This window comes from Carassius carassius, chromosome 18, assembly GCF_963082965.1.
Source record: "Carassius carassius chromosome 18, fCarCar2.1, whole genome shotgun sequence".
NCBI lineage: Eukaryota > Metazoa > Chordata > Actinopteri > Cypriniformes > Cyprinidae > Carassius > Carassius carassius.
The window spans coordinates 17,127,488-17,199,576 of record NC_081772.1 but is presented as its reverse complement, the minus strand read 5'-3'; the positions used below and the strand labels follow the sequence as shown (position 1 = coordinate 17,199,576).

The 72,089-nt window shown below is 38.1% G+C and overlaps 4 protein-coding genes across 4 annotated transcripts in view; all 4 read right to left on the bottom strand.

Annotated features, from left to right (window-relative positions):
• LOC132092570 (serine/threonine-protein phosphatase 2A 56 kDa regulatory subunit epsilon isoform-like) overlaps positions 1 to 5,448 on the bottom strand; it is an 18,704-nt gene extending 13,256 nt beyond the window's left edge. Inside the window, exon 1 of the mRNA XM_059498853.1 lies at positions 4,971 to 5,448. The gene's annotated coding sequence lies outside the window, so the exon portion shown is untranslated. The remainder of the gene's footprint in view (positions 1 to 4,970) is intronic.
• Positions 1 to 17,690, bottom strand: part of LOC132092571 (sphingosine-1-phosphate phosphatase 1-like) — a 52,771-nt gene extending 35,081 nt beyond the window's left edge. Inside the window, exons 1-3 of the mRNA XM_059498854.1 lie at positions 16,693 to 17,690; positions 13,155 to 13,244; positions 7,745 to 9,120 (exon numbers count right to left, since the gene is read on the bottom strand). Of these exons, the coding sequence (XP_059354837.1) occupies positions 8,569 to 9,120; positions 13,155 to 13,244; positions 16,693 to 17,406 (1,356 nt within the window). The 5' untranslated portion in view covers positions 17,407 to 17,690 and the 3' untranslated portion in view covers positions 7,745 to 8,568. The remainder of the gene's footprint in view (positions 1 to 7,744; positions 9,121 to 13,154; positions 13,245 to 16,692) is intronic.
• Positions 17,691 to 26,633: 8,943 nt separating this feature from the next.
• On the bottom strand, positions 26,634 to 42,455 carry LOC132092567 (hypoxia-inducible factor 1-alpha-like). The gene is made up of 15 exons (XM_059498850.1): positions 42,110 to 42,455; positions 34,557 to 34,747; positions 33,678 to 33,823; positions 33,515 to 33,599; positions 33,292 to 33,401; positions 32,782 to 32,984; positions 31,327 to 31,433; positions 31,061 to 31,208; positions 30,664 to 30,920; positions 29,490 to 29,716; positions 29,246 to 29,368; positions 28,838 to 29,169; positions 28,523 to 28,613; positions 28,264 to 28,381; positions 26,634 to 27,967 (listed from the first exon to the last, which is right to left on the bottom strand). The coding sequence occupies exons 1-15, from the start codon at positions 42,139 to 42,141 to the stop codon at positions 27,813 to 27,815; spliced, it is 2,325 nt and encodes a 774-aa protein (XP_059354833.1). The 5' UTR covers positions 42,142 to 42,455; the 3' UTR covers positions 26,634 to 27,812.
• An 8,181-nt stretch (positions 42,456 to 50,636) lies between these two features.
• On the bottom strand, positions 50,637 to 67,016 carry LOC132092566 (protein kinase C eta type-like). Its single transcript, XM_059498849.1, has 14 exons — positions 66,551 to 67,016; positions 63,896 to 63,959; positions 63,367 to 63,523; positions 63,219 to 63,253; positions 63,033 to 63,112; positions 62,815 to 62,944; positions 62,595 to 62,725; positions 62,320 to 62,466; positions 60,724 to 60,897; positions 57,932 to 58,086; positions 53,479 to 53,617; positions 53,197 to 53,385; positions 51,633 to 51,779; positions 50,637 to 51,221 (listed from the first exon to the last, which is right to left on the bottom strand). The coding sequence occupies exons 1-14, from the start codon at positions 66,890 to 66,892 to the stop codon at positions 51,084 to 51,086; spliced, it is 2,028 nt and encodes a 675-aa protein (XP_059354832.1). The 5' UTR covers positions 66,893 to 67,016; the 3' UTR covers positions 50,637 to 51,083.
• Between the last annotated feature and the right edge of the window lie 5,073 nt (positions 67,017 to 72,089).

Sequence of the window (72,089 nt, the reverse complement as noted above, 5' to 3'; positions counted from 1 at the left end):
ATGGACTTCAATGGGGATTCATTTCTCTAGACAAGAGCATTATTCCTCGGCTGGGATTGTGTAGAGCCCTTTGAAGTTGCATTGAAACTACCATTTGGATCTTCACCCCATTGATCCCCATTGAAGTCCATAATAGGCAGAACATTCCTGGAATGTTTTCCTCAAAAACCTTAATTTCTTTTTAACAGAAAAAAGAAATACATGAACATCTTAGATGACACAGGGATGAGTAAATTATCAGGAAATTTTAATTCAAGAGTGAACTAATCCTTTAAGCAAGATCTCATGCCAAACAAAAACTCTTTACTTATAAATTTCACCACTGAGTGCGTAGCTGACAGTTATCAGGCTGATAGATGTGAGGCTGTCATAACAGCAGTCATAAACTAAAAGGACTTTGGAGGCAAAGGCATGCCATTTAAGGAAGCGTTTTCTGCCATCCTCACTGCTGCTTATGAATAAAAAAAAAACCAAACTAAATATAAAAATTCACACATCTGAAATTATAACAAACAATGACATCATAACATCAACTAAACACCATAGTGACAAGGTTTCAGTGATCTGTTTTTCATACAATGAGCCACATGTAGCCTGTAGATGCCTTACCAAAACAGAGATAAACTTAAGACCACAAGAGCCTTATGTAAAAGTGAACTTTAAAGAACAGCCGACTGCTGCTTTTCCATTCTGCAGATTTGTTTACACTATGGTGCTCTAATATAGTCCTAAACAGCCTGCCAGTACGAGCTTGTGATTTGTGCTAAGAAACAGAGCACCACACACTTAACAACAGTCCAGGATTTATTCCCCATTCATCTTACAGTATTATAAATCAAGATAACAAGTTGTTTATCAGATGTTCAAAATATCATACACAAGGACTTTCCATACATTGCTAAGAGAAGTCTATTAATTGAATGTAAAATGTAAGCTCACCTTCTTCAGAGTTCATAGATTGCACTATTAAACTCTTCACGTCAAGCTAGAAAATGTCAGCTGGGGAGTCAGGACTTTGACTTGGCTGTTCTAAAGCGCAAAATGTCGTCTACTGAAGCTGTTTGGTTATACATTTACTTAAGAGTGTAGGATCATTGTTCTACAGCATGACCCACATTCAGTTAAGCTTCGGCTCACAAACGGACACCTTGATGCTCTTACAACGTCCAGTAAAACACCCATGCAAAATACAGAAATTGTTACTACTGTGCAAAGTTGTCCCATCTCTGAGGTGGCAAAGCAGCTCCAAATGATTACACCCTTACATCACAAACAGGACATGGTACACCACTGATCCATATATATATATATATATATATACACACACACACACACACACACAGGTCCTTCTCAAAAAATTTGCATATTGTGATAAAGTTCATTATTTTCCATAATGTAATGATAAAAAAAATAAACTTTCATATATTTTAGATTCATTGCACACCAACTGAAATATTTCAGGTCTTTTATTGTTTTAATACTGATGATTTTGGCATACAGCTCATGAAAACCCAAAATTCCTATCTCAAAAAATTAGCATATCATGAAAAGGTTCTCTAAACGAGCTATTAACCTAATCATCTGAATCAAGTAATTAACTCTAAACACCTGCAAAAGATTCCTGAGGCTTTTAAAAACTCCCAGCCTGGTTCATTACTCAAAACCGCAATCATGGGTAAGACTGCCGACCTGACTGCTGTCCAGAAGGCCATCATTGACACCCTCAAGCGAGAGGGTAAGACACGGAAAGAAATTTCTGAACGAACAGGCTGTTCCCAGAGTGCTGTATCAAGGCACCTCAGTGGGAAGTCTGTAGGAAGGAAAAAGTGTGGCAAAAAACGCTGCACAACGAGAAGAGGTGACCGGACCCTGAGGAAGATTGTGGAGAAGGACCGATTCCAGACCTTGGGGGACCTGCGGAAGCAGTAGACTGAGTCTGGAGTAGAAACATCCAGAGCCACCGTGCACAGGCATGTGCAGGAAATGGGCTACAGAGAAGCAGCACTGGACTGTTGCTCAGTGGTCCAAAGTACTTTTTTCGGATGAAAGCAAATTTTGCATGTCATTCGGAAATCAAGGTGCCAGAGTCTGGAGGAAGACTGGGGAGAAGGAAATGCCAAAATGCCTGAAGTCCAGTGTCAAGTACCCACAGTCAGTGATGGTCTGGGGTGCCATGTCAGCTGCTGGTGTTGGTCCACTGTGTTTTATCAAGGGCAGGGTCAATGCAGCTAGTTATCAGGAGATTTTGGAGCACTTCATGCTTCCATCTGCTGAAAAGCTTTATAGAGATGAAGATTTCGTTTTTCAGCACGACCTGGCACCTGCTCACAGTGCCAAAACCACTGGTAAATGGTTTACTGACCATGGTATTACTGTGCTCAATTGGACTGCCAACTCTCCTGACCTGAACCCCATAGAGAATCTGTGGGATATTGTGAAGAGAAAGTTGAGAGACGCAAGACCCAACACTCTGGATGAGCTCAAGGCCGCTATCGGAGCATCCTGGGTCTCCATAACACCTCAGCAGTGCCACAGGCTGATTGCCTCCATGCCACGCCGCATTGAAGCAGTCATTTCTGCAAAAGGATTCCCGACCAAGTATTGAGTGCATAACTGAACATAATTATTTGAATGTTGACTTTTTTTTGTATTAAAAACACTTTTCTTTTATTGGTCGGATGAAATATGCTAATTTTTGAGATAGGAATTTTGGGTTTTCATGAGCTGTATGCCAAAATCATCAGTATTAAAACAAAAGACCTGAAATATTTCAGTTGGTGTGCAATGAATCTAAAATATATGAAAGTTTAATTTTTATCATTACATTATGGAAAAATAATGAACTTTATCACAATATGCTAATTTTTGAGAAGGACCTGTATGTATATATATATATATATATATATATATATATATATATATAAAAATTTCTTCAGGCAACAGCAATTTATTTTTGATGTCATCCCACAAAGAGTGTGCAATGTGTTCTCGGTGGTTAATTCACCACACAAGCTGCTGTGCTAACATATCCTGAAGCGTGCTGCAAGGGTTCTGTAACCTACTGAAACGTTTTAAACCTCTCTCTTGGAGTTTATTTAGAAGGGTCAAACTAAAAATCCTATATTTCTATGCCTGACCATCACCACACACCTATTTCTTGAGGGGACACTAGTGGCAGTTCTCATCCATTTGGTGTTCTCTGTTAAACAGGACTCCAGATGAAAAGAAAAAAAACTTTTGGAAGAGAGAAAGAAAAAAACAGCAGCAACAAGTTTTTGCACCATTTCTGTTAAAAGGCCAATTATGAACATCCTAAGTATAATCACAATTATTATTTTAATAATATTAATTATTTACAATGATTGATCCTAAAAAACTACTGTTTTTCTTTTAAACATATTGGCAGATTTTGTGGATACATTCTTAGATTCAATATTTTTAACATGGTGAAAAAGCGGAGGGTAACAGCCGCTTCACGATTAAACTGATAGTTCTGTGTGACTGCCAATGCAGGCAAAAAGGGACAGTCACAAGCGAAAGTCAGAGAAAGTGGACAGATGGTTTAAAACATGAAAGTTCTCATTGAAATTTTGACATGCACATTAACAATTTTAGCAATGTTAGACATTTTTTTAAAATCGAATAATTAAGCAACTTAATATTACAAAATACTATTTTGTTTTAAAATCAAATTGTTAAAAAAATCTGATGTGACATGACACACCTGACTATATCTTTTCCATCTTCAAGAGTAACAAACACATTTTTGACCCAAAGAAACCATTATCAAGCTTCACAAGCCTCGAATTTAAAGAACATACTGCGAGTTTAAGTCTGTGTTTGTTTTATAAGGAAGGGCCCTGAACCATACAATTGACTCATTTAAATGATTAGAACGCCTGACTCAAATTACAACCATTATACAGACAGTTGTCCTTTACATTGACTCACTGTTTTGAGAAAGTGAACACTGGATCTGAGTTTATAAAGACAGCAAACTTTCCTTCTACATATTGTAGGCAGGTACTCCAATAGGCTTTATCCAAATCATGATCATTACTACAGACAGTTTTTACAAGTCACTCCCATTGCTCGAGGTTTAACTACATTTTCTGTATCCGAGCAAGTGTGACTGGTATGAACTTTCTGATGAAATGCAATTCCTTGACAGATAAAAGTGTGTCCTGCCTCATTATAAACACTACCAGACATAAAACCATGAGATCAGAAGAGGCCTGAAAAGTCTCAGTTGTCAGTCGTGAAACGCATGACTGCAGCTGTGGAACAAAAACAGGTGTGGAGTATATTGCATTCCCAAGAGCCTGAAAGACAAGGCCAATTAACAACAAGACTGTTGACCTGGTAAAAACGGCAAAAGCCAAAGAAAACCTGAAGGTGACAAACCCTACACTGCTTTTTAGGATTTATGTTCAAAGATCGAACCAGTGAACGCATTCTGGACAACATAACAAATGGACGCATCAAAAAGGGCTTATGCAAGCTGCTAAAAGAGCTGAGAGGGGAAATCAAAATAAAATCACTTCATATTTGGAAAGTGAGATGATGTTCTCATCCCATCAAAGGCTAATCAGGCTCTCACAGGAGCCCAAGACTATAACTCAACATTTGGGAAGAAAATACAATTATCTTCATGGCACAGTGAACAACCAGTGCTCGTTTCACCGCATTATCCCATGAAGCAAAATGAAGAAGGCGTTTCCGAAAACCATCAAGTGAGCAAATATGTCAGAAACGGAATGACATGTTTGTAATTAAAGCACGATCGTGTCTTTAACAGCGCGTAAACACGAATCGACCTCAGAGGCTTTGATCTTTTAGAGTGCATAGCTCTCTAGTTATAAATAAATAGCTAACATTAGTCAGTCTGCTTTAAATAACCAGCCGCGGGTTAAATGTCACGCTAAAATCCCTATTAACTTAGTAATGCAGTGTTTAATTGGGTTTCTTACCTCTCTCGATGGTTCTCGGGTCCAGGTGGTTCGTTCTAAGCAGCTAACCTAGTACTTGCAGGCTAGCCAGCTAACTCAAGCGCTTCACTGTCGGACTGTTTAAACCGGTCTCGGCTTTGGAAAACAGTCCGTGAATGAATGGTGACGATTTTTCCGATTTAAGTCACACCAAAACTCCCGTTTCTGAGATAATTAGCAAGCCGTCTGAAGGTATGTCAGCATTGCACTGCTAGCAGGAGCTCCCCGTACAGCTAATCCCTGTAGCTGCCGTCCCAGCCTGCGCCAAAAGCCACATTCATACACGTTCACTGACCGACTACATACCCAGATGTTGGTCACTAGGGTAGAAATGTCCTTCTCCTTACTACTAAACTCACTAAGCGACTAAATGCCAACCTGCTATCACAAGTATATGTTAGCAGGCTGTGCTAGTAATCTTTGCCAATTTTTTCCTGGCTCAAAAGCTCAAAACAGACCGCAAAACCTAGCATGATGAAACGCGGATTTAAGCTGTTAGGCCAATGATTGGCTACTCTCTACTCAACGAACGCGTGGATTGGTCGGCTGACTGTCATTCAAAAACTGTTTAGGCACGCCTCGAATTTCAAACGTCATTTATGTCGAGGAGCTGTGGAGGTTGGTTGCGGCGCAAACGTCTGAGATGGAGATTGGATAAAGACAAGGAGCAGAAATGCCCGTGTGGCGAGAAATGTCACCCGAGTTGTGGTCCCCTCGGAATCCGCAGGCTCTGTTTGCTTTAAGTGAGTCGCATTACAACAAACTAATGATGCTTACTTATGGTACTTGAAAAGAGTTCACGGAGAATATATTCTACGGTTCTCCTTGATGTACTTTGTATGTACAACCACAGGATGGCGATAGAGTATCTTAACTTTGTCCCTGCCGTTCTCAGTGAAGGTTCATTCTCAGTACGAGATAAACTGAGCACGGTTTGATAAAATACGAACTCAGTTCAACTTTCTAACTTGGTAGATGACAAATAAAATGATGATGATGCTTTTTTCAGGTCCTGTTTTAAAAGTATGAATATTCCACGGCGTCCTTAAAATTATTGTGAAGTCATAAAATAATAAAATGCATTAATTTTTTTTAGATTTGAGGGGGGGGGGGGTATCATGTAAAATAGTTTCAGAGCAAGCACGTCATGTCACACCACTAGACACTGATGTCACTGCTTTTATGTCCACCAAACCTGCCAACTCCCCAAAAATTTGATTGATGAATGTGGAAAAACAACCCATGGTGAAATACTGCAGTGCACAGAACCTAAATATGTGTATTGTACAATTAGCTATGATGTGGAAATTAGCAAGGTGCTCTAGCACTTACACGGTGGGTTAAAATCAATACATCATGCAGAAAGTAGACCTTTGTCCAAAGAGCTGACAAATTGAGAAATGAGTATGTGTGCTTCTGAACCTTCCTGGATCAAGAGATCTCAAGCACACACACTTACAATGATAAGGGGAGACACTGCAACATTTAGTTAGTAATAATCAAAAAGCCATTTTCACAAACATGCTGTAATACAAAATGTTCATATTGCTGTGATCACTTAGTAATGGATTTTTTAAAATAATAATAATAATAATACAAATATATATTAATGTCAGATGACAAGAACACAAAGACTGTGGTAATTTATACGTTTTTTTTTATTCACAGTAATAATAAGAGCAGAAAAATGGCAAGCACATTGCAGACGAGGAGCCATAGATTATAGATACAGTACATGTGTGAGTTTAGATGACCGTGAACAGCTCAAATCTCAGCTCAGGTAAAGTGCACAAGATTCATTCATAATGCATTTCCTTCCAGGAAACCCTAAAATATCATCCAGCCATCTGTGATATGATAACCACTTTTGCACAGTGCACTGTAAAATAAAACAGCTTATGATTCAGTTATGGTACATTTACTATTTGCAGAACTGATCACAATTGAATATAAGCACAACTGTTTCCTTTATTTATACTGGTGCACAGGTAAATCATTTCAGATAAATGTGTTAACATCAAAATATGTTAGAGAGAGAGAGAGAGAGAGAGAGAATGAAAGTCTTCAATTATATAACAAACAATGAGTTTTTGCAAATAAACATTACAGATGTGTGACAATATTTTCTGTTATTTCCACCATCAAAACAGTTTACAGAAAGACAGCTGTGGCGTCTTGTGCCTAGTTGAAGGATGAAGTTGCGCTGAAGGAATAAAGATGTAAGGCACTGAGGTTTCTGAGCAGTGAGCAATGACTGTATGTCAGAGATCTGGCTTCTATGACTGGCTTTACAACATTTCCTTGTGTAACTGAACACACTAACAAAATACACTGCTAGAACAAAGTACTAGTTCAATGACACACAACATATCAACTACCTAGGTTAATACTGATAATTTCTTAAAATCAGAAAATACATGTTGGATTTAGTTTGGCCATGTTATCATGCCCATAGTCATATTTAATTCGGACAAGCGGACAAAGCAAGTAAGTTCAGTCCTTCCATTAAATAAAGCCACACTGAATGTGTTCCTAGAGAAAGAGGATTTTAGTGGATCTCCTCCAAACTGCTGACAATACGGGACAACATGTATGTCTTAATGCAGTCAAATGAAGAGACATGCAGAACACCTGCAGCACAATCTGCACTCCACACCTCTGAATTTTAATATCTCAATTTAGCCTACTGTTACTAAAAGAGACAGTTCACTCAAAAAAAAAAAAAAAAAATCTGTCATTGATTTTTGGGTGAAGACATCTTGTCTTTTCCTAGCTTGGGTTTCAGAGCTACACATCTAATGGAAGTTCATGTATACAGCATTCATACTGACAGGAAGTTCCCTCCTCTCATGCTCTCAATGCATTACCGCTTATTGTGAGGAGTGAGCTCAACCGGTTTTTAGATAAGAACAACCTTCTACACCTCTCAGATTTTGGAGTGTCTTTCCTGAACCACTGAATGAACCATTAGAGCCACAGCACTGATCTGGAATAGACCCACAAGAGAAGAAACAAGCCCTAGGAAGAACACAAATTACAAATTGTTATTCGAATGAGCCCTTGTGAGAAAACCATGACAAGGATTCAAATAACTGACATGGGGGTTCACTCAGGTCAGTTTGCTTCAGAAGAATGAAAACAGATGGGAAGGGCCACAGACTGAGTCTGTACAGCGAGAAACAATCCTACGTATTGTTGAGCAAGATAAATGAACAAGGGTCCAGGATGGGTGGATGTCAGTCTGCTGAGGGAAAAACACTAAAGACAAATGCAGGAAACATTTGAAACCTTTTTAAGTATGGCTATAAACAGTCAGGAGCTTTGAACAGGTCCTATGAAGATCATGACATCAGGCGCACTCACTATCAAGCTGTCTGATTACCCACTGTTGGCAGCAAATGTGCCAAAAACCCTGTTCAAATGTTTCAAAACAAGCAAAATAAATTAGCATGGAAATGGAGCTGGTGAAATGATCGAAATCATGAACATCATATGTGTTTGCAACCAAAAGGCTTTTCCAAGTTTGTTTTAGTTTTGGATAAAAATCAAATAATAACAAGACCGGACAGAGGGATTTTCTTCAGGATAAGCCAAGGAAGCCGAAGAGAAGTGGCACCAGGAAAACGCAGCAGTAAGCCACTGTGCCGTAGACCATAAACCGGTATGCGAGTTCCAGGTGCGCGTGTTGTCTAGCCTTCCGCACATCATCCGAAGGCACGCCAAAGATCTTGCATGCCAGAGGGATTGCCACCACCTTCATGGCAGCCCTGACGGCAAGAAGCACGGCCACTCCTACCAGGAGCCGCATGATGGAACGTGTCAATAAAGCCCCATCGATCAGGGGCAGAGTGAGCGGAAGAGCTTCTTCAGGGGGATCTGGATGCAGACCCAGTTGGTGGTTCAGGCGGGATGCTAACGCTGCTCCGGCAGCTGTGGCCAAGGCTTGGGCCGTGTCACCACGGGAGGTGCTCCATGAGTCCAATGAGAAGGCCACCAAGCTGAAGCCAACATGCAGAAGCAGAACGATCAGAGGGGCGTAGCTGTGGGACAGGTAGAAGGTGTCGATGTCATGCAGCATGGGCTGAAGGACCGCCAGGATGAGCACACTGTAGAGGAAGCCTGTGATCACCTCCTGTGAAGATGAAGGAGCAAACTTATTAGATTTTATTATTAAAGGGATTCCCTCAAAATTAGAATTATGTCATCATTTAGTCACCTTCATGTAATTCCAAACCCATAAGACCATCGAAACACATATATATTATAGATATTAACAGATATTTTTAATGAAAACTTTTTTTAATTTTTAATTAGATTAAGATTAATTTTATGACAGATTTATTACCTTTTTGTATCTTTTAAGTTTTGGTTACCTGGACTTTCAAAGGAGGGAGAGAAGCTTCTCAGATTTCCTAAAATATCCTAATTTGTGTTTCATAGATCATAGATTGTGTGAACTATCCCTTTAATGATATTCTATTTTCCAGTAGTCCTTGGGTTAGTATGATTCAAATTAGGAACCATTAAGTTAAATATGTTAATATTGTTCACACATGGTGTATTTTTCAGACAAACTTCCTTATAAATTGTCATTGTTTATTCACTACAGGCCGGGCAAACACATGAAGGTTAGTGAAAACAGGTATTGGTTTGCATGAGAAAGGTGGCGTTCAAGCATCAGTGATCTGTAAAAACAGTGTATGAGTCATGATGGAAACAGGACTCCGTTGTGAAAAGAATTAACAAAAATATTCACCCCATAATGCAACATTGCAGTGCATTTATTAACTATACAGTGAGTCCACTAATTGAATGTCATGGTTGCCATAACATGTTGAAACAGACCTGAGAACAGGCTGGAAGAATATAGCATGTAGATCTAATGAAGAGGTATTATTTATGTAGGTTTTACACACACGTCAGTTAAAGTCTATTTTCATGGTATCTCTCCATTTTATGTGAGGTTTCACAGATTGCAGATGTCCAAAGTCTTTGCATCCAGCTCACTTTTTCTAACACTGCAGCCTTGACGAGCATTAGGATTTTGACGTTGTAATTTCTTTGCAAATAAATCTTTAAATCATTATATACCGAAAATTTTGACATCCGCCCTAGATCTTTGCATTACAGTTAAGCAGCAAAAAAATTTTTTTTGAGAATCATGTGACACTGCTGACTGGAGTAATTGCTGCTAAAAATTCAGCTTTGCTATTCAAGGTATAATTTTTATTTTTAAAATACATTAAAATAAAAAAACTATTATTTTAAACATTGATATAACTTTGCTGTATTTTTGAAATGCATGCAGACTTTGTGAGCATAAGAGACATAAATATCACCAACCCTAAATATTTTTAATGGTAGCGTAAAGTCTTTTAAATCACATCTTTTCAGTCCATACTGAACGATCTGGTCACAGTATGAGAAGACGTGGAAGATGTAGCAAGAGTCATATGGAGAACTTTATGTTACTTTTTGCCTCATATTAGATTGACAGCCTCAGTTTCCTTATGATACAGAGTGGCAAGGTTATTCTGCACAATGTCTTTCTTTTTTTCACAGAAGTAAGTGAGTGACAAGGCTCTGGAGAGGCGTGAGGCAGTAAATAATCTATTTGCCCCTTGTTGTCTGATCTGATGTGAGGCACATTCAAGGTTAACAAAATTAGAGACTATGGACACCTCAGGGAAACACTACAATCTGATTGCATGCATTTATATGAGAACCTTATGCAGTTATGTACTTTAAAATGGGTAAAAGGTCAAAAGACCCTGCAGAAGAAAAATGATGAGCCTTCCACACAGTCACGATGACAACTCTCTCTTTAGAGATTGAAGACACTTAGATCTGACAGATGTGTAGCTTGTTGGACCGGTCCATGTGCACTTTAAATATGCACGTGCATGCACTTTGCTCCATATACTGCAAATACAAAAGTCTCCGATTCTTTTCAGCACAGTGTCTCATTTACACGTTGCCACTGCAGTCCTGCTCTAGTCCTTCCTTCTATATATCAGTCTTTTTAACTGATAGGGTTAAATGGGTGCTGGAAAGACCTAAGCCATCCTTGAGACTTTTTTCGTAATCCTCTCTACCAAAGCACTCTGATCACAGCCGCTTCAGTCGACAATAAGGAGTTTTTGATCCTGGCTTGGTTGGATTTTCACTCATCTTGCCAACATTTTCACACAAATAAGAAATGTTTTAGCAAAATTGTCAATGGCAAAAAGTGTGTCCAAATTCACTTAAATTTACCCTTTTGTATTATTTTAACATAGACATAAAAAAGGGATAGTTTAATCTTCAATAGATAAATCTTATTGGTTCTCCCGTATTCAGGCAAACATATTTTTGAGCTTCCACAAGAACTGATGAGTTTAGTTCTTGTGCATCAAGTACAGTTGACCTTATCATTTTAATGAGCTCTATGCACCTTCTGAACTGTCAAAGTTCTGGTTCCATGGACTTTCAGTGGAAGAACAAAAATGTCTCAGGTTTCATTAAAAATATAATATTTGTATTTTGAAGATAATCAAAAGTATTATTGGTTTGGAATGACATAAGAGCAAGATGTCTTGCAAGCAAGATACTGTAAAAAGCGAGATATGATGTCTCTGCATGTGTACAACCATAGACCCTTTCTAAAATGTATTTAAAAAGCCATTAAGATTTGTGGATTAGCTGTGTTGTTCATCATAGTGCCAAATACTTAATAGACTTAATAGGCTATTTATTTTCAAACTTTTTTTTACATTTTAATCTGGACTACTACAAACCCTAGATATTGTTTGAAAGTGTTTTGATTCTTTATTGTTCATTCACACTTTACACTTTACATACCGATAGGTATCACTTTACAATAAGATCTCATTAGTTAACATTAGTTAATTCATTAGTTAACATGAACTGCCAATTAAAAATTCTTCTGAACATTCATTAATCTTAGGTATTCCAATATTTAATAACACGTTGTTAAAATTAAAAGTTGCAACTGTGTTATTTAATGAGCTAACATGAACTAAGGCTTGTATTTTTTTTTTTTAACAAAGATTAATAGTAAATGTAATTGTGAATGTTAATGCATTAACTAAGGTTAACTAATGAGATCTTATTGTAAAGTGATACATATCGGTCTTTATAGTTCCTTTGCACTTTCATCTATGTAAAACTTTTAACTTTATATATTTTTCTGTATTGCTTTATTGCAGTTTTTTTTGTTATAAGAAAAAAAGTTATTAAGCCTGTTATACTGTATTATGACCACTGTATAATACCGTATACTGTAATAAAAGCATTAGCAATTAATTGCAACATGAAAATTTGATACCGGCATATCCCTACCCAACACAGTGCACGATCTAGACTTCCGAAATCACTGGGTGTGCAGATTTCCACAAAAATGATTCAGCCACCTTCTCCGAGAGCACAGCATTAAAATAACAAGGTTCCCATCACCTAGGCAACTAGCATCTGCTTTCTAAATCTGTCCGTTCTCACCATCAGCATTTAAACAGATGAAGACACGCAGCCTTTAAAAAAAAATAATAATAAATAACAGGTGCAAGAAGTAATTTGTAATTGTTACTACATGTGCAACCTGTAGCACCGATGACTAACTCTCACCATGTCAATCATGATGACTAATGCAAAGCTTGCATTTCAAACTGTCTATCGGACTCAGTATGCTCTGCACATCAAAATGATCACCAATGGCTCATGAAAGCCCAGGGGAAGCAATTATCCAGTCAGAGAAAAAAAGTCAAGAGGAAAAGCATTGAAAACAAATGAGCATTTGAAGATCAGAAGATACTGAGTCAGCCGTGATGACTCACTGATTTGTTTCATTACTGACAGTAGAGGGTTGCAAAAGACTAAAGCAGCATATATTAAGCTTCTTTTTGAACTGACACCAAAACCTTAGTCACGAAGCAGCAAGAAAGTCCCTCAACTTAGAAACTTGTGGACAGAGCTGATTTAGTGGACAACTGAATGAGCCTAAACTGCAAAAAACATATTAATATTCTCTGAATAGTGGTAGTTCATCCAAAAATGAAAACTCTGTCATCATTTACTTGAACTCTGTTTGTTCCAAAACCTATATGATGATGATCCCTTAACTTAAGGCAATAAGAAATAATGATTAAATGTGATGAAAAGTTTACTCACCAGGACAGAGTGCATGCCCATATAAATCCTGCTGATGCACACGAGGACACTCCAGAACAGAGCGATGCTCAATCCAAACATGAATGGGTACTGTTAAACAAAGAAAAGAAAGACTTGAGGAATTCCAGTAAGGTAATTTCTTAAAACCAGGGTTATTAACTAAAACCAACACCATAAAAAAACTAAATTGGTAGTAAAATACATGTTAACTGAAATGTAAAATAATAATAATTTAACTATTTTATGTCAGCTAGTTGTATTTGTATTATTTAACTTGATGTACTAAAATAACTAACACCAAAATATAAATTTATAAAAACTATATATACACATATTGACAAAAAATAATGATAATAATATAAAAAAAAATAAAAAAAACATAATTTTACTACAAATTGAACTAAAAATTAAATGAAAACTAAATGTTTCTAAAATAACACTGGTTAAAACACATGATCTAAATTTCTACAGACTACAAAACTCTAAACATTGTACTTAAGAAATAGAATAATAAAAAATAAATTATCCCATTCAAATTTCAAACACAATGTACTGTTCAGTAGTTGTTGTAGATGTTTCTAGAGCAGCAAATCAGCATATTAGAATGATTTCTCAAGGATCACATGACACTGGAGACTGGAGTAATGATGCTGACAGTTCCTGATTTGTCATCACACAACTAAATTACATTTTAAATTGTAATATTTTTTTACAATATCACTGTTTCTACTATGTTTTTAAACACATAAATGCAACCTTGGTGAGCATAAGAGAAATTTTTTAATCTCCATCTCAGTAGTTTATGTATATCATAATCAAACCTTTATTCAAGTGGTATGCAATAATGTAGTGTTTCTTTACACAAAAGAGAAGGCTGAACTAACTGTTTAAAACAGGAATAAAAAAAGCATATTATATAACTGACAGTACCCATGATGATCAACCACTAATTAAGCAACAGTGTCAGGACAGAGTGGGCCAAAATACCTTACGAGTCCATCAAGGATCAAGACCACCAGGCACACTTTTAAGTTTATATATTTGATGAATTCCTGAACATACTCTAATACTTCAAAGACAGACCAAGTGCAGTACAAGAGACGTGGATCGAAGTAGCTGCTGGTCCGCAGAAATGCCACTGGATTTCTCATCATTCAGACAACACATCTACTCGTTTTTGGCATTCAGCTAAACTTTCCTTCTGTGCTCATACATTTATTTCCTCCAGTAGTCTGGGCAATATACCAGCACCTCCCACAATCCCATCAACATTGACTACTCTGTGTGTACATTAACATTTGAGCTGACTTGACCTCACTGGATCTCCAGCAACTTCTAAAATAAACGCAATTTAAAATTGAATGCAAATTTTCAGTTTCCTTGAGAAAAAAAAAGGTACATTTCATACATCTAGGCTTGTTTGAATAAATAATCTGCAGAAAATCAACAGACCAGAGCAATGGTGAAAGAAGAGGAAACAGGTTTGAGGCTATTGTTCCTAGTTTCCTGCTAAATATAAGCGGATATGAAAGCAAGAAAATAAACTATAGGGACTTTGTGTTTTGTGCTCAAACAGCTGGATAAGACTTTCAGTCTTCAGTATGTACACAGCACATTATCAGTCAGTTTCTGCTGACATCAGAAAACTGCTGGGGAAAAAATTAATAAGAAGTGCACCATGAGAATCTGTCAAAAGCAAAAGACCAAGAAAAGCTTCTACAGAACTATCAGATTGTGATATATAATAGCTGTTTCAAAAATAATTATAGTACAACCTCTTCTGACTATATGCTAATTGTTAAATTAATGACTCTGACACCAACAAGCATATGATTCCGTTAACCCAGCAGAGAAATCCATATTTATGAATTATATAGTGCACTGCACAAACCTTTAGTGGTTAAGTAAGAAAAAAATCTTGCATATTTTGCAAAAAAAAAAATTATGTCCTGTCTGGAAATGCATTCACTGGGAACACTGATTTCCAGATGAGCTTGTTCTACAATAATATAGAAAAGTAACAGTTTAAAATGGATGCAACAGACTAAGGACAGACGACTTTTGAGATCTGAAAATCAATATTTGAGCACCAGTGGATAAACATCCCTTTGAAAGAAGGACAATCATTCTAGCATGTCACCACTGAACAGGATGAACTACACAGAGCACTGGCAAATTAACTGAGTGTAGAAACTAAAATCCCTTTTCCCATCAAGAGAAAATGCTTATTTTAGTTCTGTTTGATGCTGCAAGTCCTAGTGATCATTAAAGTAAGTTTTGAGAAAAAAGCATAAAGAATAAGCCTCAAATATTATGCTTGATTAAATGAGACGCATACAGGTACACAGTGCTTGATGGAGAAAGACTAAGGTGCCCACAAATGGTTTTAATAGCTAAATGAACTAATATGTATGTGGAGTATATGTGGAGTATGTATTCATGTATTCATATAAAGAAAACAAAACCTTTACATTCATGCCCATTAAATGTTAAGGGTGGCTGTGGTCAATGAGATCTGCTGGCACAACTTTATTAACTAATTAACACACAACTTAATTAGTTAAACATTAGTGCATTTTGACGCATTTCAGTCATTCTTCAATAACAGTTTGAAAATGAATTTGCTTTAGATAAACGTCAAAGTAAACATTGAAATCTCCAAAGGCTGGGCATCTGGATATTATTAGCTTACGTGTGCATAATAAACAAAATGCTTGCTAAAGGCAGATGGTTTTGATAATGAGGACAGATGCTTAGAATGAATAACTTTTATCTTTTTCTACAGTACAAGCACTTATTTTTATTATTAGTTTGTGAAATTAAGTAAAGTATAGATAGTATCATTTTCCAGTACTACTAACAATTAGGTAAATCACTGGCACTGCTTCTTTTGCTACTACTGTCCCAATAGTGACAATTACTTATTTAATTGTTACTGGTAACAAATTGCACGTTTGCTGGTGTTGTATAATAGCAAACTGCCATTCTACGGGAATCTGTAGTTTAGTTATCATGTATGTATTAGAATTTTTGCCGTTATATTTCAACACCCTTGCATCCAATATCCTACTAGCATTTCTCATGTCATTACAATTACTTTAGATGTCATATGTAAAGACTAGTCAGAATGGCTACTTCAAGTTTTTATTAAATCATACTAGATTTTTATAAAGATTACATTTTACCTAGTTAACTATATACTAGTTTCTAATAAACTGTCTATTCAGTTGCCACTAGAAAAACTTGAACAGATCTTGGTAAGGACTGGAATAGTTACTAGTAAGCTAAAAAATAAGTTGAGGAATTAGTACTCGTTTTTAACAACGTGAGTGCTGATGGCTGATTGAAAATATACTTATCACTCTAGGAATAAGTGCTAATGCATAACTAGTAATATAAACATACATGTTAGTTAGTAAAGAAAAAAAACTTAAAATAGATTGTCATGAACAGACCAAAGGGTTTCTGTCAAATGCCTCACGTGGGGACGGTTATCGATTGGTTTTGTGTGTGGAAACAGCGCAAGAGTGCAGTATACCTGCCACCGGCTGCACGTGAGCAGGAACAGACAGAAGGGCAGCGCGGTGCCGGACATGGCGTGTGTGGAGGGCATGCTGTACTCCGTGTTGTAGAACACCTCCACTTTGACCACAGGAGGAGAGGCGGGACGGGTCCAGCGGACCAGATCTTTGGTGGACTGGCCGAGGAACAGCACCCAGGCCCACACCACGATCAGCTGCCGGCTCACATAAGGGTCGACGTTCCACATCAAGAAGGGGAAGAACACGATGAAGAACATCTCGTTGCCCAGCTCGGTGCCGATGGTAAAGAGATAGAAGAGAAACTTGTTCTCGATGATGAACTCCTGGCCAACATCACCAGTCAATGAGTTCCTGCGTAAAGGCTTCACTGTCCCTTTGGAGTCCCTCTCTGTGTCTCGCTCCGACGGTCCGTTGAGAAAAGCAGCGGAACCCTCGTCCTGTTCAACATTTCCAGCAGCATTTAAACTTTTTCTCAGCCTTTGGCCCGTTAGTCCGTGTGCTGGATCCCCAACACTAGCCGCGCGGTCTCCCTGACATTGCCCCACGCAAGCACCGTTGACCCCGGGCTCCTCGTCACTCTCGCCAGCCTCGGCTGGTTTTTTAGAAAATGTCCCGCGGACGCCGCAGAGCTGCTGGAATCTGGCGACATGGCAGGGATCCTGTAGGTATCGACAAAGGCAAACGAATCTGTGGAGCGCGTTGCTTGCCATGGTTAAAAGCGAAAGGGCTTTAATACTGACTCGATATCCCACGCGCTGCTCGTGAGATGCTGTAAACACAAGCGCGTGCAAAACTGCACTAAACAATGGCAGATTATAATGTGCGCCGCATAGCTGTACTATCCCCGAGTCTTCAAACCAAGAGACAGTGGTAAAATAGAGTGGCTATTTCACTGGGAGCTAGGATATACCCGTTATTTAGCAGGGTGGGCGACAAATACGTAATTTAAGGAGGAGGGGACGCGCACTAGCAGTGACGCACAGTAGGTATCGCCCGGTCTTTCTCAATCATGGTCCGCTGGCAATACTTATTCACTAATAAAATTAAATGACTATAGCATGAAACAGGAGGATCTGAAATGGGCGGTGCGTTACACTTGATCAAGAATGATGATTTCTTATAATAAATCTTACTTATTTTTTCAGTGTGCATATTAAAGTAAATGACTAACAACGTTTTCCGATGTCATTTTTAAGTAAATTATTGTACAGGACGCATCCGAAGCAGCTCATCCCATTTCACGTGGTACCTGTTACTTTTTTCCGCGCTAAGCAGGTTTCACCAATCAGTCGTTTAGGCTACTAGATGAGAATTCTTAAAAATCATCTCATAGGAATTGCTGAAGATAACACAAATGTCTCCGAGATTAAACGTCACGTCATTTGAATGCGGCCCAGTTGAGTTTTCAGCTTTGTAAGCAGTCGAGCGCCTCCTAAAGGAAAACTAGATATTTTAGTAATTATTGTAAAAATATTAATTTTAAAAACGTGCAAGTAACTTTTGAACTGATTACAGAAACTGATTAATAAACAGAAAAATGAATGTAGCATAAAAATGACGTCAACCTTATAGTTAATAAGTAGATCGGTTCGTTTGTCTCATAAAATAACTCATTATGACAACGTAGAAAACGTTTTTTTTTTAAATATATATATATAGATCTATATATATATATATATATAGATCTATATATATATATATAGATCTATATATATATAATTTTTATTATTGCTTAATAACGTGTGCAACACGTTTACTTGGCTCATGAAATGCCTCATTATGACAATTTATAAAACAAAAAAAGGGTCAGGAAAATGTGAACAAAAACAATAGGTGAATCTGATCAGGTTACATTTCTGTTAATTCTAGCCAACTGCAAATTTGTGAAAAGTTCTAACTAAAAATATATTAATATGCAGAATTCGTCTCTTAGTTATAACATTTCTTGTAGACAGGTTGTCTATGTCATGGATAGGATGGCATTTATACAACTTAATATCATGGTTTTAGACGGACTTGACAAAGCCCACATAGAGGAGCACACTGAGGGACACACAGGGATATTTGTGGCGGATGAAAGGGGTTCCCCAAACTGAAGGATTTAAATTACCCTATGGGGCTATCATACTGTAGGTTATGTCATACTTGTGGCTGTTGTCTAAGAGTGTTGTCGAAGCTTTTATACAGGTGCATCTCAATGAATTAGAATGTCATGCAAAAGCTCATTTATTTGAGTAATTCAACTCAAATTGTGAAACTCGTGTATTAAATACTGAAATAAATGAACTTTTCCACGACATTCTAATTTACTGAGATGCACCTGTATATTAAAAAAGGGAACCAACGTTGTAAACACTTCTCCACTAGAGGGAGACTTTGCATGGCTTTTCATTTTCTATTGGCCTTAATCATACTTTTATTAAAAAAAACTTTTTTTAAATGATTTGGCCAAAGCAATGTAATACCACTAATGCTTTCTGAAAACATAAAACCTTAACCTACATTTGGTGATTTTCTTGACCTAAACATCTATGCTAAACATCTATGCATTCTCTATATGAAAAACGTAACAGGTTAGGCAAAGCAAAAAATTATAAGTAGGATCAAGCTAGAAATGCAACAGGAGGATGTATCTAATTGTATTATTTATTTTTGTCCAAACCAAAATATAACTAATGCTTTAATATTCAAACATTCATATTATTAAATAAAGCACTGTGGATTAGATTATGCAATGTCATCTGACATGACTCCTATAGCTGAATAATTTTATCACTTGAATCTTCTCTGGTTTTTACTTTTTACTGAAAGGGAAAAATAAACGTATACATTATATACAGTGATAATAATTAGGTAAAATTACAAATTCACTATATGAAATATACCAAAGAAATGTTTTGGTTAATGAAACCACTTACACACAGTCTTGTCTTCCTTCATTACACTCAGAAGCCATTCCTGTGTTGGTTCTGGCTCACCTTTTTCAGACAAAAGTGAAAAGAAATATCACACCAGCACTAACTTCTGACCTATGATTTAAACTACCATTGTTCTTAAAAATTATTTTACATCTAAACGATGGGTTTGGGCAATTCTGACCTGGTTTGCCAAAGTTTTGCCAGGTTCTGGTCCTGAGAAATGGGGACCAGGAAAAAAATTCTGAGTAAAAAGACCAAACTGTGAGATACAAATTCAGAGTTTAGAGAAAAAGGTCAGAATTGTGAGATAAAAAGTCAAAATTTGATTGTTTCCATCCTGTGGTGGAAAAAAAGGTTTCATACTTTACTATGGAAAGTTCCTGGTGGGGTTTAACGCACCTCAGATTTCTGAGTGGCTTCCTCCTATGAGTTGTTTTTTTCCTTTGCAGCCCGAGTACAAATGTAATAATGAATAATGCACACTAGTAAATCAAAGTTATACAAACTGAAAAGAGCTTAAAAATAAAGAAAGAAAAAAAACTAGTCAGTGCATATTATTAAAGTTCACCAGCTCACTGCAATTTTGTCCTGCCACTTTTGGTACTCAAAAGCACATTTCTGAACCAAACATGTCAGGTTAAGCAGCATCACTCCAGATTGCATTTGCACTGACAATTTCTTAAGGCATAATGACCATGGCACATTTCCAATCTCCTGTGTATCAAAAATACTTATATCATTTATTATTTTCAAATGATGTGTAAAGAAATTTATGCTGTTTTAAAATAGGCAATACATTTCACAATAAAAACATTTTGCTACTAAATACTCACTTCTAGCATTTCAGTGGAAGCAAGTTCGGCCACTCTGTCCTTGCGGTCCCGAAACTCTTCATTTACATCATTCAGAACGTTTGCTCGCTTCAAAGGTTAGCTGCAAGTCAGTCACATCAGGAGCCTTTTAGATGCTTTATTGACCTTCACCCCAAAACACATTAGCAGAGGTAGGAGATGCTGAATTTTTATTTTTGGGTGAACTGTCCCTGTATCTCAGACAAAGCGATTATATGACAGTCTGGGTTTCTGTGAAAAATAAGATGAGTAAATGACACTTTTCATTGCTCCCTGTTGTCAGTAGGGATACAAAAGTCACTTCTTTAAAATTTGGGGTAGTAGTAACAGGGATCATAGGCAATTCACAAGTGATATTATCACTACTTTTGTTATTAATAAACATTTTTATTATAAATATTTATATATTTTATTATAAACTCTTTTTACTATAAATGCACTATAATTAAATACAATATTTGAACATCCAAGCAAATGGAAGGATTGTATAAAAAGAATACAAATCGGAAACTATATTCAACATTTACATTTACATTTAATCATTTAGCAGACGCTTTTATCCAAAGCGATTTACAAATGAGAACAATAGAAGCAGTCAGGTCAACAAGAGAACAACAACAGTTTACAAGTGCCATGACAAGTCTCAGTTAGTCTAGTATAGAACGCATAGGCAGGGTTTTTTTTTTTTTTTATAAAATGAAAAGACAAGTAAAGGAAAAGTGCTAGTGTTAGTTGGTTAAGTGCAGGCGAAAAAGATGAGTCTTTAGATGTTTCTTGAAAATGAGTAAAGACTCAGCTGTACGAATTGAGATTGGGAGGTCATTCCACCAGCTAGGCACAGTCCAGGAAAAGGTCTGTGAGAGTGATTTTGAACTTCTTTGGGATGGCACCACAAGGCGTCGTTCACTTGCAGAGCGCAAACTTCTGGAGGGCACATAAGATTTAACCAATGAGTTTAGGTAAGTTGGTGCCGTGCCAGTGGTCGTCTTGTAGGCTAGCATCAGTACCTTGAATTTGATGCGAGCAGCTACTGGTAGCCAGTGTAACCTGATGAGGAGAGGAGTAACGTGAGCTTTTTTGGCTCATTGAAGACAACCCTCGCTGCTGCATTCTGGATCAATTGCAGAGGCTTGACAGTACATGCAGGAAGGCCCGCCAGGAGAGCATTACAATAGTCCAGTCTGGAGAGAACAAGAGCTTGGACAAGAAGTTGGGTGGCTTGCTCTGACAGGAAGGGTCTAATCTTCCTAATGTTGTATAAGGCAAACCTGCAGGACCGGGTAGTTGTAGCAATGTGGTCTGTGAAGCTTAACTGATGATCCATCACAACTCCTAGGTTTCTAGCGGTCCTCGAAGGAGTAATGGTTGATGAGGCCAGCTGTATAGAGAAGTTGTGATGAAGCAATGGGTTAACTGGAATCACCAGGAGTTCTGTCTTCGTAAGGTTAAGCTGAAGGTGATGGTCATTCATCCAGCTAGAAATGTCACTCAGACAGGCTGAAATGCGAGCAGCTACCGTTGGGTCATCTGGTTGGAATGAGAAGTAGAGCTGGGTGTCATCAGCGTAGCAGTGATAAGAAAAGCCATGCTTCTGAATGACAGATCCTAATGATGTCATGTAAATGGAGAAGAGAAGTGGTCCAAGTACTGAGCCTTGAGGAACCCCAATAGCAAGGTGGTGTGACTTTGAAACATCACCCCTCCAAGACACAATGAAGGATCTGTCAGAGAGGTAGGACTTAACCCACAGGAGTGCTGTTCCAGAGATGCCCATCTTTCTGAGGGTGGACAGGAGAATCTGGTGATTAACAGTGTCAAAAGCAGCAGAAAGGTCCAGTAAGATGAGTACCGAGGATTTTGAAGCTGCTCTTGCTAGTCGCAGGGCTTCAGTAACCGAGAGCAGAGAAGTCTCAGTTGAGTGGCCACTTTTGAAGCCAGATTGGTTGCTGTGCAGGAGGTTGTTCTGTACAAGGAACATAGAAAACTGGTTGAACACAGCTCGCTCAAGTGTCTTTGCAATGAATGGAAGAAGGGATACCGGTCTGTAGTTTTCAAGAAGCGCTGGATTTAGAGATGGTTTCTTGAGCAGTGGGCTTACCCGAGCCTGCTTGAATGCTGAGGGAAATGTTCCAGAGTGAAGAGAGGAGTTGATAACGTGAGTAAGCGAAGGTATGACTGAAGAAGAGATCGCTTGAAGGAGGTGAGTGGGGATCGGATCAAGTGGACAAGTAGTAGGATGATTGGACAGGAGAAGTTTGGAGACGTCCATTTCTGAGAGTGGGGAGAAGGAGGAGAAAGAGTGTGCGTCGGTCATTGTGAAGTTGTCCTCAGTCTGCGGTGTGGAGAATTGGTCACTGATGGATCTAGTCTTATTTGTGAAGAAAACTGCAAAGTCGTCCGCTGTAAGAGTCGATGGAGGAGGTGGTGGCGGCGGATTAAGAAGAGAAGGTCTTGAAGAGTGTCCGAGCGTCACAACAGCTGTTCATTTTGTTGTGGTAGTAGGATGTTTTAGCCGTGAAGACATTTGCAGAGAAGGAAAAGAGGAGAGACTGATACACACTGAGGTCTGTAGAGTTTCTTGATTTCTGCCATTTCCTCTCTGCAGCCCTGAGTTTAGAGCGATGTTCACGGAGAACCTCGGACAGACAGGGGCAGATGGGGCGGTGCGTGCTGGTCTAGACAACAGTGGGCAAAAGTTGTCCAAGCAAGATGTTAAAGTGGAGCAAAGAGTGTCCGTAGTGCCGAGATGGAGAGAGGGAGCGTAGGTTCCGTCGAAAGGTGACCTGCGTTGGAGTGTGAGGCACTTCAGGAGTAAGTGCTAGGTTAGCAGTAATGAGGAAGTGGTCTGAGGTGTGCAGTGGAGCAACTGAAGAGTTGTCCACAGAGCAACAGCGCGTGTAGATGAGGTCCAGTTGGTTGCCTGATTTGTGAGTCGCTGTAGTAGACACTAGCTTGAGATCAAATGAGGCGAGCAGAGTTTTGAAGTCAGCAGCCTGGGGTTTATCTAGGTGGATGTTGAAGTCACCAAGCAGTACCATCTTCAGGAAAGTTTGATAGCAGCACATCCAACTCCTCCAAGAAGTTTGCCAATTGACCTGGGGGACGATAAATGACCACAAAGTGGATTTTTACAGGGTGGGTTACAGTAATGGCATGTGATTCAAATGAACCAGTACCTGTAGGTGATGGCTGAAGATCAAATTTCCATTCTTTTGATATAAGGAGACCCGTACCTCCACCCCTCCCAGTGGTACGAGGAGTGTGGGAACAAGTGAAATTAGTGGAGAGGGCTGCAGGGGTGGCAGTATCTTCAGGTTTGATCCAAGTCTCTGTCATTGCCATGAGGTTGAGACCGGAATGAGTAGCAATAGAAGAAATGAAGTCTGCTTTGTTAACTGCAGACTGACAGTTCCAGAGACCAACTGGAATAGAGAGCGTAGTAGTAGAGGTCAGAGGGACAGGCCATAGGTTTGTCAGACAGGCCTTCCTGCGACGTACATAGCGTGCTCTCCGAGTGTTAGTAGTGATAGTAGAGATCTGAAAGCACATAGTGACTACAAGTGTAAGAGATATTTGAGAACAAGGTATACAAAAAGTAAAGAAAGAGGAGAAAAGCAATACTCAAGTGCCCTGTCGGTGTCCTTGCTCGGTGGAGTCGCGCAGTTATTCAATATTTAAACATACCCAAGTAGTAATACGATTTAAGACTCTAAAGAAGATATGATTGTTAGATGGATGTGGTTTCCATAACAAGGATTTTTGATCATAAATTGTTGAAAAATAATCGCAGTCTATAATTAATATGGGATGTAGGGATGGGATGGGCAATTTCACAGCCACCTGATTAACAAAACAAAGAATAAACTACTAACACGCACAGCGGTGAATTCATTCAAGTCCTGAATCCTGAACAGAAGCTTTGTGCATTTAAATACCAAGCAGGAATTTAAAAACATGTAAAGCATTTTTGGTCTGTATGAGTTTAAACAGGCCAAGTTCTATAAATACTGAGCATAAGATGCATTAAAACGACTTTAAAAAAAAAAAAAGCAACACTATGTAGCCTAACTTTTCTGTGTTCAACATTTGCAAAATGCACTGAACAGGCAACAGCTCCATCTGCTGTGGAGTTTGCCACAGAGTCAGTGTTGTTATCTGGTGTGAGACTCACTGCAGTCAGTGTTGATAACAACAGTCTGTTCTGGGGTTCACTGCAGAGTCAATATTGCTGTCTGCTTCCAGACTCACTGCAGAGTTGATGTTGATAACTGTGGGACTCACTGCAGGTTCAGTGTTGATAACTATTTGACTCACTGCACAGCAGATCAGACACATCTTAAAAAGGAGAAGAGCCTCTGTTTGAAGAATCATCTAGAATTAACTAATGTAGTGACTTTTAAGATCTAAGTTCATAACAGAAGGATTTTACCATCAGTAAGTCTCTGATATGTTCCCACTACAGCTTTTATACAAAAAGGGTATAGAGGGCCATCTCCAAACCTCTTTCTTCTTTCTCTTTGCCTCTTTTCTCTACCCCATCGACCACAACAGGCTTTTCTCTCATTATATCATTCAGAAACCAATTAATTCAATCAACATGTCCAACACTCCGGCTCAGAGTAATATTATTCTTAAACCTAGTGATGCTTTTGCGCTCTTTTCTTTACAGTAAGCATCTTTGACAAGTTTGCATATCGGAGCAGCAGTTTTGAGGTTAAAGGGTTACTCCACCCCAAAATGAAAAGTTTGTCATTAATCACTTACCCCCATGTCGTTCCAAACCCGTAAAAGTTCTTTTCGTCTTCGGAACACAATTTAAGATATTTTGATGAAAACCTGGAGGCTTGAGACTGTCCCATTGACTGCCAAGTAAATAACAGCGTCAAGGTCCAGAAAAGGTATAAAAAGTCGTAGTCAGAATACTCCATCTGCCATCAGAAGTGCAATCTGGGTTTTATGAAGCAATGGGAACACTTTTGTAAGCAAAGAAAACTAAAATAATGACTTTATTCAATAATTCCTTTGTCAGCAGTCTCCTCTGTCACTCCATATCACCTTGCTGTGTGTGCTCTTCTGTGTCATCTGCGCCACAAGGATGTGCTGTTTTATTTCAAATCAAAGCTAAATACATGTAGAAACAGCGCAGCATTTGGCGCGGATGACACATTTTTCTGGACCTTGACGCTGTTATTTACTTGGCAGTCTATGGGAAAGTCTCAAGCCTCCAGGTTTGCATCCAAAATATCTTAAATTGTGTTCTGAAGATGAACTGAGCTTTCACGGGTTTGGAACGACATGTGTACAAGGGTAGTGATTAATGACAAAATTTTCATTTTAGGGTGGAGTATCCCTTTAACAGGACACTGATAATAGCAGAATGAAGATTAATTACTTTGTTATAATGCATGTAATTTTGAGAATGAAAATTATTTTAGGTTTAAGGCTGGTGCAAAATTGCAATGTAGGAAACTTATCCAGGACCAAAATGTATCAGTCATTAAACATGCAGGAAAGTCATTCAGTGTAAAGGTATTTAATCACCTGTATTGTTATAATCTAACAGAAAAAGGTACCCAGGCTTTCATGTATTTCAGTGACATTTTAACTCGTTCACTGAAAAGAAACCAGATTGCAAAAAAACATGAAGTTCAGTCTTTGGAATGTAATCTCTAAATTCATGTTGATTTCATGAATATTTGAAAAACGGCTATACCATTCTAAACAGCAAAAAATGATTGACAACTTGAAAATATCATATCATGATATTTAAACCATGAATGTTAATACTCTTGTTGGGGTTTCCTTAGTCTCAGCCTCAGACGTATCCCCCACAGACCAGTGTTTGTCCTGTGTTTTTCACAATTTAATTTTTTTAAATAATATTTTATAATAATAAAAAAAGTTTATATTTTAAAATCTAGCTGCTTCACTGCTTTTTTATTCTTATTAATTAAAATTAAACCAAACTATGTTCCAAATAACTTCCCCACCGAGAATTTTAGCATTTCTATACAATGTGCAGACACTTTAATCTCCACAAAAATAATTTAGATATTGAAAGTCCATCATAGAAGTGTTTTGTCACTCTGTTTTAAATGTAATTTAACATACTCTTGAATAATAATAATTGTAAAAAGTGTCACGTCAATTGAAACATACATCACAAAATTCTGGTCCACAATTGTCTTTTACTGATTATGCAATAAACAAAACATTTAGTGTTAAGAGAATAAAGGAGAAGACTGCAGAGATAAATGAAGATTACAATAACAAAATAAAATGTCTTTGCTATTGAAAAACAAGATAAAAGGTCATAAAATACTTGCAGGACGTTGTCAACAGGCTAACATTCATCTGAAAGCATAATGAAAACAAATATTGTCTTACTAAACTAAGCATTCATGTTCTAATAACATTATAAATACCTGTAAAACTTTGATAAATGATACATCAGCCTTTTGTATGATTTTGTATGTTTGTATGAACAGCTCATTAAGCATGAATTACATTAAGCATCTACCACGTCCAGAACTAAACAGAAAAATATAAAAATCTGTTTCAACCTCTTTGAGACAAAAACCATCATGAGCACCACAACATGATTTTGAATTCCCTTTTTTGCACATTCTCCATCATTACTTTCAATGGCTCTTTTGCAATTCATCTGTACTGTTCAAGAGAAAACTTAGTAACGTAAGCAAATACCATCACAATGAAAGCAACACTCATAAATATCCAACAGCGTTTAACCACTGAGCCTATGAGTGCACACACCAAACTCACATAACCGCTACACAACGAAAATCTTGAAAATAAATTGTTCAATCTTTCATTAAAAGTACATATTCATAAAAATGGTTTCATATATTGCATGGACTGCTGGTATTTTATCTTAAGAAAATAGATTGTGCGACTGTAGCTACAATACACACGCTTTGGGGAAGAGGATAAAACACCACTGGGATTTTTTTTAGGTGAAAACAGGGAATCCAGAGGGAGTGCGAGAGATTGTAGGTATAAGCATCTCTGCATCAGTGTGCATTTAACATTAAGGCTCTTAACACTTGTCTGGTTGCTGCCACTGTTAAGTTATATTACACTCCTCTGTCTCCAGGCCCTCTACACACTGGGATGGATGGACTCCCTCTGGGCTCCTCTTCGCATCACTGGTGAAAACAATGAAAGGTGCAGGTCATCTAGTACATTTTTAATACACTGGGGGGTTATAGAGGGCTTGATATTAGGGCTTGGAATAAAAGGAGAAAAACTGGAAGCTGATTTCAGGGATCCAGGGGCAGCGGGAAGAAATGGGGATGCAGTGTCCAGAATTGCTTAATACAGCAAAGCTCAGTTGACTTGGTCCAGAGCACGCAGGAGCTCCTCTCCCTGCAGGAGATGATGGCGGTCCTGCACGGGAACGTTGACTTCGCAGTCGTAACGTGTTAGCTGAGGCAGCCCGCCGCTGCCCTCAAAAGAACTGCACAACAGGTGACTTGCCACATCTGCAGAATCAGAAGGGAAAAGAGATGAGCTAATTAATTGACAATTGTATTTACATGCTAAGATGGAACTCAAAAAATTACAAGTGGCATTACCGTCAAGTAAAAAGTACTAAAGTATTTCCCTGCGAACTGAGTACACTAAAATTTTTTACACTTTTGATACCAATTTTGCTAGTATTTTAAAATAAAGCTGCTTCACTTCTATGAATCTATCATTTTAAAAACATTTTAAAATGCAGGGTGCATTTAAAAATTCATAAAATACATGGCAGAGTTTTGATGGTCTTGTTACTCACCAGAGGGTAGTATGAGAATGGTTTTATTTCCTCCAAGCACACTCGATCCTTTAACCTCTATAACCTTTGCCCTCTTTCCAGGCTCGACAACACTGTCCACACTCTGAAGCAAAGCACCCTGCAGGAAATTGGAGAGTGGTTACATGAAAAACTCATCTTCAAGAATCATTTCACAATGTGCCACATAAGCTTTTTCCTTCTTCGATTTAGGAGTTTATTCTGTAAGTGTGTTTTCATCAGTTTATTCATTTTCACTGACCAGTCCAACAGCCTCACAAAGTGATGTCACTTCCTCCAACTTCCTCTTACGTTGAGCATTCTGGATGGCTAGCATCTTTGGTGACAGCTCGCTGTGAAATTGGAGCAACAAATACAAAATCAGATAATTTACTAGTAGTGACATATAAATGAAGTCCGAATCCGTGCTCTATGCTCATGGTAGAACCTTGGTTTTAATCTAATTGCAGTTTAATACAGATCAGCTATCTGATCCCTCTGCTAAAGGATTGATCTGACTGAGATTGATTGTACTGTAGATGATGCCAGCAGGAAGTCATGCCAGTGAGAGCTCTACCTGTTGTTGAGCTGATTGCTGTTCTGTGGGGTGGGAGACCGAGCAGGGGAAACATCCCGACTGCCGCTGAAGGGTGAGACAGGGGCACTGCACACCTCCTGTAGCAGGTGCAGGGGTGAAGGGGCCCGTGATGACGGCTCCTGCTCCACTACACTGCTGGAGGAAGAGGCTGGAGATGCAGGGGAGGGTAAGGGCTGGAACAGGGAGCTCATGGCTGACACAGAGTGAGGGCCAGAGGGGAGCGGATCCAGCGAAGAGGGGATATGCAGCTGGAAGTCATCATCCATTGGGATGTATGGAGCCAGCATCTCTAGGTCGAGATCCTCCATGGCCTAGAAATCACAGTCTTGTGAAATTTATACAATGCAATAATGACCACAGAGGGAAATGTTTCAGTTAAAGGGTTACCTGGGAGCTAAAAGGTGTCTTTGCCTCGGTATCAATAGCAAACAGTTTCTCAACCAGGTCCAGTTTGAATTCAGAACTGATGTCCGAGTCTACTTGGAAACAGTATTCCATGGGGCTGTTGGGCTAAAAATACACACTTGAACTCTTTGAGACACACAGGATCTCATTTACCATTAAAAGGAGCAATTCTTTTAAAAGACTTAAAATACCAGCTAAAAAAAGCAAGCGTTTAATGAGTACTTACCACCGAGGAGCCCAGTCCAGATGTGGAAGATGAGTTTGTGGAGTCTGGACCACGATCAGAGGCAGAGCAGAAAGGGAAGTCCTCCGCTCCGGTCTCTAGTTTGGTCAGGACTGGGGCGTAGTCAAGGGGGGTCAGAGGAGACAGACTGATGGGCAACTTCTTGCTGCTTGAGGGCAGCATGACATCATTGTAGAGGGGCACCTCCTTCAGCAGCTGCATGTCAGAATCTGGAGGAAATTTAATTATTAATAAATGATTATTGGAAGCACACCAAGGAATTGTGTGCATATTTATGAATCCATATTTCTCATAACAGTCTCAGAGGATTAGTGAATATGTTTTCAGTCATTAAAAGGTTACAAAATTGCAGAGGGATTGCAGGGATTATATTAAGGTACATTCAAAAGTTTTGGGGCCAGTAAGAATTTATTTTTGGAGGGTGGGGGAGAACAATTTTAACACTTATTCAGCAAGGATGCATTCAAATGTTTAAAAGTTAGATTTAAGTCTTTTACATTGTTACTAAAGTTTACCATTTCAAATAAATGCTGTTTGTCTGAACTTACTATTCACAGAATCCTAAATGAAAATAGTTTCTGAAGGATCATGTGACACTGAAGACTGGATTAACAGCTGCTGAAAATTCAGCTTTGCTATCACAGGAATAAATTACATTTTTAAATATATTAAAATAAGAATTCATTTTAAATATATTATTATGTTTTTAATAAATAAATGCAGCCATGGTGAGCATAATATACGTTTTTTTGGATAAACATTACAAAAATCTTACCAACCCCAAACTTTTCAACAGAAGTGTATGAGCTGTCAGTTGCTAGTAGACGTTCTTCTTCAACTTCTGGTTGCCTTACAATACTGGTGGGCTGCACAACGAGCCACAGCTATTGAACTTCGCTGCTGTTAAAAATGTCACTTTATTTGGACAATTACACTTTTTTGCCACTAAAAATGAACACTGTAGAGGGAAAGCGTTCATACAAGTTGCAGGAATATCATCTATGATTAAACAAGATGAGAATAATGAGAAGGAGAATATATGCTCTTTGCTCATGCCAGCTCTCATTGAAAACATCTGCCTTACATTTGCTGCAAATCAAAGTGAGCAAAGCTTAACATGTTCCATTTAAACATGTAACCATCTTTCAGGATGCACCTGAGTTGTTGAAGTCCAGAGAGATGATGGTGTCTCCTGCAGCAGGCGCCAACACAGTAAGAGCCTCAGGCTTCCCTTTCAGCTTCTCATAAAGTTCAGAGCTCTTTATGGGACACTTGAGGCTTTCTGGCTTAAAGAGTTTGAGTATGTCCACCTCAGAGGCCTCATCTTCTATCTCCTTGTTCTCTTTCTCCTCAGCCTTAGGTTCTGTCACAGTCTGCTGCAAGGACAGGACAACATCCCCCTCCACAATGCCACTGGACGGGACAGAACGTTCAAGATGGATTATGATCAGACACATTTGTATACACACTAAATACAGCAAAGAACTTTTCACGATATTTTGCTTATATAAAACCACTGTTTTACTAAATATGTGACAAAACAGAATTTGTACCTGAGAATGAAGTTGACGCACACAATGCACTGCGGCTGAGAATTCTTGGGGTTGTAGATAACAGTGGCCTGAGTCTCCAACCACACAAAACCACCTTTCTTAGCCAGCATGCGGTACTGGCCTGTGGTGGCCTGGCCCTTGGCGAACACTGGGAAAAATGACATTCTCCAATCAGAGGTTTTCCACAAGACATCTTTTGTAACAGTTTTGCACGTTAAAGTGAAACCTCTATCATGATCAGGTATGCATGCTGTCCAGGTACTCACAGTTGTTATGTGTCTTGGTGAGGTGATCTGAATCCAGGGCATGATAGTATTCATACACAGACCTGTTCAGCAGATCATCTGGCTCATATCCCATCAGCTCTGTGATCCTTTGGGAAAGAGTGAGAGGATTTGGTATGCAATTATAGCTACATGCTGAAACAACTGCCACTTCAACGTGATCTGGATATGAGAAGTCTAATACAGGGGGGTCTCTATCTTCTTTGTTCCTTAACCAATTTTTTGTTCTCGCAACACCATGCATTTGATCCTAATGTGAACAAGAATGCTGAATCCTGTGTATTCACTGTTTGTGGCCAAAGAATGTATGGCAGCTGGGCCTTTACATTGAGTTCAGCTTTGCGTCTCGATCACATGTGTGTAATGTAATATTAAGTGCAAAAGAAACTGTGTAATTCACATACGTACATGTCTAATCTACAGCTGTAACAATTTTGTCAAAAACAGGTTTCGAACACTAAAAATATGTTGTATTATTCATATACTATGATTTCATATACTAAACTATTTTGTAATTTTAGTTTAAGGTTTTAGTAATTCTGTAGTCTGCTTTTGACATTTTAATTAGTTTTTGTTTTTTATCCTGTCATTATTATTAATAAATATTACAATATATAGCTTTCAAATATGTTTATTTCGGTTATATTTTTAGTTTTTTTTTTTTTTTACTTCAGTTTATAGTTGAGCTCAGGGATAGTAACTAGTTATTATAGTATGTACGTACTACATACAAATACAACAGGACAGTGAAAAATATATATATTACCGGCTTCTGCCACTAGGTGGTGTTAATAACATTTGTAAAAGATCACAACGCAAGCTTTTGTGCTTTGACCTACTAGCCTAGTTCTGCAGCATTGCTTTTATTCAAAGATGTCAACAACTGGTAAGCCCACATAGTATCCACTGCTAGAGATAGATACCATCAAGGCAAAGGCAAATACATAAAAAAAGAAAAGAAAAAAAAAGAAATGGGGACATAAAGTGGGGCAAACCATTTACACTTACACAAAACAGAAAGAAAAGGAGCTGTGCACCAATCTATCTAGATAATCCGAGGGAAATTGTTTTTTCTGTTGGATGTATACGTGCTATTTTTAACATAAGAGCAGGAATTGCCATTTGTTATTTTAATGTGCAAGGCTTCTGATTTCATTTGCTTTAGTTTTTTTTATTTTTCAGTAATTTTTTTTTTAAGTCTTGATATGCTGCTTTACATTGCAAACTTGTATATTTTGTTATCTTAATCCATTATAATAATCATAAACACTGGTTTGTAGCACAAATCGTTTTACCATTTGCTGCTCTTGGTTTTTAATCTTTTAGTTATCTTCCTATAGCGGTTAATAAATCGGAAGTCTTGCACAACACAGGAAATAGCTTTCTTGCACTTTGCAAGATAAGGTGAATATGAGGCCATCAAATCTTCCTGCTAACCTTTCATCACAGTACGAGAACTTCATGTCCAGAGTGTGGCGGCTAAGAAAGGTCTTGCTGTCCAGAGGCACCTCAATGTTCGAGGGATGAGGAATGGGCTCACAGATGAGCACAAGGTAGGTCAGAGGAGGCTCTTTAAAGCCAGAGTCTCCCGAATCCTCGCTGCTCTCCTGCACACGGACATGACCAGCGCAGTGAAGAACCTGCATCAGAAGAGAGAAGGAGGAAACTTCTGTTCAAAGTCTTTTTATAGCAGATGTGTCATAACTACTATAAGGATGCTCTGTGCACAATAAGGTTCAAGCCAGTTTTTCTTTCCTTCTTCCTTGTTATATTTCCTGTATGATTCTAATGTCATCAAAATTAATGAACCATTAAAAATCAGCAAATCAGGGAACAAAAATATATCAGGAAAAGGCAATGCTAGGGGGTAATTATGTATAGGCTGTGGATACCAACAAATTAGTGATAGTCTGAGGAAACTTTGTTAGCATTCATACAGCATCTCACCTTCCATGTAGCAGACTTGATATTGACAGTCCGCCCTCTGCTAGTGAGCGTGCACTTCATACGCAGGAAGAAGTTGCGCTCAGTATTTTGTTCCTTGGTCTTTTTGGATCCTACACATTGACAAAAAAAATGAATGCAGTTAATGCATTCATTATGTATGGCTGGTGTATATTTTTGCAGGAAAATGTTGCAGTGTTGTTGCAGTGTAGCACGTGTGACTTACCGGTCTTATGGACCAGCATCTCTCGCAGCTCCTCATGGTCACATGGGTGTGAAAATTCAAAGATGCTGTGACCAGTCAGATCAAACTGAAAGAAAAGATGGCAGAGAAAGTTAGCTACAACTTAAGCCTTAAATCTAAACCGCAAAGAACCAAATAAACATACCTGTGTGAGGCCCATGCTCTTGCTGACATTCTCAGAGAGATAAACCATGTCTCCATCTTCAGACAGGACCATGAGGAAACCCTCCAAGGCCTTCAGATAAAAGCTGTTCAGCTGACAGTCCAGTTCATTCTCCTTCTCTTCTTCATCTGCAAAGCCAAACCACATCATTTAGCAATATAATAAGTATATGGCCATAGCAGCACATTAAGCCTCTTTTTTACACTGTCAGAAAATATAGTATCTGGAGAGTTACAACAGTTTGTCACTAGGCCAGTACTCTCAACGGGTACATTTTAGTACATAAAAAATAAATACTAGTATTATTATGCACCCCTGAAGAGAAGATAAGGTCCTTATTAGTACCAAAATACTAATAGTACATGTTATAAATATAGGGAAAGAAAGATTTACTTTTGTTGACAATAGCAGGTTTATAAGTGCTTCTCATTGCAATTTCAGGAAAGTGTGTTCTCAAATGCATGTTATAAACATCCCATAAGTCAGAGCAGATGCAGAGATGAGTTTGTGTAGCAGCACTTACTGAGAACAGTAGATCATGAGCTGCTTGAGTATAAATGAACATTTATTTAATTAAATCACAGCTTTTGCAATTTGATAGTCATACTAAGCCATATTGCAATTTCAGCTAATCATGCAGCCCTTGTACATATAGTATCTAAAAAATACATATTAGTACTAATATGCACTCTTTGAGGATTCTGCCCCAGTGTCATTGCAGATTGCAGGTTTTTCCCTCTGTTCATCAACTCAGCGTTTACAATATTTGTTTACAATATGTTCTTGTGGCAATGTTTTGATTCTCTTTTGCATGCGGATTAATTATTTTGCATATGTAAATATTCCAGTGAGCGTACTGACCAGAGCTCAGCAGCTTCCTCATGCGCAGGTAGCTGATGGTCAGCCTCATAATAGAGGCTTTGTCCAGGTGGGAGGTGACATTGTGTGGCAGAGGGAGCTGGTGTGCTAATTCATAGAACACCTCAGACTCCTTTCCCCTGCGAGATCGCGCTGCATCCCTGGACTTCTCCTTCCTGCGCTCCGAGCTCACCCTGAAAAGATAAGGAAGGACAGTGTGGCCTTAGTTTTGCTCAGTGTTTGTGATGAGACCTCCTGCACTAGTGCTTGAAGGCAGCAGCAAGGTCAACTTTTTTTAAATCCTCCATTTGAATTGCGTCAAAACTTGCAATGTCAGAGGCCAGAAAGATAGTTTCAGTGTGACTGGCTGGTGAAAGGAGAGTAGACACCCTTTGACACAGACACAGTAACAATCCTTGGAAGCCAGCCAACAGTGATAAATGTCATGTCAGACAGTTTTCTGATTTCCCAACATTAACTTTACGTTGCACTAGAAGGCAGTTTTACACACAAACAAGCCATAAAGTAACTGGTCTTAAAAACATGCAAGGTCAAAATCTGGACAATAAATAGCTCTTGAACAAAAAAAACTCTTTCCTGACAAACAGGTCATCACAAAAAAAACCTTTTTGTTAAAATAAGTCTCTGTCTCATCATGATTTCTAAAGAAGCATGTCTATTACTCTTGGGACCTTTGCCTATTCTGTCACTGCCAAGACAGACTCCCACACATTTAACAAATATTTCAGTTCTTTGCAAGAATGGAGAGCTCAAAAAAAAAACAAGCAAAGCTAATAGAAACAAAGAGCAACGATATAATGCACACCCTTTAACAAATGCCGCTACCTTCAGGTGTTCTTTCACGGTTTACAGATGTAGAAAACTCTCCATTGTTAACAAAAGCTGACACTTAAGGCAAATGGATTAAAAACCCTGATAAACTTGTCTTTTCTTAATTCTAGGATTTAACACAACATCTGTCTTGAAGTGGCTTTAAGCAAAAAGTTAAAAACCTCAGCTATCATCAGAAGCTAATTCAACAACAACAAAAAAAACATCTTTTAGATGTTTATCAGGTCAGCTGACAAAAGAGGTTAAGCCTCAAACAAGCTTGAAACCAGATACGGAAACATTAAGGAACTGGATTTAGCCAACGTTTGCAATAACAGCACAAACACGTCAATGCCTGAAAACAGCAGACCGTGTGGAGTGAGTCAATGGTGTTATTCTGTTTAATTGACCCAGATGCATTTGAGAATTAAAGTTGCACTGGACAGTAATATTGCAACAATTTGAAAATTCCTAATGCATTGTCAGCAGACGGAGGTCAAGAACCGTCAGAGCTTCATAGTAGTGTTAGTTTATCTGCATAGTATTATCATATTTCAGCAAAATAACCAAAAATAACTTTCCATTTTCTATCGCGAGCCATTAACAGGGTTCTGTCTGGCCAAGCAGCAAATTACACTGTCTGAAAACCACTCATCTCAAACCATTGCAACAGTTAACATCTCTTTTAGAAATGCCACCCACTGATTCAAAAACACAAATGCACAAATGCTAAATCTATTCACGATACATTTTTCCATTGATTATTTAAATGACCAATAAGCTCTCCATGCAACAAATATTCCCCATCTAGGAGCTCCAAGCTCAAAGCAGCAATGACAAACGAGCAGGAATTGTGTCAACCGTCAAAGCCATGCAAGACAATGGAGGGAAAACGGTTAAAACAGTGCCCTAGCAGGAAAAAACTGCATCTTCAGACGGTGTCCTAACTGCTCTCATTCTCCCTATCAAAGTATTTTCTGAAGCAAAACGGAAATCATTTGGCAAAACAACAACTGTCGCGTCTGGTGAAGACACCGGTGTAATAAAGGCAGGAATCGGTGTCTGTCTGTTTGTTTGCATTTTTATTACGTCGAAAACCGTTCATCCAGTTGACTTCACGCCAGTGCTGCACGACATTGGAAAGAAATGACATTGCGATATTTTATTTTTCTGTGATATATATTGCGATATGAAATCTAATCACATTTTTTCTTACAAACAAAAATGGGTTGAGCACACTTACATTCTCATTTTAAATGATTTAAACATCGACACCATCGTGTCAATTGATTAATATGCGCGAGGGAGAGAGAGCAAGACAGCGCTCGTGTTGTTTGAAGATGGTGAGCGTGCGGCCGGGGCTCGCTCGCTCGCTCTCTCTCTCTCTCGCACTCGCTCGCTCTCTCTCTCTCTCTCGCACTCGCTCTCGCTCTCTCTCTCGTGCGCGCGCGCGCTCTCTCTCTCTCTCTCTCTCTCGTGCGTGCGCTCTCTCTCTCTCTCTCTCTCTCACGCTCTCTCTCTCTATCTCTCTCTCGTGCGCGCTCTGTCTCTCTCTCTGCCCTGTCAAAACTTTAACTCTATGATGGTTAAGCTGTGCAAATTAATCCGCAAATCACATTCGTCGAGGGCCGGGGAGCAGCTGGCCTGTACAGTTAATGAATAACTGATCAACTACGACAGCCTACATCGCACATCCTGCGATGTGACTATCGTGGATTCGTACAGCGCGATATCGATGCTTAAACGACACATCGTGCAGCCCTACTTCACGCCTGGCAGGAGTGTTGTTGTGGACCCACAGGAGTGCACTGTTGCATTTTGGTGCAATATGGACATGCGACACGTTCAGAATGAATAAACTTTTTTTTCCCAAACTGCAGAGCAGCGCGAGCCAGAAGCAAGCGTGTAGGGCTTATATGCTCCGAGAACGGACACTTCACTAGTGATACAAAACACTCACGTCTGTTAAGAGCAATACTTTTAATATAAACTCAGTATCATAAGGCTGGGCTACTGTACATTTTATGACTGCCATATTCGCAAGTATTTGTAAAATTACTGATCAACATGGTGGATAAAAGCAGTTTTTTTTTTGTTTTGTTTTTACACCAACAATATACTATAGGTGTACTACTCACATAACTTAGGTGATTTTGCTTGATGTGCTGTTGTGATAGGCCTGTTCCAAATCTGATATTTGGCACACTGCCTTTGTGTTGTCCTCACTCAATTTAAAGTGCTCCCAGACAGCTGAGGTCTTCTGCATTTTTGTCTTCTCAAGAATCATGAATCATGATCAACTCAATCATGAGGTTCACTCATGGGTGATTCATATTCAAGGGTGAATGAGAAGTTTCGTGTGGGATGCCAGGTGTTTGAAAAAAGAATATTAAAATCTCAAAATTGAAAATCCAATGCCAACCCGCTGAACGAATATTTGAATATTCAAATCTCCATCCTTACAGATTTCATTGTGGTTTTGAGCCTGCTTGTGTCTGTGCGTGCCGGTTTCCATATATGGACTGTTCACTAATATATGTCTACATTATTGACTGTTTTCAGGGTAGCTGGAAGGCCCCTTTAGCAAAGTGGAGCTTTTTAACTTAAAAGGATGAAAAACGCAAATTCTGTCGTTAATTACTCACCCTCATGTTGCTTCAAACCTGATGAAATCAAAGAGCTTTCTGACCCTCCATAGACAGCAAAGTAACTACCATGTTCAAATCCCAGAAAGGTAGAAAAGACATTGTTAAAATAGTCTGTGTGCATCAGTGGTTCAACCTTAAATTTAAAAAGGTACAAGGTCTGTTCGCCGTGGGGCATACTGCAGCTGCACCCCCCTAAGGACAGCCCTGCATTTAACCAATATTATCAACTAAACTCAGGACCTGAATTTCAATTAGGAAACTGTTTAGGGCAAACAGGTAAGAAAGACTTAAAGACTGCAAAGTTCCAATATTCTGACACAATATTCTAACTACTTACATTCACTTAAGGCTAAACTGACTCTGCTTGAGGATACGTGCCAGGGTGGGCATTTTTACAGAAAGTGTATCTGGAAGCAATAAGTTGCAAATGAATAACTCCATTTGGTTGTCATGCGGTGTTTGTGAGACTGATTTATATCCACATGCTTTGGATGTGACTGTGAGAGCACAAATAACAATTGTGGATCATGCAACTACCGAATTATTTAAACAGACTTTTAAAAGATGTGCGAATGATACAGTTTTTGTCATGATGCAACAGAGACCCTATTGGTGGATCAGCACCTAGAGATGACCTCTACAGCCCTGAATGTCAGTGGAGCCTGGAATTAAAACATGCCATGCTGGTTTCGTCTGCCCAGAGGAGAACTGGCCCCCCGACTAAGCCTGTTTTTTTTTTCTCCATGTCATTTTTTTTTCTTTTGTCACCGATGGAGTTTTGGTCCTTGACACTGTCGCTAATGGCTTGCTTAGTTAGACGCTTGACTGGCTGATTGCACAGACACTATTGGAAGAGAGCTGAACTGAATAATGACATCACTGAATCATCAATGAACTGACTTTAGTTGGAAAGTGACTATTTGTTATTTTTCTATTGCATTATTGAAAAACTATTTTTCTGTTTGACACTGTCTGTGTTGTATAAAGCACTATAAGCTTTTTTTGCACTACAATCTTTATCTTGATTGTTTGTTCATCTCACTGGTTTGCACTCTATCTGCCATGTGCCTTGCGCTGCTTTATTTAACTTTATTTTTATTATTTGTATTTCTTTTTTTACATGCCCTTATTTGTATAGTTGTATTTTAGATTGTATCTGTATCATCTGTATTTTTAGGCCCTCCTGTTAGTGTTATCTGTATACACCATGGTTCTGAGAGTAACGCAATTTTAATTCTCTGCATGTATGTACTGTACATGTGGAAGAATTGACAAAGCAAACTTGGCTTGACTTTCTGCCTGTTTTTTATTAATTTTTCTAAATCTTTTGCAGACCTGGAAACTGCAATTAAAATTCCATGACTTTTCCAGGTTTTTCATTACAGTACAAACCCTGGAAGTCACATGAACTATTGAAACGATGTCCTTACTTTCTGGGCCTTGAATGTGGTAGTTTCATTGCTCTCGCAATTCATCAGAAATATCTTAAGGTCTTATGAGTTTGCAACAGCATGAAGGGGGAGTAATTAATGAGAAAACTTTCATTTTTGGGTGAACTATACCTTTAACTGAAAATGTATGAGGTTTTGTATGTTTTCAAAACGCAATAAGAAGAGAACATATATACAAGTAGGGATGGGACGATAACCGGTTTTATCGATAACCGTGATAAAATGTGCTGAAGGTTAGTAATATCGTTTAAAAATGAATTATCATTAAAACCGTGTTTGATTATCGCGGTTTTAATAACTCGCTATTAAATCATGTCCAGCCAGCAACAGTCTGACGCAAGTGCAGCGCACAATGTTTTTTTGTTTTTTTTCGAGAAGGAATGGCGAGTCAGTGACTTTTCTATGCTTTTCTATGCTTCTACACTTTTCATTGTAAGGAAGGAAATGCCACAGAATTTAATCTTTCTTTAAATTAAGTGCATAGAGTTGCTTGTTTTATTAGTTGTTTGTTGATTATTAAATATAAAACTTGCTGAAATGTTTTCAGTGTGAGCATCAACTATTTTTGAACACTTTCATCTCGTTTCAACAAAACCGTGATAATATTGATAATCGTGATAATTTTAGTCACTATAATCGTGATATTAAATTTTCATACCGTCCCATCCCTATATACAAGGGTTCAAAATGTTGCCCGTTTTACAACATGATTCCCAATATAATTGGATTCATTTAGATCACATGCAAGAAACAATGATAGAATCAAAAGATCACCTTTTAACTTTTTCCTCTTTCTTAAGAGGAAAACATAAGGGGGGCCACATTTCAACATTCAAATTGAAAGAGGTTTTGCCACAAGACAGGGCAGGAAGCTAGTTGCTTTGACGTCAATGCTGAGAGTGGTTAAGATTTGAAAGAAGAGATGCAAAAAGCGTGTCGCAACTTGGATGCCAACCAAAATAATGTCAGAGGAAAACATTGCCACTGAAAACAAGGTATTATTCACTTTAAACGAGGTATAAACTAAAGCCCTATAACAAAGTAGTGTTATAACAACAAATAAAATTTTTGATTATCTTTAAAAGCCAGGTAAATCTAGGTATGACCTTAACTGGATTCAATTTGTCAAAGAACAAAAAAAAAATCAGGTAAAAACAGCCAAGTTTTATCATCTCTCAAACATGAAAAAAACTAACTTTTGTAGGTAAATATTGCAATATAACATTAAAAACATTTTAAACATAAGATATGGAAAAGCTCATCTTCTGCATGCTTTCCTGAAGCTCAAACAGTAGAACTGAACATATAGAAACTGATAAAAAATATACACTTCCAATGCAAGTTTATTTGGATAAAAGTGTCAGTCAAATGCATGAATACAAATACCCTCAGAGGGTAAATCATGAACAGGACTATGAAACAGAATACATCCAAAAAACTTTGTAGCTGAATTTAAACAACGAAATATACCAGTCAAAATAAACTGCAAACATCTTAATCGCGATAGCAGTTTTGTATACAACAACACATCAAATTGTCAATATATTACATGCATGTTCATCACCCTAAATGAGAAATTCACAAATTTTCAACAAAACATCATAGGTTAACCAGTATTTCCAACAAATCAAAAACTATAATAGGCCAAATTGACCTGAAACATAATATAAATGGTGGCACACTGGACCTTTGCTTAACTCCAATGCCAGAGTCACTCGTCCAGTAAATTCACACCTACCGAAAAACCAAGCAACATTTTCCAGCCTCTGTAATCCCAACACTTATTTCCATATCATCTCATCTGAACCCACATTGATGACAGGCCTGACAAAGAATAAGACACTGTCAGCAAAACCCCAAGGACGAACTCCTGCTCCCAGTCCTTTATCCACAAATATGCCAGACTGCCTGACTGAAGAAGGACAAGTTAAAGTGAACACAAGTGGGGTCAAGTGCTCCATCATAAGACTAGCTCATGGCTCTTTTTAACTTAGACAATAAACTGCATGAAACATTCCTAACTAAATCAAGCACAAAACATCAGAATACAGAGTACAAGATTAGTATCAAATGAGCAAAGAACAAAGATTATGCCATTTGCTTTCTCCTCAATTCTGACAGACGTGCAGTTGTCTGATTATTACACTATAGGATAAATCGTGTTTTATGTTTAATATAATCATTCGTGCGTTTTGAGTTACATTTATGGTCAAATACGTATGTGCCTATATAACCAACGTGTTTACACATTTTCATGAGAACTGAATTACGTTTATAGCTTTATAAACTGTTTACAACAGAGGAAGTTTAAGTGTGCATGCAGCCAACTTAGTTCTGTTAGCTTCCTTCCACAGACACTTAACACTCTTATTGGCCCAAAAGGCCAAAATAATGCGTTACAAAGCAACAGATGATTCTTTAAAACGCCTTTAATTGTTGTTTAAAGAGGAATAGTCGGCATCAGGGCTTAAATCTGGCTCTTAGTCGTTTGGTTAGCCATCCAGCACAAAATGGCGACTTGTCCTGTGTGACGGGGATGAATATCTTCAGGCCTGTTTATTGCACAAAACACAACCATTTCTGCTCAGCAGACCACTTTATTCGAAACAAAAACGGGGATCCCTACCTTTTCTTTTCAGTGACAACTCCACTATCCATTCCTGGGTAAAACCACTCAGAATGTTAGGTTTTTCCAAAGCGCTAGGTCAGAAAAAAAATCAAGGACGTGGCCACCTCTCGCTAACAAATAAAACTGTGTTTACGAAAGAAAACGAGCAGATGCGGTAAAATGATACGATTCTAGTCCGATGTGGTTGTTGTGAAAACGTCTGAATGGTAGAGATCAACTCTCCGGTTCGCTGAAGGTCAAATCGTTTGTCTAGCACCGGCCGGCGCAGTTTCTGCTAGGTACTGAGAGATAAATCGTGCCTGCGCTACTACAACACTATGTAGCCCGCGCGTTCACGAGTCACGAGAGGTTGACGGGAGCGAGCACAGTCATATGAATTCAGACGTCACGGCGGTGTCGCACTCAAAAAGACATTCACAGAATTGACAGGACATCAGTCCGAGCAGCAGTTCAGCTGACCGCCACGGTGAGATGTAATCACCACTTTCGATCTCACCACAGATCTAGTAAATTAGAATTACTTGCTTGTCTTACAACCATCCTTGCAAGTGTTTCTTTCCTAGCCAATGAATAGTGCCGTTTATAACCAGTAATTACTGTTAAAATATAGTGTCTAATCATTAATTATAATTATTTTTTGATTAAAATAATGATTAGGTAACAGAGGACAATTATTTTTCTATTAAAAGAAAGAAAGAAATTACGTGCACCTAGTTAAACAAAAAGAAGAACAATTCCAAGTAACCAGGCATCGGCAATTACTAGCAACCATCCAGAACATCCTAAAACAGTGGTTCTCGACTCGGGCGCTCGAGAGCCACTTTCCTGTAAAATTTAGCTCCAACCTTGATCAAACTCTGCCTGTAACCTTTTAGCAATCCTGAAGATCTTGATTAGTTTGTTCAGGCATGTTTGATTAGGGTTGGAGGGCTAAACTCTGCAGGAAAGTGGACCACTGGGGCCAGAGTTGAGAACTTCTGCCCTAGAATGAACCAGCAACTGGCCAGAGCACCTGAACAGCCAGTTAAAATAACCTAGCAACTCGCCAAAACCCCATATCAACCATCAAACAAGCCTATTTGTGTAACCAAATCCAGGTTACCAACCAGCACACTCTTGCAACCACCTAGCAATGCCCTGGTAATCTGCTGACTGTAAAGTCATGTTAAAGTTTAAAACTTTAACTATTTAAATGGTGGGATTGGACTCTTGTCAAACATCAAAAACTGCTCAACAAATCTTACTTTTATAGTTTATTTTGAGTTGGTTGCAGGCCTTTACACATGAAAATAGCATTTTCAATATGTTTAAATTTTTTTATTATTTCATTTAAAGAGGGCAGATGACAACTGCAGTACACTTATAAAAACAATATGTTATTGTGTGTTGGTGTGGATTCTTATTTTTTACTGTTGTTAACAGTTCATAGCCATCATTAAAAAAAATTTAATGCTATTTTCATGAGTCAAGTAATGCAAACTGTCTATAAACTCAAATAAAACTAGAAAATCAAGGTTTGTTGAGAAAGTTTTTGAATGTTGGTTTGACAAAGTCTAATCTCCAAATCAAAAATAGTTCCAAGCTTTTACAGGATGTTCAGTCAGGCAGATTAGCTGGTGGTTGCAAGAGTGTTTGGTTGGTTACCAGGATGTGGTTAAACTAATAGATATTGGTCTTGGTGTAAATAGGCCTTAACTCTGGCCAATTTTATGGTCGGTTAGGGAGGTATCTGGTGTTGATGATGAAATGTTTAGCAGAATTTCATCAGTTTCCTCGAATGTGTTGGTCTTCTATTTCTTCATGCTGGTAACCTTATTTGCACTTTATAAATCTTTCCTTTCAGCATCACAAATCTAAATTATATTATTCAGGTTTTTTAAATAGTTATGTAGTAGTAGTTTATATACATATGTAAATGCATAAATTAACCTACAATTCTGTAAAATTTATCTAGTATTCCATGAAAATGATTATAAGTGACATGACATTCAGCCAAGTATGGTGACCCATACTCAGAATCCATGCTCTGCATTTAACCCATCCAAAGTGCACATACACAGCAGTCAACACACACAAACCACGAACACACACCCAGAGCAGTGGGCAGCCATTCATGCTGCGGCGCCCGGGGAGCAGTTGGGGGTTCGGGGCCTTGCTCAAGGGCACCTGAAGTCATGGTATTGCCGGGCTGAGATTCTAACCCACAACCGGTTAGGAGTCAAACTCTCTAACCACTAGGCCATGACTTTATTAGCTGGAAGCTGTTGTGTATAAAGTAACTGTGTGCCAATTTATAAAGCATCATAAGGGTTAAATGTCAGATGCAGCCAAGGCCATATGAAGGGGTTCCTACTGATGTGGAGGCAGATTCTGATAACTCTAATAGATGGACAACAAGGTTGAAACTGATGAAACTGTGATTTAGTTTAAAGCATATGACTGGAATATCTATGTAGAAGTCCTATGACAAAAAAAAGGCTGATGAAACTGTATCTGTCACGTTTATGAACTTGTTTCCTTATTTGGTCCTCTTCCTTTTCTTGTTTTAGTTAATTGATTGATCCCCACCTGTCTCCTGTTCCCTCCTTACCTTCTGTGTGTATAAATACCCGTTCTGTTCAGTTCCTCCTGGTCCGTGATTGTTGATGCGTGATTGTTTATCAATGTTGATCGTTGTTGAATGTATGCTAAATGTAATCTTGTTAATATAGTCTGTACCCCCTTTGTCTTCAGTAAACTCCTTATTTGTTCCAGATCCTCTTCTCTCCCTTTGTTTTACGTTTAGCACTACCCAATCTGTAACAGAATCACGGACCTTAACAGCATAGTTTATTTTTAGCTGCGTTTTTTCTTTCATTTATTTTTTGCTTTTTTTCCTCCTCTCCCAGAATGGCCATCCCAGCAGTCCGTCTCCTATGCCTGGAGCAACTGGACCGTTTGCTGGAGGACCACACCAGGGACTTATTAGATCTGGCGTGCCTTACTCACTTCCCCGACCGCTCGCTCTCTAACTTTTTAGCGAACGGTCCCCGAGAGGATTTCGCCGCTTTCGTGGAGTGGGTGCTGGAGAAAAATGGATCTTCGTGGACCATCAGCACCGCCAAAGAGGATATCTCCAGCCCCACTCCCGACCCAGAGACCAGCCAGCCACCATCAAGCCACACGGAGCCAGAGCCCGCCGCAGAGCCCGAGCCTTAGCAGGACCTCGAGAGCGCGACTGACCAGGTGTGTGAGCCGGCAACACCGTGCATCGTGGGAGTCCTCGTGGAGATCGAGGGCGTGGAGGAAAACCCTGCCCACACTCCTGCGACTCAGGGTGAGCTGCATCCGGTCTCGGGAAATATGGAGCAACTTATGGATCTAATGGACTGGTCTATGGAGGTAATTCCTGTATCCCCTGTTTTTCCGCTGGTTCCATCCAGCCCTGATCCCCTTGTATACCCTCTCAGTCTCCCACTCCTACCTCCTCCAGTCAGCTCCTCTGCTCCATTTCCGCTGGTTTCGCCCAGCCATGAATTTTCTGTTTCCCCGCTGGTTCCGCCCAGCCCTGAGTTTCCTGTGTCTCCGCTGGTTCCGCCCAGCCCTGAGTTTCCTGTGTCTCCGCTGGTTCCGCCCAGCTCTGAATCTTCTGTGTCTCCGCTGGTTCCGCCCAGCTCTGAACTTCCTGTTTCTCCGCTGGTTCCACCCAGCTCTGAATTTCCTGTGTCTCCGCTGGTTCCGCCCAGCTCTGAAATTTCTGTGTCTCCTGTATTCCCTCCCAGCCTCCCTCTCCCACCTCCTCCTAAACCTGCCAGTCCCTCTGCTCCACTTCCGCTGGTTCCGTCCAGCCCTGATCCTCCTGTGTTTCCTCCCATCCTTCCTCTCTCTCTTCCTCCTAGACCAGCCCGTTCATCGACCTCATCTCCTCTGGTGCCAGTCAGTCCCGCAGCTCACCCTCAGTCCGCGCCATCTGGGCGCGATGGTTCGCCGCTGGACTGCCAGTCTCCAGCTCCGCCTTGGCGTGTTAAGGCCCTGTCTCCGCCTCCAGCCTCCGAGCCCTGGACTCCTCCTTGGTCTTTCGACCCTGCGGCTCCGCCTTGGCTCTTAGCTCCCTCGTCTCCACCGTGGCCTGTCATCCCACCTGCTCCACCGGGCTCCCTCGTCCCTCCGGCTCCACCTTGGTCAGTCGTCGACCATCCGCCGCCTCGGGACTCCACTCCTCTGGTTCCACCTCGTCACTCCATCCCTCCGGCTCTGTCAGGCCCCTCCTTCCCTCTGGTTCCACCGTCATCCTCAGTCACTCCGGCTCCACAGCGGTCTTCCAGGACCCCGCCTCCGCCTTGGTCGCCAGAGCCTTCTGCTCCACCTAGGCCCTCCGGATCCTCGAAGTCACCCTGGCTCTGCGGCTGTGCTGCTCCATCTTGGGCTCCTCACCCACCGGTGCAGTCTCCGCCTGTCGGCCCCCTGGTGTCGTCGGCCCCTTCACCATGGCTCCTCCCGCCGTCGACTCCACCATGGATCTCCGTCCTGGCTGGTCTCTGGTGGACCATCTGGCTCCTCCTGCTCCTCGCCCGCCTCCAGAACCCCCACCCTCCCTCCGCTGGTATTCCTCTTGCGGTGCGAGGACGCACCGTTCCGGGAGGGGGCGAACTGTCACTTTTATGAACTTGTTTCCTTATTTGGTTCTCTTCCTTTTCTTGTTTTAGTTAATTGATTGATCCCCACCGGTCTCCTGTTCCCTCCTTACCTTCTGTGTGTATAAATACCCGTTCTGTTCAGTTCCTCCTGGTCCGTGATTGATGATGCGTGATTGTTTATCGATGTTGATCGTTGTTGAATGTATGCTAAATGTAATCTTGTTAATATAGTCTGTACCCCCTTTGTCTTCAGTAAACTCCTTATTTGTTCCAGATCCTCTTCTCTCCCTTTGTTTTACGTTTAGCACTACCCAATCTGTAACCGTATCAGCAAGCAAAATATCAAAAACATTTCTTCATTGCCAGCCAGTTACACTTGCATAATGATGTGGTTTCATACACAAATCGTACTGTGTAAAGAATGATACATGTTCTTAATCCAGATATAAAAGAAAAGATTTGAGCTTTTATGTCAGTTTGCTGATGTTGAAGGTTGTCATTTGCTATTTTAAAATAGTTCAGTCTTCCAGCACCTGGCAGCTTTGATCAAATCTTCAAGTAAAGGAGATGCTTTTGCAGGTGTAAAACCCTTTCACCTGTCAAAGTGGGTTGTGAAGGGCTTTAAGGCTCTATAAATAAGCAGCTGCTTTCGTTCTGTTATTCAGGAAAGATTAGAGGAATTACAAGGTTGCTGCTGGGAATGCTACAGCAAAAGCAATCAGCTGCAAAATAACACAGTGGACACTGTGTTTAGATACATCATGAAGCCCAAGACCTAAATTACAGACTATCAGAGTCTGAGTCAAATGTCATGGGTGGAAACTGAGGAAATACTGATATAAGATAAAATGCCATATATGAACTGATGTTCTGCTCCAATTCTAAAACATCATCATTATGTTTATCTCTGAGATCTGGCAAATCTTCAAAAACAATTTATTTTCCAGTTGGGACTAAAGAGTCAGTAGCTGATATCACACATCATCAGAAGTTTTATTCCATGAAGCGCCGCAGAGCAGGACTTGCTCATTTCAACTCCAAACTCACATGTTCCCAACAAGCCAGCGGGACCAAAATGTTTGTTTAATCATGTGAACATTATTTCTGATGGTGTAAAAGTGAACAGCCAAATTCTACTGGAACACTGCAGTATACAGAATAGCCTCTGAATTGAATTAGCAGAGACTCAGAAACTTCAATTCCAGTAAGCACTTAGTCTGCTTGCCAAGACCATTATTTCTGAATTTGAACCACTAAAATAAATGTAATACCTTTGGCACATATTCACTGGAGGAACCCAATGAACTTCTCAACAGTGTTGACTCAATGAATGGTTCGAGTCATGAAGACACCTCCCAACCAGACATGGCTGGTTTATGGCGGTTTCACATCACAAGCCTAACTGGGAAAATCACTAGATCACCTGACTACAAGTCTAAACTTTTCACACTTCATCACTGAGAATTTAGTATGGAGTGTATTTCATCATACCACCTGCATGAAAATGCTCCTGGTAACAATATCAAAATATTTACATTGTAACAGTGAGACACAAAGTGAATGGAGCCAATCCATCAACAGCTTACGAAACTTTACTAATCAAATAACTAATCTTTTCTAATGTGAAGTTATATCCAATTTTACAAATTCTGTCGATTGATCTGAATAGTGTTAAACTACCAAAAATAAATTGGTTGACAATAAATAAGCAGACCATTCTTCACTATTTCTAAAACAGATTTGTCATTATTTACCTCACTATCACTACTATTGTCTGCCAGTTAAATGCCAAAGAAAAATGTGTCAGCCACCGAGATTCCAGTTACAACTGGTTTGTGCCAAGTATGTAAAAACCCTTATTGGCTAATGTCAAGAGAATGCTTGAATAGAAAACAATAATCACTACAATCAAATTTCCCCCAGAAAGGTGGGTAAGGGGGTGGGGGTCTTTAGTGCAGTTGTATGAACTACTTAATGAAATAGAAGTGAGTTGGCAGCGTAGAACTGACTTGAAGTTAAATATTTTATGCTCATAAAGGCATCTTAAAGGTACAATTTGTAAGATATTTGCAGTAAAATATCCAAAAACCACTAGGCTAGTGTTATATATTTTGTCCAGCTGATTACTAACAATATCTCTAATGTTTTCAACTACTTGTAAATTATGAGAAAATTCCCATTCTAAACAGTGACACTGGGCAGTGCAGTTGCCTGTCAAAGACGTTAGTTACCCTTTGTTACCGTCTTTACTGACGTAGAAACCACATGACAACAGTGTCGTGGACAAATGCGGAAGTAGTGTCTAGCGTCCAGCAAACCACTAGCCTGCTTCAAGAAGTTCCTTATTTACTTCTTCTTGCACGTTTTATGGTGGATTGTGTTACTTATTTATGAAACATAATTACTGTTTACCATCTGTAGCTGGTTCTGTCAACAAGGACAGCTCCCGTAAACGTAAGCGTAAGACTGTTAGACCCAAGAAGTGTTTGGGACAAGAGGAGAGAAAGAGCGAGGATCAATATCGGTGTTGCATTTTCTAGATTGAGAGAGCTTTGTGACAAACTTCAACTAGAAAGAGATGCCGATCTCGCTTGTGTTTTACTCGACGGGTGATTTGTTTTGATTCGTATCTTTACAGAAAACGTATGCTATTATAATGATCAACAAGATTAGAATTATGGGGCATACACGCCAAACGTGGAGCATCGCGTCTCTAGACCCGCGCGAGGATGCGTCTGATCCATAGTCTGATCGCGTCTTTGCATTGACTTTGTATGTAATCTACTCGCGCAAATCGTTGAACTCGCGTTTGCTATATATATGCCCAATTATTGTGTTTGAATGTACAAGAGTGTATATATTTGTCGAACAAGTGGTAATCGTTTTCATATCGTCTGATTGATGGCCGTCAGCGGTTGGGTAGAAGACAACAAATCCCATTATTCCATGCTCATTCTTAGTATCTTCAAACCACGCGATTGTTATTGTTTTGGTAGTGCGCCCTCTTGTGGCAGTTCCTACAACCTGCACCTTTAACCCTGTGTGTAGCACTAGTATATGGATCATTATCAGTGTATAAGGCTGCTTCAAATACAGGATAAGCTTGTGAGAACAACAAATGAATCATGGGTAATAAATTATTCATGGAGGATTTCTATGTCTACAGAGAAATGTGACATGACCACAGCCCTGTTTGTTCTTTGAGCTGTACAGGATATGTTTTTTTGTTTGGTTGGTTGGTTGGTTGATTTTTTATGAAAGTTTCATGTTTCTATCTCAAGTCACAGGCCCCCTGATTCATTATTCAATGAACTGGACAGGTGATATGTGTCGTCACATGTGCTTTAGGTAAACTAAATTAGTCTCTTATTGCCTGTTAAGGATTTTCCAAGTTCATCATATAGGCGTCTTCTTCTTCTTGCTTTACGGCAGATCACAGACTTATAACTGCATTACCGCCACCTATCTCTCAAATGTACCATTGACACGCTATCTACAATCTCAATTAGGAGTGTCAATGGTCCATTTGAGAGATAGGTGGCGGTACTGCATTTATAAGTCTGCGATCCGCTGTAAAGCAAGAAGACACCTCAGGCGCATGCTTGAGAACGCGCTCAGGAAAGTTCTAACAGTTTGCACATTGCATAAAATTATAAATACTGTTCAGTTTATTGCACAGACTGATCGTTTTGTGTCTTTACACATCAGTGCATCGTCTTGAGCCACAGGGTTTAATTTGGTTTTATGTTTTTTTTTTATTGTATGTTTTGTCCATGATCCCCATCCACTTACATTCTAAAACTGACAGACTGTAACGGTTTCAGTTAAAAATCTCAGTTTGTATTCTACTGAAGAAACAAAGTCACCTACATATTGGATGCCCTGGGGGTAAGCAGATAAACATCAAATTTTCATTTTTGGGTGAACTGTCCCTTTAACAACACGTCAGATAATTTAACAACTCTGACTTACAGTATACTGTAACTGCTCAATGTAAGTTACTTGCTGTGAATTTGTTCCCAAGCTTACTATGAAGTTGAAATGCAAAGCACTTGGCAACTGCAGGAATATAAATATTATCATTCTAGTAATACACTGCAAAATAGACTCTGTACATTTATGCAGATAAAATAATTTAAAAAAGCATCAGTTTATGAATAATCCTTTAGTCTGGATGGTCCTGTGGAGTATTGCCTTCTTCTTCTAGTCTGAAACATGTCCATATTCTTGAAAGACTTGGCAACAGTTTATCAACAGAATGTATCACAAGAAGTTTGCTAGAAGGAGTTAGTTAGAGAAAGTAACATATAATCTATGTATGAAAAATAAATAAACCACAGCTGATGTTATTGCAGTCACAGCTCTGGAGCTGTGTAGGTGAAGTCTTTAAAATCGTCCTGGTTGAAAGGGAAAAGACTGCCATCACTGGGTGTAAGACAGGGCTCCTCTTGAGTGAACTCCGGGTCAAAATTGTTCACATCCTCAATAGAATCCTACAAAGCAAAACAAAAATAGTATTTATCACCGATATTCACACTTTTCAAGTTAATCGGTTATCGGTTCTTTCATGTCAAGTCTACTGATAAATAAAGCATCTATAAAGAATAGAAATTCAACAACAGCATTTCAAAGTAATAGTAATAAAAGATCTAGGAAATAGTAACAATAATATTATATTATTATTATTATTATTATTATTATTATTATTAAACTAGTTCTAATTTATACTGTTTAATCAAATGTTGAATGATAATACATTATTTTATCAAATAAATGAAAATGAAATCAAAGAAACCTGTGATTAAAAATTCTATACATATCAGTGTAAGTCATAAAAGGCTATATCTGTCAGTGTCTATTGACAATGCATGCAGATTAAAACAGAAGTTGTGATGTAGGCTTACTATTCGAGGTATGAAAGGTGGTGTGATCTCTCGTCTGTTCAGCTTCTCCCAGTCAAGTCCTGAGAAGAACAGGTGTGCAGTGATGGCCTCTTCTCCTCCATCTCTATCCATGCAGCCCAACCGACAAGCTGGGTCTCTAGTGAGTAACTGCATAGAGAGCAACAGAAATCTTCATCATCTAGCATTCGAACACAGCGCTTGAAAATGAGAACATGACTCTATTTAAAACTGAAAAGATACTTTTGGGGGTAACTTTCTCTTATACAGATCAACTAGAATTGATATTTTTATGAAGAATCACTGGAAAAATATAACTTTGTCTTTTTACACTTTCACATTGGTCTTTGTCATACCGGTTTAGAAAGTTTACTGCACACAATACTGCACAGATCACTGGCTTAAGCCCTGGGAAAGGAGACAGAACTAGGGATTTTACTCCACTAATGTGAGAAGACCTCTACTCAGGCACATTATGTTAATCCTTTTACCATGACACAGCTCTTTAACCCTTCATGAGACACAATGGAGCTTATGTAATGAGACACAGAGGACAAGGACAGTCTGTGATACGGACATCTTTGGTCTTCTGAGGGATGAAACCACAACAATGGCAGGTCTGCCCACAGACTGTGCTCTCCGCAGCATATTAGTTTCATGTTTACTGGTGCTTACATAGGAACAGCTGGCCAAAACCCACAGAACAGCCTCTCAGCCGCATTAGCCAAGAAACATGTTCACTTGAAACTCTTAGATGAAGCCAGTTTTGAGTTTTTTTCTGATGAGAACAGGAATCAGACCTTGCTTAAGACTAGTATAGAGTTTTGTTTCAGCATGAAGGACTTGAGTAGTTTTGATATAAATGTTTTGGCAATGAGTGATAACAATAGAAAAGGAAGAGAGTTTTTTAATGAGATGTCACTGCCAGGAAATTCACAGATTTCCCAACATAACTGCCTGAGATGTAAGTCAATACACTGGGGTTGTGTCCTTAGATTAAAAAGAAAAACATTTGTCCGGTAAAAGTCAGACAAATGTAGTTGTTGTGCAAAACAGTAGATTTCATTCAAATGGTATTTGTGAGTGCATTTAAATCTGAAGTTATAATCGAGCTACAGGGCTTTTTTGTGTAAATAAGCTACAGACTTCATTGCTCTGGTTTTATTTAATTAGCATAACTGCCAAACAGTTCTGGTCCTTACAGTTTCACACACAGTTTGTGACATGTAGTCATAAACAAGGATATTATTTTATTTCTGTGAAGACAGAATGTAGAATATATAATTAAATATTTGAAGTTAAACTCATTATTGATTAAATACCTTTGTCTTTCAGCCATTTGCCAATTGTAATCATATTAATGTCTAATCATGCTGAATGAATCAGAGTTAGTCACATTAAGTCTGCTAGTCTGATTTCACAAAAACCAAACTGGGGCAATTTTAAGACCATTTACAGAGACAGACTGTTTTAGTCTGACTGAAATTAAACTATTACAGCACTCGTAAACAACAATTTGTGTTTCAGCAGTCTGATTTTTTTTTTGTTACTGAAGTTCTAGACTCACTCCTCTAATGATGTCCTCTGCCTCATTGCTGAGCCAGGATGAATAAATGACCTCATCTTTGAGGATGCACTCAAACAGCTCGTCCTCAGTCTCTGCTTCAAATGGAGCATGACCCGACAGCATCTCATAAAGCAGCACACCCAGAGCCCACCACTCCACTGATACACCATACGGCTCCTCCAGGATGATCTGAAAGAGACACAGCATACACCATCTTTACAGGTAGAAAACACACACACACACACACACACATCTTTTCAAGCTTCCATTAGTGATGCTCACCTCAGGTGCAATATAATCTGGAGTCCCACAGAAGGTACTAGTGAGTTTTCCATCACGTATATCCTCTTTGCACATGCCAAAATCTGCCAGTTTGCAGTGACCTTCTCTGTCTAGAAGAATATTGTCCAGTTTAAGGTCCCTTTGATAGAAAAAGAAAACAGGATGACTTTATTACCATGTGGTACCATTCTACAAAATGTACTATTGGAAATAAAATGTAAGTATACATTGAAGCATTAAAATACAAAAGCACATAACAAAATTACTAAAACTTAAACTACAATCAAAATTAAAACTGGCAATATAAATATAAAAGCTAATTCAAAATACTATAATTGTACTAACACAGGGTGTACCTTCAAGTAAAAGGTAATAACATTTTCCTTACACCTTGAATACATGAGAGTACAAATCTTATTTTCAAAAAGGTTTTTAAATATATTGGTGTTATGTTTTTTTTTTACAAATAATTTTTTTTATAATACTTTTTAATTTGACTAATTATAGAAATCATCTGGATTTTCTGTACTTAATCTGTGTAATTATGCAAAATTGATTTAAACATGTTAAATGCATACTCTTAATACACTTATTGGTAGATCAAAGCATTATTAAATTCTTTAGAAAGCCAAAATATTTTATAAAAGGACTGAAGAATTTGTATAATTTTATTAATGAGGGGCGATTCTAGGATTTTTCTCAGCCCCACAAGAAGGAAAATTCAGTTTTGCCTCCACAGGAATAAATTACATTTTCAAATATTTGTGTCTTCTCGTTTCATCTCAAACAATTTATAAAAAGGTTATTCTTGTTTCATGAATCAAGTAATGGGTACAAATGGAAAAGAGGGAGAAAGACAAGAAAATCAAAAAGATATCTTAACTTCCCGTACTTTATGAATAATGATCAAGAGCAGAGACATGCAGAGTCTCTCGTTCGCAGTGTCTGAAAATTGGCACTGGCAAAAATAACAGCGTGGCAGACTCACCAGCCCAGCCATCAGACACAGCCCAAATCTGCAGCTGAAGAGCTGGGAGAAATATTTCAGGCCCTGTAAAAATGGACAAGTCTGTCTTCTGCCCAGTCGACAGTGATGTAACCGCATAGCCTACTGTCTTCTCCAAGTAAAACAACATTTTCTCTCTCTTGCACTGTTGCAACATAAGTCTTCAAGCACCAACTATTCTGATAAATAATTAAATGGTTTATCAATTAGGCATAGTTCACCAAAAAAATTTATTTGTTTATAATTTACTCACCCTCAGTCCATCTAAGAATTAGAGGAGTTTGTTTTTTCATCGTAACAGATTTGGAGAAATTTACATCACATGCTCTGCAGTGAATGGGTGCAGTCAGAATGAGAGTCCAAATAGCTGATAAAAACATCACAATAATCCACAAGTATTCCATATGACTTCAGTCTATCATTAAACATCTGGCTCAAAAACAAGCTCATAATCCATAATAACACTTCCAGCACCTGTTGTTCCCTCACATAAAAATCAACTAATATATTTGTTAAGAAATGTTTTGGGGCTGTTTTTGTTTATAAGTAGTGCTTGATCTGTGCATATTTCTCTCCTGATTAAAATGAGATTTGTTTTTAGTGGGTTTTTTTTACTGGAGAATGCAATGTTATGAAGAGAGGACCCTTAAAATGGATTTGTTCATTATTAACATATAGCTTTTTTACTTCACAGGATGTTAATTGATGGACTGGAGTCATTTTTGATATATTTTTATCAACTGTTTGGACTTTCATTCATGGCACCCATTCACTACAGAGGATCCAATGGTGAGCAATTTCCCTAAATTTGTTGCGCTGAAAAAACCAACTCATCTACCAGTTTTTTCGGACTATATAAGCACCTGAGTATAAGTCGCATCAGTCCAAAAATACGTCATGACGAGGAAAAAAACATATATAAGTCGCACTGGACTATAAGTCGCTAGGGCTGTTCAAAAAAATCGAATGCGATTTTCATGCACATCTCATCAGTAAAGAAGCTCCTGTAATTAGAAGTATATCTCCAGCACGTGCGTTCAGATCAGGGTTGCCAGGTTTTCACAACAAATCCTGCCCAGTTGCTTCTCAAAACTACTCCAAAACTAGTCCAACCGCGCTTCCAGGAGGTTCCCCGATAAAAATTGCTTCCGGGGGTTACAATATAAGTTTTTTAGCAGGGTTGCCTTGGTAAAATTCGCATTTTAGGTGCTAAATATCATGTTATTTGTATTGGGGTCGCTTCGACCTGCGGACATGAAATACAACCACAGACTTGGCAACACTGGTTGGCATTTACTACACCGAGCCATAATTCACTGACAATCTACACAAAATCGATGTTAAAATCGCAGGCGATTCTTTGTCGATTTTGAAAACGATTTTGTGTTGTAGTAACTACCGCTTCACCTGAACCAGTGTTGCCAAGTCTGCGATTGTTTTTCATGTCCGCGGTTTGAAGGAACCCCAATACAAATAACGTGATATTTAGCCCCTAAAATGCGAATTTTACCAAGGCAACCCTTCCAAAAAATGTATATTTTAACCCCGGGAAGCAATTTCTATCGGGGAACCTCCTGGAAACGCAATTGAGCTAGATTTGGACTAGGTTTAAGAAGCAACTGGGCAGGATTTGTTGTGAAAACCTGGCAACCCTGATCTGAACGCACGTGCTGGAGATATACTTCTAATCACAGGAGCATCTTTACTGATGAGATGCGCATGAAAATCGCATTCGATTTTTTGCACAGCCCTATAAGTCGCATTTATTTAGAACCAAGAACAAAGAGAAAACATTACCGTCTCCAGCCGCGAGAGGGCGCTCTATGTTTTCAGTGCTAGACTACAGGAGAACTGAGCAGCATAGAGCGCCCTCTCGCGGCTGTAGACGGTAATGTTTTCTTTTGGTTCATTTCTCTTGGTTCATTTCTCTCGTTTCATGTCAAATTAATTTTGATAAATAAGTCGCACCTGACTATAAGTCGCAGGACCAGCCAAACCATGAAAAAAAGTGCGACTTATAGTCCGGAAAATACGGTACATATTGGATGGCATGAGGGTGAGTAAATGTGAATACATTTTTTGTGTGAAATGAAAACATAGAAAGAACTTCATTTCTGATGCCTTTTTGGAAACCAGATGTAATTTAGAAACAGTGGATCAGTTTCAGAGGTCAATAAACACTCTGCATTTGCAGTTTCTCCAAGCCTCTGGAAGAAACTGCTGAATTAGACTAAAACACTAAAACCTTTTATGGACTCCTCATTTCTGTCATGCACTCTCCGATCTTTTTGAATGAACCCATTGTAGTCCAGTCCTCAGACTTTAACAGAGCCAGATTACACGGCATTACACAGCATTCTAATATAGGATCGAGGGTAAGTAAGGTAAAGTGGAGAGGAACAGCCTGATGACTCAGACGTCAAATCGAATCGTTGTACTACTGGAAAATAAAAGAGCCCAGTTACAGGTGGTCCCGCAAAATCCACGTTGAAATGTTGTAATGGCCATGATGAAAATAATTTTGTATATTTATTTGGAATAATCTCTGTGCATATAATACTATACTGCACTTTGTAACAAACAAAGTTGTGTGATAAATCAGAGCCGTGTACAGGCCGCTCTCTCTCTCTCCCTCCTTTGTGCTCTCTGTTTGTCTAAGTAAACAGCTTATGTAATATAGATCCATTGCATGCTGGGAAGGGCCATGACATCAGCTCAGGTCTCTGCATGCCTCAAATGTATCCACAGTCCTCTTACACTACAATACTGCCATCTTCCCCAGGACTCTTTATTATTCTCCCAATAAATTTCATTTCACAGAAGTATTTTATAATTACCTTAAAATACTTAGCTTTAAAGCCCAATAAAATCAAAAGGAAAGATGAGAGTGGCTATTAAGGGGGCCATACGATTGTAAAGACGACAAGGGGTCAAGCAAAGTTCGCGGGCATTCACGAAAAGTTCCCGCAGGGAAGCTCGTAAATGCCACAAACATCTCTTAAATGAGAAAGCATTTAGTCAGATGTGTTCATATTTGGGCTTGGCTCTGTTACAGGGGTGGATCAGAAACCTTAATCAGGTAGGCAAAGGTCAGGTGATTACAGTCAGGAAGAGCGCAATGTCCCGGCCGGGAAAAGAAAGCGAGGGGTGGAGACTGTCTGTAAATTCTGACTAAGTGTGTCAGGACGTGCGCAGACAAGATTTCACAGGCCAAACACATGCGTGTCAAAGCAAACAAATGAGGGCATTGGCACTGGAGTGTGAACATCTGCAGTTTTTTTCAGATGAACATTATGAATTCAAATACTCTTTCTATTTAAAAAGGGATTCAGTTTTTTTTTACATTATACCTGTAAGCAAAGATAAGCTATTACTTCCACATCTATCTCAACGATAATGTAAAGACAGGAGATGTGTGACATTAAAATGGTCCACAGTATTCCTCACCTGTAAATGATACCTTTGGAGTGAAGGAACGTAAGGGCCGAAATGATCTCTGCGGCATAAAACCGTGCTCGTGGCTCATCAAAACGCCTGCACTTCTGGATGTGGAACATGAGGTCACCACCATTCACAAACTCCATGACAAAGAATAACCGCTCCTGAGAAATGAATAGCACAGGTTAAGCATACCCACGAAAAAAAAACATGGAAAACATGTCCAAATATGAGGGAATATCTGAAATTGTTTACTAAACCACAGTGATGCTATCTATCTATCTATCTATCTATCTATCTATCTATCTATCTATCTATATATATATATATATATATATATATATATATATATATATATATATTTTTACATGTAACAAAAAACTTAACATCCATTCAGGATAAAATGTAAGAACAACAACAGACATATAATCAATTTACATATTCCAAAAAGGGGAAAACTAAAAAATATTATTTTATATAATCTAGTATTTAATAATCCGTGCCAGTGAACATTCACAGGCCACTTCCCCAAGAAGACTATAGATCCAATATGTTTTCCCACTCGTGCAGAGTAAACCAGTTCTGTATTATTGTCTTTTTTTGCAGCTGTAAAACCAGCAAACAGCATTCTTTTTTGTATTGGGCTTATACTAAGTTTACATGTGTCCATAGATTACTGACAATAGAACACTCCTAAAACATATTTAAAAAAGTAACTGCTAATGCAGTATTACAGATATGGCAGTTGTAATTTGGTGGTAGTTTCATTTTGAGTCTTTTGTAAAGAGTCTTTTGTATATATGCTCTGTGAATAACTTTAAAATGAATAAGACGATGAGACATGTTTTTAGAGGTTAAACTGAGGTTAGACCACAACCTCTCCCAGTCAACAGATGAATTAGGGTTAGATAGTTCCCGATTCCAAAAAGATTTGATAGAAAGAGATTTTTCAATGCAATCACTAATTTCACCATATATTAAGGAAACAGTTGGTTGACCAGAAGATGGTGAAATCCAAGTTAATAGGAGATGTGCAATGAACTCCATATGCTTTGAGAGCAGAACATAAATGAAAAACGACTAAATGTGAGGATGCTGCTAAACAAAACTTAATTCTTAATGCCTGAAACTAAGGCCTTGGTCATCATATTAATAACTGCACGTGTTTGTGCCTAAAGAAGACCAAGATGGTTGGACAAATGGATGATTTCCACATTAAAAAAAAATTTGATTGTGCTTACCATTCCATATAAAACGTGAAAGTATATAATTTATATAAAAGTTAAGCCGAGGTAACAAATTCATTTGAACTGTGGAGATTTTACCTTGAAGAGTATTCCATCTTTGAAAGTCACTTTTGAACTTAACTAGAATAGTATTGATATTGTCTCTGACAATTGTATGTATTTTTTTATATATATGTTTAAACCCAAATAAGTGAAAGAATCTTTAATAGGAATAAATGGGGGAACAGAAGAATTAAACTTAACATTGTTAATTGGCATTAAAGAGGATTTGGTCCAATTTATCTTGTATCCTGATAAACCACTAAAATCAAATTCCTTAATTATCTCAAATTGAAATATCTGCATACAATAAATTATGTCATTTTTTGTTTAAAATACACTACCTGTCAGGGATCTGGACTGTCTTGTTCAAAGGCTAGGGTTAGGTTTATGGTATAGAAAATCCAGTTTGTACAGTATACAAAACATTATGCCTTAGGAAAGTCCCGTAAACCACATACGTGTGTTTGTGTGTGTTAGAGAGAGAGAGAGAGAGAGAGAGAGAGAGAGAGAGAGAGAGAGAGAGATGTGTGTTGTAGCTTTTGTGGTCAGGAAAAGTAAAATGTAGACAGAAATCTTGCATCACTTCCCTTTAACAATCCCCCCACACTTTTACTGAGTCGCTCTGGAAACCATACTTCTCTTCAGCAGGAAGTGATCACGGTTCCACACGTTATTCTAAACAAGTGGCTCCATCTAATGTATCGATTTGGTATTACAATAGTCATCACTCATTAAGATAATTTTTAAAAGATCGGATTCTAGAGGGCTATTTTAAATTGTGCTCCCAGAAAGAGCAGTAATCTTATTAAAACATATTATTATACTATATGTTAGTGTATAAGTAGCATCTAATTTTCAGTAAAATTTTTTGTAACTGAACCTACTGCTATTTAGCTGTCAGATTTTTACCCCCAAGTAACATTATTATGAAAAATGCTAAACTGTTTCAGCAGACTGATGATAAAATCCAAAAAGATTTTAACATGAAGTCAAGGGGTTTTTGTCAAATTGCATTGTGTTTCCTGGTTGTCTGAGAGAAATGAAGCATCTACATTCAACAAAACCGTTTTCCTGGTTTGTCAGTCAATATGGAAATCAGGGTCACAGAAATCGGTCTCTACTGCTCATCTATCGTGATTTCTTCTTGGCTCACATTACAGATTATCTACCTGATAACATGTAAACTCTGCATTAAATTCAACCAGGATCGGATTACTATGATCGGCATTTGCTCTGGCTGTTTCAGCTGAAGGCTGTTTGAGGAAACACACTGAATTCAAAGTGCCCTGTAAGAAAAACGTAAATCTTTAGAACACAATCCAGTGTCATTTTCTGCAAGGACATTATCAGTTAAGTTACATTCAACCCTACAACACAATGCAATGTGTAATTCAAAATTTGGGTAAAATACTGAGAAAATATAAAACAAGAAAATTCCTACATATGTATAGAGGTAAATAAATACAATATGAAATGCTATTTAACACTTTGAAACTATCTGTGGACTCTCACCGCAGTGTGAAAGCAGTAGTAGAGCTGTGTAAGAAATGGATGCTGGTGGGCCAGAGTCAGCACTCTCTTCTCAATCATGGTTGCTTCCACATCATCTTCCTGCAGTATGACATCCTTTTTCAGCATTTTTACAGCGAACACCCTGTGGTCACTTTTTAGACGAGCCAACATCACCTACATACACACATATACAATTAAAGACTTCTGTGGGTTGAAAGTGCATGTGTGGATTACAAGTACACTTTTAAAAATACAGGTTTCAAAAGAGGGTTTTGCAGCGATGCCACAGAACTATTTCCTTCTTAGTGTTAAGAACATTTATAAAAACTGAATAAAGTGCCAATAAAGAAGATTTCTTTTTAAGAGTGTACGGCTGAACTGCTATCGGAATTGACATTTGTAAGACATAGTGATACTTGATAATGATCAAATGCAGTAAATGTAATGGGGTATAGCTGCATAAGTGATATCGGTTTGCAGGGCTGCCAACTTTTCAGTTCAACTTGGAGTAAGAACAGAGGGTGTGGTGGGGTGGGGGGTTTGGTAGGGGTTGTTTTGTAAAAAAAAAAAAAAATTGGTAATTAACCTCTTGATGACTGGTACTGTGTTTTTATCCTAAAATTATGTAAAATAACTGTTGCAATGCTTCAAAACAAATAACGTTTCACCAAAACAAAAATAGTAATGTACAGTGAACAAATTGCAAGAGTTACAAGTCATTGCATTTACAAATAATTGCAACTGAATTTCAAAAAATATTTTTATACGAAAATTATATATATATATATATATTTTTAAATTAATCTGGTCTGCATTTACATTGCTTAATGCTCATCTATTTTGAATGCTCATCTATTTTTCTCCTGTCCTTTGCTATGGTTATCACTATGTTGATTTTTGCATTTTCGATAAGCGGGATGAGGGAATTAGATGTCACACCCAAAACTTTGCTGTGTGTACAGTGTATGTGGACATTGGTCCTCTTAGCAGCTCAAAAAAAAACAAAACTTTTATTAAAATTCTGAATGGATTATGTGTAGCCAAAAAAGTGCGCAAACAGCGCTTTCTTTATAATCACTAAAAAGCTGTCAATCACTTTAGTTCATCCGTGATCTCACAACATTCTGTTATAATCAACTACACTGCACAAGGAGTCTCTTATTTACATTGAGTATAAACTTGTTACAATGAGAGGATTCTTGAGCATGCAGAACTCCGGAGTCTTAAAAAAATCCAGAATTCTGAGCGGTGAGTGAATTTTGAATAGCTTGAACACAATGGCCAATCAGAGGTGTTCAAAAATATCAACAGATATATCTGTGATTGGCTGCATTGCTCAACACAACAAAAACACATTGTAAACAGAAACTTTTATTGCTGTCCAGAGCGCAACACAAAAAAATGCACTGGAGAGGTTTCCAAATCTGTTAATATCCCATTGTCACAGATTTAAGTGAACTGCTCTTGCTTTCGTTTGAGGGTGCTTTTCACTGCATGAGATAATGGTTGTGTGGCATGAGAGTGAGAGACCAGTGGTAATTTTGTGAGACTCGCACTGAATGAATGAGAGTTGTGTGTGTGTGATATGTCTCTCACCTTGCCAAAGCTGCCTTTTCCCAACACCTGCAAAAAACTGAAGTCTTCCAGAATAACTTTAACAGTCTCTTCCACTGGCTCCTCAACCATTGTCTGTACGCTTTTAATGGAGTTCTGACCTCTTATTTCTGTCAAGGGCAGAGAACTCTGAAAAAATAAACCAATATTTAACCAAACGCAACTGTGGAGAACTATCTCATTAAATAAATGTGCATTTAACAAAACCAAATATTCCCTGATCAGAGTTTTTTTCTATACAGTTCTTATGACATTACCTCAAACTTTCTTTTGGAAAGCGTGTTGAGCATTCCAATCTCTGACAGTTTGCTGGCCAACTCAGCACTGTTCACCCCGCAGTTAAGTGCAACATTCTGTTCACAGCGTTTGTGGATGTTCATCTTGCAACCTGGATAAATCCATGCCACACAGATGACAACAGCAATCTTGCATCTAATGTATTACAATGTATTTCAAGTCGAGTTAATATGTGCTTACTCTTGCATTGGAAACCCTGTTTTATCAGGCCATAAAGTAAAGATCCGCAGTGGTTACAGTACGTGGGAACTTTGTAGGTGTGCTCTCTAAACTGGTGGGGTATGTTGATGCCAAAGCCCTGTCTTTGGCCCTGTACACAAAATAATATGTATGTGGGAAATTGGTCCACAAGACACAATTTTATCATCACATATGCATTTACATATGCACACTCTTACCTCATTTGAATCTTTCTTCATTCGTGTACACTCAGTGACAACCAAATCATGACACCTCTTATGAACCACACATGCACACACTAGAGTAATGAGGCATAAAAGTGAATGTTATTAATCCTTGTGCATGCAGTATGTTAAAGCATATGGCAAAATTATTATTCCACTAATATTAGTATACATTCTCACCTTGACACTGATAACCTTGCTTTCCGAAAACACCCCTGGGGAATGATTACATATTTATAACCACTTGGAATTACATAAATTAAGTGTGTCTGATTTGTTGATCATTTTATGTGCATGAAGGTGTGCATTATTTCTGTGCAAGTCTCACCAGATGAAGTTTTTGCAATGGCAGCAAAAAGTAGGCTGGGGAAGGAAGGTTGCCATAAACTTATGTCCATAGACTTGGTGGACCTTTCTTTTCTTCAAAGCTTTTTGCCTTTCTCTAGTAAACGTTTTATGGTGTCTCAGTCCATTCACAGCTTCATCTGAATTTGATGGCAACACTCAGTAAGCACAATTAAATTGATGACAAAATTTAGTATAAAGTTAAAGTGTTGTGGGTAAGTACTAGTTTAATTGTTATGATCCTTATCATTTTTTAAAAACAGAATAAAACATTTCTATCATAATTCTGTTCTATGATGGTACACCGGGTTTCATTTATAGCTTAACCACTGTAGCCTACTGTAAATGTTCTAAATAATTAGTAAATCTACCAAAACACACAATCAGCATAATTATATTCAAATTAAATAGCTAATTACACAAAACAATTGATTTTTAGATAATAATACTTAAAATACATAGTTATAATTAAAATAAAAAAATAAAATATCTAGTAAGTGAAAACAGCTAACCATCTGTAAAGGAGCCTGTGAGAGAGATGGAGATATAGACGCTTCCCTCTGGTTCCAGATTCACCTGGAAGAGGAGATGAGACTTTAAAAACTCACTAAAAACAATATGATAAAATATCACTTTTAACAGAAGCTTCCTAACATTTGTGTCCAATATTTAACAGGCCTGATACATGGAGAACATATTTATCTCCTGCAAAAATAAACTAAACAAAATTAATTTTAAAATCCTAAACATTTTAAAATACTTTTATTTAGTTCACAATGTGATCGTATCAGCAGTGCAAATATTGTGTTAGCATGCCCTCTTAAATATTTTTAAAAAGCACCTGATTTTTTTCATTGAGCTGATAACCCTGATTTTAAAGGTGACACATTTAGGTAAATGGAAATGTTTTTAGAGTGAAGGATGTGGCTACTGTGTGATGTGGTTACCACTTAGCATAAAATAAAAATGCTGTGAGCTCTTATTACTTAGTGAAAGCTTGTTTGAATTTATTGCACAATAAATTACAACACTGTATAATGCAACAATTAAACTGCGGTATATTATCAGTCGTATCTCTAGCTAGTCACACTGACCTTCTATCACAGTAACGGTCATTCTATTTTGCCATCTTAGTCATTCATTCATTCATTCATACTATCATTTAGCTTGCTCTGCCATGTGGGAGGAATTCCTGTAACACGAGGTAAGACAAGGAAAGCAGGACAAGCTGGTTCAGGGAGTCAAGTCCACAGCACGCACCACTAAGCACAACAAGCTATTAAGGGATGGAAGGTTTAAGTATTGAACCAACCACTTGAATAGTATTAAAACAGCAGAAAATTAAAAAAGGCCAACCGAGACACTGATAGAACTCTTTTTTTAATATTATTACATAAAACACACAATAAATAGGTTGCCAGTAAACCGCACGTGAGAGATGCAAAGATAACTATTTCCTTGAGTAACTTTTGGCTGTGAAGTCGAACCGGAGGTTTAACACACAGCTGGCTTTAAAATTACACTTCAGATCATACAACCAAGTGGATATAATTACAAAATAACCTTTTACGCTCTGCTGATCACCACTGAAAGGTATTTTTAAGAGGTAAAACACAGGAGGGTTTCTAAGGGGCAGAGAGCAATCCAGCTAGTTTGGTGAAGCAGCATGTCTGCATTGGTGGTACGTGAGTTTGCAAGCATATCCTCCACAAACGGAGTGCAAGAACCACATTTGCAAAATAACCAGCACATTTTCTGTAAGCTATAATGTTATGATTGTTAGGGCGGGAATCTGTGGCCATGAGAAATATATTCTAAAACTTGAATATGATCCAAATGAGGCCTTATTCAAATACTACAAATAATGTTCAGTGTCAAATTCCTTTAACCTTGAAATTTTTTTGTGTAATTTTAAACATTTTTTAGCATGAAACATAATAACCTTAAACACCCTCACCATCACATTTAAAAACAAACAAACAAATAAAAAAAAATCACAAGGACCTGATTTGACTAAAGCAAAAGCAGAACACAAGTAGGTCTGTATCAAACCACACATCCCCGGTAACCATATAGATGCAAAATAATGCAACGCCCTGGAAGTTTCCGTAATGCATGGTGGAGTGCAACATGTGGTTTTGAGCAAGACCTAGTTATAGCACAAATGAAAGTGACAGGACCCTTTTACAAGAACACTGATAGGCCTGTAGACAGGAAAGACTAAAACTGCAGATAAAGAGGCCAATGGTTTTTACATCTTTCTTAGTTTGTATTTCATTGCATTTTGCAATGATTGGGGGGTTTCCAAGGATGTAGGCTGATTCTTCTTCTTTTTAATAATTTTGTAATAATTTAGGTTAATTTTAAAATGTTTATTTATATCCACACATAAGTAACAAAAAAAGTTCCACAGCATTTCAATAAGTTAAAAAAGTCAGATAACCTTGCGATAACTATAATTATCGTAAAACCCCTCTACATGCGGCAGCTGCATAGACACTGTTAAAGAGATAGTTTAGTCAATTAATAATTGTTAATTACATTGTTAAAATGTATTATTATTATTACCATGGTAAATTTGTGGTTACTGGAGTTTTACTACAAATATTGTGATAACCCGTGGTTACTGTAATAAAACAGTTATTATTGCTGCTTCTTATTATTATTGCTATTATTATTGCTGCTTCATATTTGTGTGGAAACCGACCCATTTTTCTGAATTAATTTTATTTATAGTAGGCTAACAATGTTATTCAATGTAATGTAATAATGTGGCAACGGTTTCTTAAGATCTACTAATGCTTCTGATGCTTTTGGGAAACGCAGCACTATTTGAAGAAGCACTGTGAGCCCTGCGTCAGCAGCGAGCGCTGCCTGTGATTGATTGATTGGTTCAGCATTTGTTCCGGTGAGCACGAGAGATGGTTCTATCCAATACAATTATTCGCTAATATAGTCTAATTGCAATTTAGATGCTTATTATATGCGCCGAATTTCTTGAAAAATAAATGAAATAAATGGTTAAAAATGGAATCGATATTTTTATGTGAGGATCGATAGCCTACTTAAGGATCTATTCCTACTTTTTACTAGTCTAAGCAAGCAGTCAATGGGACCGGTCCTGTGTGTATTAAGGCACAATTCTGTTATACACAGTATAAACTCACCCATCCTTCAAACGTTTGTCTTGTATTTGATGACGTTATCAGATCATCAAACTGGATTCTGTAATTGGCCACGAAGTCGTCGTATCCTATAGCAGTGTTATGGAAAACAGCCAGTTCCAGCTCCTTTCCATTTGTGATGTATGGGCGAAATTCATCATTGAAGGTCGGTCTGTCCGTCTTCGATTTCGTTGCGGTCTGTCCAACTTTCAGATTATCAACTTTAACAACGATATAAGGATCCAGGACGATTTTCTTATGAAGGGTGTGACGAGTTGAAAAAGTTGTTGGTTTTAAATCCACCGCCTCCCCGATAAGCAGCCTCATATATCCGTTGAATTTCATAATGTGGCTCCAATATTTAATATTCGACGCAAAACAAACTTACTGTGCAATAAATCGAAACAAAACAGTGATACGGTGTTTTTTTTTTCATCTAACACGAACTCATAATAAAGAACAAAACAATATGTTCAAAGAAACGTAGAAATATGAAGAAAGCATTTGCGAAACATAATCCATTTAGATAAAAACTAAAACTGCAAACCACAACTGAGAGCTGAGCTATCGTCCTCTGAGTCTGCAGGAAATCGTCTCTCTCTCTCTCTCTCTCTCTCTCTCTCTCTCTCTCTCTCTCATGAGTATACATGCCTCATTCCGTGTTTATGCCGTCATCTAGCATATAGAAAAATATGCAGACAATGCGATCATTACAAAGACAAAGTCGATGCTTAGACACACCTGACTATGTCCTTCCCGACATGGGAATCCATTCATTTAGAATGAATCATATCAGTGATTCACTGCAGCAGGGTTTCCAGTTCAGTTTCTGCACACAACTAAGAGTTTAAATGCAGTAGTGTTGTATATACTTGAAAGTCAAGTAAAAGTACAGATATGCAAAACTAAAAAAAAGCTATTTTCAGGTAAGAATAAAAAGCACTTGTTCCAGAACTTTGTGTGTCTTTCCCAGACAGCAAGCAGTTTCGTGAAATCCATGCGGGCCAAATGTGGGCCAGATCTGGGCCGAAACTGCATGCTGTCTGGGTTCATTCCAACATAAGAACACATTTCTGGAATCTGCATCTGAAATAGCATGTTTTTTCACAGTTTATGTATCTCAGAAGGGACATTGATTCATTTAAACTGCAGATACAGTTGTATAAAAAGGCCTAATGTTAGGCCTATGTTTTTAACATAAAACGTTGAATACTGACATTTGAAATAATTTAAAACATGGGGGAAAAAATAGTCGAAATTAAAACCGCCAGTAAGTGACAGCAAGTGAATGTTAATGAGTGAGTCATTGAGATTCAACCAATTCATTCAAACGGCTGATTCATTCAGAAATAAAGCATTTGACTGTGTTAAAGAGTGAATCAATGAATCATTTATTCAACTGATTCATTCAAAATGCTGATTCATTCAATAAGTAAATGCCATCCATTGCTCATAGATGCAAAGTGCTGTGAACTTTGTTTGGAACTATTGTCTTTAGCAAAATTTAGCAAAAACATGCAATATTATGTCTAAAATATCAGTCATTTATTGCTTAACCGAACATGATTATTAAATGTGTTCATGCGTCTGCATAAAAACAGTACTCTTTGTGTGATATAGATTAAGATTAATTAACTAGGCCTACATTAAATTATATAAACATAAAAAGCAATTAGAATAATTATTGCCGTCTACAATTTAAAATGCCTGGAATATTGAGTTTTAATAGACTAATAAATTAATGTGGGTGCACACTGCCAATGATTTGGTGATAGCTGATAACACTTACCATATCACAGACGATTATTCTGACTATTTTGTAGTAAGTGACGAATATACTTATGGGAAATGTATCGGAGTAAATGTATACATTTTAATTAGGAAATGTAGTAGAGTAAAAGTCGGCTGAAATATAAAAACTCAAGTAAAGTATACGGATTCTCCCAAAAAATACTTAAGTACTGTAATGAAGTATTTTTACTTCCGTTACATTACACCACTGCTTAAATGCAAAAAATAATATGAGGCTTCATAGCATTGCCACCATGCAAATGTCTGCAGTTGAATCTAATATCTGAAATCTGAAGTATAATAACTATATTATCTAATACATCAAATATATTATTATAGCTTATATAGTTTGTAGTAAGTAACATTTGACACATCATATAGGCTAATCTGATTTGCGATCAATGATCCACGAGAAACAACGATTAAAAAAATTGATTAAAATTGGGGTGGTGAGGAAGAATGGCAATATTATTTTGAACAGCTAAATATAGCCTAAGTGTTTTCAATTTGTGTGACCATTCTTTAATATTTTTTTTTAATTAGAGTTTAAATAGTATAATTAGTATTTAATTAGTTTAGTTAGAGTTTTTTAGTTTAGTTTATATTTTAGTAATTTTGCTATGCTTTTGTCATTTTAATGTCAGTATTTATTTATAAATAGTTTGCTCATTTATGCTCATTTTGGTAATCTATTTATTTATTTTAGTACTTCAACTTCAACTTATTTGTTTCATTAAGTTGCTAAGGAACCATTTCAGTTTTTAAAGTTGAAGTTTTTCATCGGAATATTTATATTTTATTTCAACATCAACAAAACAGAAATAATAGTGCTATGCACAGTTGTCCAGAAGAGGACAGTGTTGCGTAACGCATCAAACATCACCTCTACCAGGGGCCAGTTGCATAAGCAGTTTAGACTAGACTTACAAGTTAATCATCCAATTTTTTTTTTTTAATACTGGTCTTTTTGAATTTGGTTACATAAAAACGTAGATTCGACTAATATAAATCCAAAAAATAAGACCCATTGGTTAATTGCCATTTGGTCAGACTTAAGACACAGTCTTAACATATGCTAAGTATTATTAGTATTATATATAGTATTATTTTGAAGTTTCTAAAAAGCTCCTCCAGGCCTTCCCAGTCTGGCTTTGCAAATACAAATGTATTTTAATTATGAAATTTGCTAGCTTATACAGGTGTCAAGGCACTTATTACTGGACAATTGAACAAGACTGCCTTTAATATTTTATATATATATATATATATATATATATATATATATATATATGTGTATATATATATGTATGTATATATATATGTATATGTATATATATATATGTATATATATATATATATATATATATGTATTTATATATATATATTTATTTATTTATTTATAATGTTAAAGGCATTACCATTTGCCAGGGCTCCAAACTGCGACTAAAACGGTCGCATTTGCGACCATAAATATTAAAATGCGAGTTAAGTTTTTGCTGAGGTCGCCACTGGCGACTAGGCCTATGTATTTACATGCTATCTCTTAAAAAATTGCATGTAATGCCTTTTTTCCTGATTGTTTTGTATTCACATCTTTTGTTATGTTCGCGCATTGAGAGAATGCGCATCGAGGTTTTAGTGGGAAAAAGAGTTTTAAACAGTCCTCATCTGCCACGCAGCAGCGCTGACACACACCTAATAAACGCGCGAGAGAGAGAAATGATGGAGACTTGAAGAGAAAGTGCAGAAAAACAGCGTCTATTTCGTTCATAACTTAAACAAACTACAACATATAATTATAATCATAAGGCTTCTTCTTAACAAGATCTTAGTCCATGCTGTGTTCTGTTAATGCATGAACTTCATTATTTGAAGTGCACTTGCCGTCCAGTAATCGCAAAAAGCTTTGTGCTTTGTTACTTTTTAATTTACAAAGTATCAGCTTTAAAATTATTCCAAATTCATAACAACATTCAAACAATAAATACAGTTTTGGTGCTCTTTAAGGGGCCGTTCACATATCGCGCCTAAAAACGCGTGGAAAACGCTAGACGCGCCGCTTTCTGATTTTTTCCCAAAAGCCTTCAGGCTCTTACGCTCCTGAGGCGTCTGCCGTGCTAAGCAACCATGACCTGCTCTCTCCATGAAGACGCGTAAATTTCAACAAAGGATAAATGGATTTGCAGCACTAAAAATCGCTTGCAGTAGCTCTGTTACTAAATTTATTTAAAAATGGCCATCCATATACAGCTATGATCAGCTGTTCCTTCATCTTGGCTGAGCTTTCAACTTTGGTACTGGAAAGGATGAAGCTGATTGGTTGGTTCTTGTCACATGACCTGCGGTGCGCTTGCGGGATTCTGAAAAGTTGATGTTTTTAACTCGATGCGGTGCGGGCGCGCCTGGAAAAAACGAGCGCGTCGCTTCCATTATGAGCACCCACGCATACCGCGCGCCTACATTTGAAATAACGAACTTGAGCACGCAAAAGAGCGACATGTGAAAGGCCCCTAAAATGCGGCAGGCGCGATCGCGAGTAGTGTCTCAGTTCAAGCAGCACGTGAACCTATCATACCTTGCTCTTTACTACTAGAGTACATAATGAACATGAATTAACATCAAAAGGTAGGCTATTTTATAAGAGATTCTAAAGTAAAACACTTTCAAACTGCGGAAAACGTGTAAAGCTTGTAAACATTGCAACGTAATATTAACCTCAGTAACCTTTAGGTGTCCATCAGTCAGCTAGAAAAATAACTATAAAGAGGAGCATTTTGCTATATTTATGAGCTATTGAATTTTAATATTTTTACTTAACCTGTTGTCTACATGATTCAACTCCTATAAAATTTAATTTTACTAATTAAGAAAAACAGACTGAAAGTGTGAAAGACATGCACTCTTAAAAATAAAGGAGCTTAAAAGGTTCTTCACAGAACAATTTTGGTTCCACAAAGAACCATTCAGTCAAAGGCTCTTTGAAGAACAATCTCTTTCTGACCTTTTCATAATCTGTTAATGTCTTCAAATGTTAAAGGGTTCTTCTATGGTATCATGAAGCACCTTTATTTTTAAGGGAGTATGACAACATTTACAGGATGCATTGAGGAGGACCCCGAACTATACTCAGGGGCCAAGTGATGCTTATGTTCCATGATATTGGTACAGATTTTTTGTAATAAACAACGCATGACTGTATGTTTCAAGTTGGAAAAGACATTTAGCTTATTCCCAGGTCATCTACAAGATGGATTAAAATGCTGATAAGGTCAAGAAAAGATGAGACATAAACACGTCAGTATGATAAAAAAGTTAAAATGTAAAATAAAACATTTAAATAAAACGCATAAAACATGTTTATTCTGTGGCACCTAAAAAAATCATTTGGCACCTAAGTTTTTTTCTTATAGGAGCCAATGGCTCCTTACTCGATTTTTTTTGTTTGGAGCCCTGCCATTTGCCATTACTAAGTTACAGCTATTATTAAATTTATAAAATAATTGACAGGAGTGAATTATAATAATGACTATGGGCAATCATACATCTCACCCATGAAATGACCTTCACAGGCCCAACTCCACAGGGGGGCACAGGTGGGTCTGGCCCACCCAATTATAGTCTGGCAACCACCTCCCCACCCCTTCCCCCAACCGTCCCCACCTTGGGAGGCACTTTGTGAAATTACTTCTCTTGTGTTTACTGAAACAATAGCTGATGTCTGCATTAAACAGTGGATGGTGCATTTATAGAT

Excerpts from the sequence above, each read along its gene's own strand:
- LOC132092567 (XM_059498850.1), bottom strand. The coding sequence starts at position 42,141 with ATGGATAGTGGAGTTGTCACTGAAAAGAAAAG. Across the intron at positions 30,921-31,060 it reads TGCGTCAACTTCATTCTCAG|TGGCATTGTGGAGGGGGATG; the intron begins GTACAAATTCTG and ends TGTCCCGTCCAG. Across the intron at positions 28,382-28,522 it reads TTTGTGAGGCTGTTGGACTG|GGTGCTTTGCTTCAGAGTGT; the intron begins GTCAGTGAAAAT and ends AATTTCCTGCAG.
- LOC132092566 (XM_059498849.1), bottom strand. The coding sequence starts at position 66,892 with ATGAAATTCAACGGATATATGAGGCTGCTTATCGGGGAGGCGGTGGAT. Across the intron at positions 62,467-62,594 it reads TTTCCAAAAGAAAGTTTGAG|AGTTCTCTGCCCTTGACAGA; the intron begins GTAATGTCATAA and ends TTATTTTTTCAG. Across the intron at positions 60,898-62,319 it reads GAAAAGGCAGCTTTGGCAAG|GTGATGTTGGCTCGTCTAAA; the intron begins GTGAGAGACATA and ends GTGTGTATGTAG.